Below are 71414 nucleotides of genomic sequence, written 5' to 3' on the forward strand. Positions count from 1 at the left end.
GGAGTACCCGGAGAGAACCCACGCAAACACGGGGAGAACATGCAAACTCCACACAGAAAGACCTGATGGTGGAATTGAACTCAGGACCTTCTTGCTGTGCAGCACCAGTGCTAACCTTCTTTTACCCGTTTGTTAAAAATTATTTCAGCTACTTACACTTTAATTGTCACATGTATTGGCTCACCCTACAAATCAATGAACTCAGTCCACAAAGCAAGATCAGGGTTCAGTGCAGGTCAGTCAAGTTCCTTCACACCACACACGCTCATCCATGTCCTTGTGGACCCTGTTTTGTGCAATGATTTGGTCGTGTGAGCCAGTATTTTGGACAAAGTGTATATAAAGGCAGACGTGTGGGGCTTGATATTATATCCATTACAATTCAGTTTATTTGTATGGTGCCAACAAAATGAATGCCAAGGCACTTCACATTGTAGGTTTGAGACCCTACAAAATATAAGTAAGGAAACCCAACACTTGAGCATGTGTTGTCTGCCATGATATGGATATGACATAATATCGTTATTGTTTGTACAACCATCTGAGAAAATAATGGATTACATGGTTTAGTAAAAACAAGTGCTTCCTCAATGAAAATATGTTTTCAGTTCTTTTCAGTTTTTGATTTTGGAAATGTGTATTTCAGCAGGGAAGAATCAGAATTGAAATAAAGTGGTGCAAAGCACATGAATTATATTTTGTGTGTGTGTGTGTGTGTGTCTATCCATCCATCCAATTTTTTTGGAACCCTCCAGTCTCTTACAGTATGTTACTGTTAACTGAAATTACGGTAAATTACGACCTGTTAAAAGAGTAAATGACCGCCTGTTGGGACACGGTATCCTCTAGCAGAGATGAATATTTTTGGTACTGATGATGCGTGATAACGGTAAGTTACTGGTTAATATATTGCAGTTTATTACCTTGCAGCGGGCTTACAGTGACATACCGTGAATAAGCGGTAGTATACCAATTTCTTAATCACAGTATGATGTTACTTTGTTGACGTAATTTACGACATAACGACATAACGGTATCTCACTGACATAACTGTCGCCAGTGAGATACCGTAAAAAAGGCTACGGTGCGTTACCATAATTTGTCCAAGAGTATTATACCACACCAGCAAAAAACGGTATCATCCTGCAGAAAGGTAAGCTAGCGTAACACGGCGTCACGGTATGACGCTGGCAGCAGTGACGCCAGTATGTTACCGTAAAGTGGCGATGAAAAGTCTAACGGTGCAGATACACGGAGTAATCAGAAAAGTTTAGCATGAATCTGGACATTAGATTTAAGATTTAAGCTTATCAGATATCACTTGTTAGAAGCTCCTTACCGTTTGAAGAAATCTCTTCTCAATCTGCTGTCCTCTTCTGCTTGCATCTTTTTTTTTTCATCTAACACTGACGTTATTCCATGTTAATTATTTTTTCTCCGTGAAAAACACAGCAACTCATCTTATCCCGGGGTGCCAGGAAGTCGAGCTGCGGATCTCAGCAGAAAACTTTTCAAACTGATTGCAGGTTGATCCAGGTATACATTTGAAACAGGTTCTCCTCTGTGACGTGACAGTCGGAACGCATCTGCGTAACCATGGTTACAGGGGGACGCTTTGGAGCTCTGCTGCTCAGCAGCAAAATATTTCAGATCAATATGTAAATACTCCAACTCTAAAACCAAGTAAAATAAATATGCTGCATATGTGTATAGTGCGTTCATGTGTGTGTGTGCGCTGCGTGGTAACGTAGGCGCGTGCATGTGTGCCCCGGTCACAGCTCCTTTCAGCATGGCCGGAGGTAAGTCACTGCCACGTTGCTCTCAGCTAATTAAAGTTTGTTCAGATCCCAAGCTGCAATGTGAATACAGCCAAACCGCCGCGTTTTTGTTTGTCATTAAGAGACTCATTCGGGATAAGTTTTGTGGAGGGCGGAGTTCACTAATATACACTTATAATGAGTTTTAGCCGAGAACGCAGCTAAAATGCTAGCATGCTAAGTTAGCCTGATTGCTAGCGGCTACTCGCGGCAGTCTTTTTTTAACAGCATGCACTCTTTTTTCCTTCGTCAGGAGAGGTGTACTGGCAGTCGCGTGACACACACAGATCAGACACATATTTCTGTGTTGCAGATATGGAGATGTTCTTATGTTTTGGAGATGCAGTCTTTCAGTCATTGTTTTTATAAGTACAGTGTTGTACTGCCTGTTAGATGGCGGTTATTAATATAATTGTACTGAAGTATAATGTTTGAACTATAAGTACCAGAATATTGGGTCCTGGTTATTGAATTGTATTTATCTGACTGTTTATTTGTTTTTGAATTATTTTGTTTATTGTTCTTATAAGTTGTTTTTGATGTTTTTTCAGTGACATATTATTTATTTTGTGCTTTTTGTTTTTGAGAGCTTAAGTTAATGTTTTAAAACAATTTGTTGTATTTGATTCATTATATTATTGTAGTGTTAATGAAGCTGCAGACACAGCTGCTTTCAGCATGGCCGGAGGAGAGGTGTACTGGCAGTCGCGTGACACACACAGATCAGACACATGTTTCTGTGTTGCAGATGTGCAGTAAAGAGCCAAAGACCCAGTACTGTCTCCTGCCTCTTACTTTCACGCCAGAACACAACGCAAGAACAACAGGCGTAACACATGAACGGGTTACACATACTGAGGTGAGTTGTTGAGGATATGTCGAGCTGTCGATAAGCACGGCTGTTTTTGTGCTCTTATATACTGTTAGCCTGTTTTGCTGGCGTTAGTGAAGCTGTTTTCAACTGGATGTAACATTGTTGAACTCTGATGATTAATGAATAAACTCTCGATGTGACGACGTGAGCATGTAATTGTAACCCTGTGTTCATTTAGTCGTTTGATACCGTTTAATATCCAGTACATCTATTGGGTGTTTTATAACATGCCCTGGAATCATTTTAAGTTTTACAATGCCGGTGATTTACGACTCTTTCGCGACAGTCAACTGTGGCGTAAACTCTGGCGGGTCTCAGAGCTAGCTTATGTGAGCCAGCAGTGACATCTATACATGCAGTAGCCTTAAAATACTGATTATTTATTCTCCTGCTAGGTAAGAATTTGTGTTTTATACGTTTATTGTCACATTGTGCGCCATGTTATTGTTTCGGTGAAATGAATTTCTACAATGGCGGACTTAGACAAAATAGTGTTACTGTTAATTTGACTCTCTGCAGTGTTTAAATGCTTACATATACACACACAGTTACTGTCCCTCCACACGTAGGACTCAGTTCTGCTTCTATGCCCCATCTTTGTTTACTCTTTCCCACCCAACAAGTGCATAAATAAGATGTTAAAAACGTCATCATCATATCAAACATGATCGATTTGGGGGGAGTTTGTTTGGCACATGCTGACTGCATCTAATTATAATCAGAAGAGGAGGCGAGAGCAGAGAACGAGAGTGCAGCAGTTTGGTGAAAGGAACAGGTGAAGAAGAGGTGAGCATCCAAGAGACGAGCAAGAGGACGGTTTCAAAGCAGACATTATGGCACAATAAAAGCTGTAAGAGCAGAGATTCATTCATATCTTTACTATTTTTCTTTAGCTTTTACTCCCGCTGCTTACAATAAATCCGAGATAAAGAACAAACAAGAACAACTCACATGGCATTGATTGTTTAGTTCAGTGTCACTCTGTGATTGTTTGACATTTCATATAAATGTGACTCTAAAATATAGCCAATAATAAAAAGCTGCTGTTACTGAGTGAAACTTGAAGGATTATGATAAACTTCAGTTCTTACTGAATCTGTAACATTGCTTTTTTTAAAATTGTTAAATGACTTTTGTGTCACTGTGCACAGTGAAAAGCTCACCTGATGTAGTGGTGAGGCCATGTTCACCACTAGATGGAGACAACCTGGCACAGGTATTTTCTATACACTAAATTTCACACTGAAAAGCCTTGGTGGGAATTTTTGTTTCATAGAAAGTAAAGGAAAACATGTCTTGAGGTCTTTTTCCAGTGTTTTCAAAATTGTGTTTTTCACATACACATCAAAACTTCACACAGACAAACACACACACAAAACAACAAAATATGTCAAATTACATATTTTGTTGACTATTTTGTTGACTATGCACCCCTACCCATAATAAATGGGTAGGGGTGCATAGTCAGTAAAAGTCACCAAGGCTCTGCAGAGCTCCAAACCTGCTCTGCCACAGACAGAAGCATCAAAAATGTGCGCTGGGAGCTTCATGGCATGGATTTCTACAGCCAAGCAAATCTATATGTGTGTGGCCAAGAACCTTAGTCCATGTAGGGCATCTTAGCACAGTTTACTTGTGTCAGCTAGTGGGAGGGCAGAGAGGGCAGCCTTTACATTGTTTTATTGTAGAGTGACAGGAACTGCCTATGAGCTTCTAATCAAGCAGAAGTGTTGACGGAAAATCTATCAAAGGAAATACATTGATGAAAATCAAAGAAGAGAAATATTTATGTGATGTTCCATTTTCCTGAGAGCTGATTGGCTGTGATGACTCCTTCAAGTACTACATGCTACTTTGTCCTGCTAGTTAAGCCTGCTGTCTGTTCTCAGGCCTCCTCCTGTTTCACTGCCATATATCCACCACCAGAGGGCTCCACTGACCTGCCTGCTGACATCAGAGCACACCCCTGTGTCATGTGACCTGGCAGGAGTAGCAAAGCTGGACTCAGACCTGGCCAGGCAAGTTCAAAGGCAGCTGTGGTAGAGAGAGTATATGGGCTCAAATTGTGGTCATAAATATTTTGTACTTGTAAATCAGGATTTGTGTGTGTATGGGATCAGAACGATGCCACCTTGAAATGAAACCGAAAAAAATATTGAAACTGAAAAAAATATTGAAACAGAAATAAATGTACAGCGCGGCTGCAGTCACGGACAAACTTGCATGTGTCTGTTCGGGAATGGCAGATGCTGAGAGGTCCAGCGTTTACATTACCGGCTATTTCAAAGTGACAGCCTGAGGTGTTCTTCAGTAAATTGGACTACCAGACAGGAGGACCTGAGGCCCCACCGTATTATTTTCGGTAAGTTAAATGTGTGTGTAAGCTAATCCGTAACTTAGGTCCTTAGGTGAGCACTCGGCTGTCGGGGAAACTTGTTTTGTAAAGTTCGTTTAGCTAACCCGTGCAGGTGAATGAATTTACCCTGACTAAAGAAATCAAGAGAAACGCACCGGGCTGCTCAGTGACTAACCACGGTTACTGTACTTTCTTTATGAGTATTATACTGTAAGAGCAACAGGCTGGACTCTGCTTCTGCTCCTGTGCAGAGCTGATTATTAAATATGTGCAAACAGCAGCATGTTTTCTGTCGCTTTCCACATGTGGAACGACATTAACGCCAACTTTTAAAAACCTGGCACTTCAGTAACCCCTCATTAGTCAATAGCTACGGATTAAATAGCAAAGCCCGATACTTATGTACTGAAACCAACTACTTCCGCTTGGCAGCTTAAGTTAAAATGTTAATTTTTTCCTCTGATTATTTTTTTAGCACTGACTCTGTATATTTTTTGTTTGTTGCAAATATTCAGGTTAAAAAACTGTCCGAATTATATTTAATGAGGTATGTTCACAAAGTCACATGTGCAGTACTCTGTATAGCTTGCATCCTTTAGGACAAATAATTTGAAGCATTAATATTTCTTGTTCAATACTGAGCTGATAACACCTCCGTATTGTCATGGCCCTGGGTCATGTGACCCAGTATTCTGAGTTTCTTGGTGTTTTGTTATTCTTTTTAGTCTAGTTTCATTTCGGTTTATCTAGTTCAGGGGTGCCCAATCCCGGTCCTCGAGAGCTACCGTCCTGCAGCTTTTAGATGCATCCCTACTCCAACACAGCTGAATCAAATGGTTTGATTACCTCTTCAGCATGCCATCGTGTTTGGCAAAGGCCTGATAACAAGCCATTCATTTGATTCAGCTGTGTTGGAGTAGGGATGCATCTAAAAGCTGCAGGACGGTAGCTCTCGAGGACCGGGATTGGGCACCCCTGATCTAGTTACATTCTGCCATGTTTCATGTCCAAGTTTTCTTTGTTTGTCAAGTTCATGTCACGTCTAATCTCCATGTTTTCTGTTTTACTTTGAAAGTCTGTATTCAATGTCAGTGTATTCAGTTTCATTTCTCCTGTCCTGTCGTTAGGTTCATGTGTGTCAGCTGTGCTCCCATGTGTGGCCACTTCCCCTGATCATCCCTCATGTGTATTTAGTCTCTGTGTTTCATACAGTCTGTGTCGCGTCGTCTGTGTACTTCCCCCCGGTCAAGTTAAGTGTTTTTCAGGATTCTGTGCAGTTCATGTTTGCCATTTGGTTTATGTTGTTTTTCATGCAGCCGCACGATGAGGTTCCGTGCAGGTCATGTTCATGTCTCTTTCGTCACGCCACTTGGTTCACAGTTTCCATGCATCTGCACAGCATTCTGTTCACAGTGATCATAGTTATGCCTTTCAGTCAGGTTAGTGTTTTTCCAGTTTAGGTTTTTGGTTAGTTGCAGTCTCAGTCCCTGTTATGTTTTGTCTACTCCCTTCTGCATCAGCCCAAATAAAGGCTCGCTTTCAGTTTAAGTTTTCCTTAAAGTGTCCTTAAGTGTCCTTCCCAGCGCTCATGAGACTGCTTTGCTGCACTGTGGTATGAGGTGCTAACCTGTTGACAGTGTTAATTTTAAAATGTATTCCACCAAAGATAATAGAAGTAACATATTCTGAATACTTTACAACTACATGAATATCCTATTGCTGTGTGATTTATTACTATTACCGAAGGTTACTCTCCATACCAACACCAACTAGATGTTTAAATCTTAATATAAATGAGTAACAGTAGGTGCACATTAGGTAAGGCTGCACTTTTTGCAGTGATCTCGTAAATAAAACAGGTCCGCGGCTCCGAACCGTAGTAAAGGGACCTCTGGCTAATACGTTGGGGTCTTTTTTTTTTTTTTTTTTCCTGGATCACCTGTTGAGAAAGAAAAAAGAAAACAAGCAGAAGAAGACTAGAGCAATAAAATAAACAACACCATGATGATCTATGGGAATATAACAGTAAATACTAAATGTTAAACATTATTGTGCAGCACGTAAGATCGACAGCGCACAGTGTGCTTTAAGGTAGGAGCCAAAAAGGAGCAGAGCAGCGGCGTTAAGGACGTCCTCGCCGTACCTGGGTCCATCAGGTCCTCCAGACGCGTGAGCAGTTTGGTGAGTTTCACCATTTGCTCCAGGAGCTGCGCCTGGATGACGGCAGATTCCAGCAATACCACCGTCTTTCACTCGCCCAGTTTGAGGACCTGCTGTCCCGCGTTGGTCCCAGCATTGCCCGCCTTGACACCAACTACAGACGCTCAATCCCACCTGCAGAGCACCTGTCCATCTCCCTGAGGTTAGTAAAAGTGTTTAATACGGTAGTCCTTTATTGATACCTGTGCTAACATGGATGTGCTATGCTATCAATGAATGCTGTCGGTGTTTACTGATAGCAAGCTGTGGTACGGAGACGACTGTTTATAATATTTCTAGTGATACTCGGGTCTCATCAAGTCCCGATTTACAGTGGGGCAAAAAAGTATTTAGTCAGCCAACGATTGTGCAAGTTCCCCCACTTAAAATGATGACAGAGGTCAGTAATTTGCACCAGAGGTACACTTCAACTGTGAGAGACAGAATGTGAAAAAAAAAATCCATGAATTCACATGGTAGGATTTGTAAAGAATTTATTCGTAAATCAGGGTGGAAAATAAGTATTTGGTCACCTCAAACATGGAAAATCTCTGGCTCTCACAGACCTGTAACGTCTTCTGTAAGACGCTTTTCTGTCCCCCACTCGTTACCTGTATGAATGGCACCTGTTTGAACTCATCATCTGTATAAAAGACACCTGTCCACAGCCTCAAACAGTCAGACTCCAAACTCCGCCATGGCCAAGACCAAAGAGCTTTCGAAGGACACCAGGAAAAGTATTGTAGACCTGCACCAGACTGGGAAGAGTGAATCTACAATAGGCAAGCAGCTTGGTGTGAAAAAATCAACTGTGGGAGCAATCATCAGAAAATGGAAGACATACAAGACCACTGATAATCTCCCTCGATCTGGGGCTCCACGCAAGATCTCATCCCGTGGGGTCAAAATGATCATGAGAACGGTGAGCAAAGATCCCAGAACCACACGGGGGGACCTGGTGAATGACCTGCAGAGAGCTGGGACCAAAGTAACAAAGGTCACCATCAGTAACACACTACAACGGCAGGGAATCAAATCCCGCAGTGCCAGACGTGTTCCGCTGCTGAAGCCAGTGCATGTCCAGGCCCGTCTGAAGTTTGCCAGAGAGCACATGGATGATACAGCAGAGGATTGGGAGAATGTCATGTGGTCAGATGAAACCAAAGTAGAACTTTTTGGTATAAACTCAACTCGTCGTGTTTGGAGGACGAAGAATACTGAGTTGCATCCCAAGAACACCATACCTACTGTGAAGCATGGGGGTGGAAACATCATGCTATGGGGCTGTTTTTCTGCCAAGGGGACAGGACCACTGATCTGTGTTAAGGACAGAATGAATGGGGCCATGTATCGTGAGATTTTGAGCCAAAACCTCCTTCCATCAGTGAGAACTTTGAAGATGAAACGAGGCTGGGTCTTCCAACATGACAATGATCCAAAACACACCGCCCGGGCAACAAAGGAGTGGCTCCGTAAGAAGCATTTGAAAGTCCTGGAGTGGCCTAGCCAGTCTCCAGACCTCAACCCCATAGAAAATCTGTGGCGGGAGTTGAAAGTCCGTGTTGCTCGGCGACAGCCCCAAAACATCACTGCTCTCGAGAAGATCTGCATGGAGGAATGGGCCAAAATACCAGCTACTGTGTGTGCAAACCTGGTAAAGACCTATAGTAAACGTTTGACCTCTGTTATTGCCAACAAAGGTTATGTTACAAAGTATTGAGTTGTATTTTTGTTATTGACCAAATACTTATTTTCCACCCTAATTTACGAATAAATTCTTTACAAATCCTACCATGTGGATTCATGGATTTTTTTTTCACATTCTGTCTCTCACAGTTGAAGTGTACCTCTGGTGCAAATTACTGACCTCTGTCATCATTTTAGGTGGGGGAACTTGCACAATCGTTGGCTGACTAAATACTTTTTTGCCCCACTGTAATTCGATTTATGCCGTTATCAGTGTTTGAATGATAGCATGGCTGTGGTGTCATATCAATGTATGCTCTCGCTGTTTGCTGATATCAAACTGTGGTATGAGGACCACTGTGGGTTAATCTTTGTAGTGATACTCACTCCTTTCTTTTTATTTAGACCTGGTTTAATTCTGGGATAGTTGAATATTTGTATATAATCCCAGCAGACTGTTTTAGATTATATCTAATATATATCATGTAATTATCCTTGTAATTACAAAAGGTTTTATGTAAGATTTATGTTTTGTAATTTAAATCTGACATCACAAAAGTATTTTGGAATTTGAATAATGTATTTTGTAACTGCAGCATTTTGTCCAGGTTCCTTGCCACCGAGGACTCCTTCAGGACCATCGCATTCAGTTTTCGAGTTGGCGTGTCCTTGGTGAGCCAGATCACCCCCCAGGTAGCGACGTCCATCTGGGACTGTCTAGTGGACGACTTCATGGCTGTGCCTTCAACTGAAGACTGGCGGTGCATTGCAGAGGGATTCCAGGAGCGCTGGAACTTCCCTCTCTCCCTCACAGTAGAGGTTGTATCTGCGCTCCATGGAGCTCCGTCCTGAAATTGCGGAGAAGTGTGTGAAGGCAACGTGTGTTCTCCACAATTTTCTGTGCTGTTTGGACAAGAGAGGGGCACCTGCTGTGAGGGGTGTGGCACCTGCTGTGAGGGGTGTGGCACCTGCTGTGAGGGGTGTGGCACCTACTGTGGTGGAGCCGTTGCAAGGCCTGGGTCGTGTAGCAGCAAACAACTCCTCCAGAGAGGCTGTCCTGGTGGGGGAGAAGTTCATGGCCCACTTCTCGGCGGAGGGAGCCGTGTCTTGGCAACCAAAGGAGTAGCCTGTTTGAAGTCTGAGTGACTTCCCCACAACGGCTCTTTTGAGAGCCACCCACAAACCTCTAAAGAGTGTTCCTGTCTTTTTTAATTTTTCTTAATAAATGGAGCTCTACTCCAAAATAAACTAACCTCTCTTTACTCTCTTAAAGACATATTTACATATAATTGTTACACAAAGTTTTGGCTGTCTCACCTTGTTTTGGTACAATCTGCCAGGTGTAACAATTTTTAATCATGTTTTTGCTGGAGAAGTGCAAGGTTTTAGTCAACACCATCAGACACAAAGAAATGTAAAAATATATATTTTAAATTAAGTTGTTTCAGCTATTTTGACTATTACCAGCTTCTCTGTTCTACTGTTTATGCACATATGTTTTCAAAGTAATTATACCACATTTAAAAGTAAGATTGTTTTGGCTTTTTATTATTAGAGTTAGGCAGCACGGTGGTTAGCACTGTTGCCGCACAGCAAGAAGGTCCTGAGTTCAATTCCAACATCAGGCTGGGGTCTTTCTGTGTGGAGTTTGCATGTTCTCCCCGTGTTTGCATGGGTTCCCTCCGGGTACTCCGGCTTCCTCCCACCGTCCAAAGACATGAAGCTTGTGGGGATAGGTTAATTGGATAATCCAAATTGCCACTAGGTGTGAATGTGCGAGTGAATGTGAGTGTGAATGGTTGTCTGTCCCTGTATGTTGGCCCTGCGACAGACTGGCGACCTGTCCAGGGTGTACCCCGCCTTTCGCCCTATGACAGCTGGGATAGGCTCCAGCGCCCCCCGCGACCCTGAAAAGGATAAGCGGAAGCGAATGGATGGATGGATGCATGGATTATTAGAGTTACAGTCATACATATTTTCAGAAGCTTGTATTTAATCTCCATAAGAAACGATCATATTTAGCAGCGTGAAAATTACATATTTATTTAGAAAATTACGTATTTTTATTGGAAGATCATGAGGGAGGAAAATATATGGTTCTTCAAAACAGAAAAATAAACAAAAAATCCATATTATGGAGTTGACAAGTGGTGACACATGAGTAGAAAACAGGATATTATTTCTTTCAAAATGACCATTAAACCTTAACAACCTTTGTAATATCACAAGACACATCATAACAATTCTGTTTTTGCACATGTCAAGTTCTACATCTTAATAGTTCACCAGCAAGTAGCTGCCTACTGCTCCTTGATTCCTAAAGTACTCTGTGGTTGTGTGTTTAGACGCTGCTGGACTTTCTCTCCTTTTGACTCTCTGTGCTTGTTTCCAAAACCTTCTCTTCTGCCTTTTTTTCTCTTCCTTTCAGATCACTGATGTTCTTTATTTTTCCCTCTTTCACTCTATTTCTCCATCTTTCCCTTTATGAGAAACTCAGGCTGGCTGTTAATTTTTTCTCTACTTATTTTTTGATCATCCCTGTTCCTTCTCTTTTGTTCCTCTACTGACAGCTTCCTCTTTGCTATTCTAGCCTGAAATGTACCATTTTGTAATTGCTATAATTTTTCTGAAGCATATGCATTTACACATATTAAGGATGAATATTCACAACACAAATATGTATTAAGCAACAGAAATGCTATCCGGTCTTTAAGTCTGATGTCATTAGCCGTTTCCAGGTCCAAACTCCGCTGCAGATCCCAAAGTCAAAGGAACTCTGCGGCATCACTGAGAGTTACAAACTGTCTAAATTCTTTCATCTTTAATAAAATGATCAGTGTGGCTGTTTTACCAGGTGTAACATCCAGGCATCCATGAAAACAGAATATATGAAATTTAACAGAGTTAGAAGTTAGCTCGCCGGTTTCCACCTTAACACCAGCTCTGCTATCACTTCCAACATAAATGAAGACAAAACTAAACAGCACTGGCGTTTGTAGGGTTACTGATGTTGGACTAGCTGGTGTATAATGATGTGCTACGTGATTGCTAGCAACACAGCTATGTTAGCGTAACATAAACACAGTGAAACTTTTTTCCACTTGATAAAAGTTAACGTGAGGGTTCCCGATGGTTAGGCTGACAGTGATCACTGACTGTTTTTAGGGGCTTGTTCAGATTAAATAGAACAAGATAAAAAAGAATAAAAACATGTTAAAACACAACAGCCTTAATAAACACAGAGTAGTTTGGACCCGAAAGCAGGGTTCATACATCATCACTTAAAAGACCAGCTCTCGGGGCAGAGATAGCTCAGTAGATAGTGTTTGCCCCATGATCGTTGGGCAGGGCTCTAGACTAACTTTTTGCCATGGGCGTACGCGTACCGGCACAAAAGTTAGGCGCACACAAGTTTTATAATAATTTATATAATATAATGTGTTTTTCTGGATACACTGTGCTTTTTCAGCATTCAAAGATTGATGACACCGTGTCAGAGCACTGGCTATGAATTTCAGAAGGATCAGGCCTTAACTTAACAGAAAAGTTAGCAATAGTTCTTTTCCTGTTACAGCTACATCCACTTCTGTCGTGCCCAGGCTGCTCACTAGGGCTGGGTATCATCACTGATTTCTATAATCCATTCGATTCCGGTTTTCAAAGTCCCGATTCGATTCAACTTAGCCTCAGACAGTCAGAAATATTATAATTCTGATCATTTATCAGTACTGACTTCATCAGAATTGTGAACATCACAGCAGATTCCTTTGTGTGAAAGTAACTGAGAATAAAACACAGAAAAACATGAAGGAGATTTTCCTGGTCTGGCTTTTTATAGCAGATAACCTTAAAAATATTCTACAATGTTCTGCATATAAAGTTTAAATTTCTTCAGTATTGAACAACAGAAAAAATAGGCTTTCTTGAAGAAAAAGACAGTAGCCGACAGCACTGTAAACAACGGTAGACTGGTGGGTAATAAGCGAATAAATAATACAGAAAACAGAGATTGGAGACGGGAAACTGTTCTTGAAGTACAGAGAGAGATAGAGAGAGAGCTAGCTGTGCATGGATGTGATTTTAATAGTCGTGGAAGCAAAACAGCAAAATTCAGCTCGGTGAATTTTGGTTGGAGAGAGACAAAACCTGCAGCTCAGAATCAGCGCAAAAAGACGTAAACACATCGCGGACCGGACGCATCAGATTCGCTAAGCTCCGACAGCGTGTCCGTCTACGGGCCGTCGGGTGAGAAAGCCGAGAAAGACAAAGTTAATTCTGATGGGTCGGGTCCGCTCTGTGTTTACGTCTTTGTGTGGAGTCCGTGTACCTGCTCTGATTTGCTGTTTGGTTGTTGTTGAACTGGTTTTGTGAGCTTTAATCTGAGAATCTGGCGTTTCTGGCAAAACACAGTTATATTTAAAAGTCGATTCAGGATTTAATGAATTGATATCGCTTTATTCAAGCTACTCACCTCCCACTTCCACCTGCACTTTCAACTGGACCACGGCCAATCAGAGAGGTCCCGCCCCTTACTATCTCTGATTGGTTTAGTCCACGATAGGGACAAAATGTGTGTCTGTTGTTGACCACAGGGAAGGTTGCAGATTTTTTTTTTTTTTTTTTTGCTACCCGAACAGTTGGTCGCACAGGTGCAACCAAATATTTTTTTTTAGTCGCACCACTGAAAAATTTGGTCGCACTCTAGAGCCCTGTTGGGGGTTCAAATCCACCAAACAGCGGCTATCCTGAGATACCCTTGAGCAAGGTACCGTCTCTACACACTGCTCCCCGGGTCATGGATTGGTAGCTGCCCACTGCTTCACTGAGTAAATGGGTTAAATGCAGAGGACTAAGCATTTTCCTACAGGATTAATAAAGTATACATTAACTATGAGATTCAAGATCAGGCAAATTCCATAATATTCGACACATCTGTAAAGCAGAAATATCAGTAAAATGCACAGGAAGTAATATGACTGAAATAGTAATAAAAATAACTTAATATAATTAGTGAATAGGACACTTTTGTGACATTTGCCAAAATCATTAGAAAAAGGGTCAACACCGTCAGGCAAAAATCCTGATGGTGCTGACAAAATACCCTACTTTCTCTCATAGCACGTTTTTCTGACAGACGCCATCTTGTTGTTCATCAGTTGCTTATGGCCTCTACTGTGGTGTTGATGCACTATGGTTGTGACACAGAGTTTTATCAGAAAGGTATGCAATAAATGAAATAAAAATTAAAAAAACTCACCAGAGCAGTGACCTCATGGCATGTGTATCAAACAGGAAGTGGTAAAGGGGTCCTCACAGTGTAAGTTACCCACAATAATTCCTTATTTTTTTGTACTTTTTAAAAAATCTGATGGTGTTGACAGAAACTTTGGACATGTTTTGTCCCTTATCTCAAGAATCACTGATATATTCTCAAAATCTTTCATAAACTGCCTGCTTTTCAGGAATGAGGTGGTAATTCGATTTTGGAGCAGTTCTTGAGCCATAACCAATGATGAGCAGCTTTCCTCACTGTCACTGGTACGGTGCTGCACTGATGCCTTCCTGAGAGCCAATGCAAGCACAAAGAGTTAAGTCAGCAGTTTTTTGATGAGCTTTCAATATTTCCTTTAACTAACGGGGAGTGAGGTCCTTTTATCTCAGGCATGTCAGGAATACTGAAACCTGGGCTGACTGACCTGACCACAGCCTCTATGACTTCAGCATCACTGTGTCCTTTACACAAGAGGCTGACTGGCCCACAGATCTTGACACCTCTCCTTACTGTCACTTCTTGAAGCCTGTTTGCTGCTGTAGGAAACACGTTTTATGGAGCTGTCAGCTGACTCGGCGATGTTCTGTTCACTCTTTGACACACCCTGCTAATTGCTTATATTAACATCTCTTGGCTGGTCTGAGAATGGGTTGGCGTTCCCCGGACAAGCTGGAGGAGGCTTCTCTGCTTGGGCTGCTGCTGTGTTACTGCTGCATTTCTGCTCATCAGACTCACCTAATGAGATGGCTGGAACTGTTTCTTTTTGGCGAGGTGTCTGATGTCAGCTGGCAGTGATGATGATGATGCCACTCGAAGCTGCTTTTTCAAGTTTGATTCAGTTAGTCTTGAGTGGAAGCGCCTCTTTGCAAGAGTCAGTTTTGAAAAGACCTGTTCAAAGTGGTACGTTGTCCCAAACAGAGATGCAAATTTCAGGGCATGTCTCGCCAGGATGGGAAAAGCCTCAGCATGAACGTACAGTTTGTGAAAGTCCAGCAGAGAGAGGCTGTTATACTTAGCTTTGAGCTCGTAGTTGTTTTGCAGCCCAATTATTTCCACTTGGAAAGTGTCTGGCACAGATGGTTGCACATTAAACGGCGTAGCAAACATCTCCAGTTCCTTTTGGATATTCTTCACATCTTGAAACCTGTCATCAAATGCCTGAATGAGTTTTGCACAACGACTGTTGTTGTGATTTGGCGCTACACAAATAAAATTGAATTGAATTTAGAATTGTCCCTATTGCCAGTCTTGGCAGCCGGGGGTCAGTCCGCCAGGGCCTCCGCTCCTGGCCGCCACCCGGCACACAATGCACCCAGCTCGCACTGGAACGTTTCGCAGCCGAGTGTGAAGCAGCGGGAATGAGGATCAGCACCTCCAAATCTGAGGCCATGGTTCTCAGCCGGAAAAGGGTGGAGTGCCCACTCCGGGTCGGGGATGAGTTCCTGCCCCAAGTGGAGGAGTTCAAGTATCTCGGGGTCTTGTTCGCGAGTGATGGGAGAAGGGAGCCGGAGATCGACAGACGGATTGGGGCTGCAGCTGCAGTAATGCGGACGCTGCACCGGTCCGTCGTGGTGAAGAGGGAGCTGAGTGTAAAAGCGAAGCTCTCCATTTACCGGTCGATCTACGTCCCTACCCTCACCTATGGCCACGAGCTGTGGGTAGTGACCGAAAGAACGAGATCGCGGATAGAAGCGGCAGAAATGAGCTTCCACCGAAGGGTGGCTGGCCTCTCCCTTAGAGATTGGAGCCTCCTGGGCGCCTCCTGGGTGAGGTGTTCCAGGCATGTCCCACCGGGAGGAGGCCCCGGGGCAGACCCAGGACACGCTGGAGAGATTATATCTCTCGGCTGGCCTGGGAACGCCTTGGTATTCCCCCGGATAAGCTGGAGGAGGTGGCTGGGGAGAGGGAGGTCTGGGCCTCTTTGCTTAGGCTGCTGCCCCCGCGACCCGGCCTCGGATAAAGCGGATGAAGATGGATGGATGAATTTAGAATTTGTTTGTTTTATTTTATTGTGAAAGAACTATAGAGGAAGCGACCACCTTTTCGCACATGCGTAGAAAAACATCCTAATTTCCTGAACCGATCAGGCAGCCAAAGGCAACAACATGGCTGCTGATAGCGATGTGAGTTTGTTTTGTAACATGTCAGTGGTCGTGTCCAAATTCATGGGCTGCATCCTCCTGAGGACCCGGCCTTCGCGGTCTATGTGGGCCGGGTCCTGAGAAGGTCGGGTAGGCCGGAAGTAAACGGCTGTTAAATTGGACGGTCTCGCCTTCGGATTAGCGTCACTGCTGTCTCGGTGGAGTTTAATAAACTCGGCCGTCTGCTCCTTGCTGTCTAAAATATAACAGGACACTGGAGTAAACTCTCGACCATCTCACACTTCTGTTTAATCAGTTTTCTGTTTGACGTTTATTCAGCTGTGTGAAAACCAAGGAGGAACCCACCTGGGGGATTAATAAAGTTTTATTTTATCTAATCTAATAACTTTAATCTCAGCCAAACCGATTTACTCACGAACAAATAAAACACTGAAAAAAGTCCAACAATAACATTTTTAGGTTGTCTAAGTGACTTATATATCACGTTTAACCTGAGTAGCGAAAGTCTGCGGTGATCTGAATATGATGTGCCGGGAGTTGTGCCGTTCTCTGCGGCTTCAGTGACCCTCGAGCTCCCGGCTAGCTATCGAGCTGGTGGGTAGCAGACGTGTAGGGACCTTGCTCAGGGGTACCTCAGCTTAGCTTTTCACTTGATTCAAACCCCCAACCTTCTGATCCCGGGGCAGCCACTCTACCTACTGACCTATCCCTCACACACGTTTACATCGTTGAACAAGTCTGTGCCACAGAGCACGCTGCATCGCTGCATCGCTGCATCGCAGCAAAGAATGGGTTCGGAGGATTTTTTTAGAAGTGATGAATTGCTGCAGCCCCAGATTACGCCAATGAACACAACATATTAAAACCAGTCTGTGTAGCACTCAGTGGTCCGTGCAGTGACAGTGCTGACATACATGCCAGTACAATGCAGTTCTGCAGCTTGTTGCTCTGTGTTTCAGTCGGACTGTTTAGTTTAGCTGGATTGTTGCTGGTTGAGAGAAACTGAAGCTGGATGTCGGGCGTGTACCAGAGATCCTGCTAGTAATGCCTTCTGCTGTTTATCTTGTGTTCAGTCAGGTGCCGATGTTTGTGCAGATCCAGCAGAAGTGGAGGCGGATGTATGCCGGAGAGTGCAAAGGACCAGGCGTGCGCACCGACTTTGAGATCGTTCACCTGCGTCGAGCGCCCGTGCAGTACAACCACCTGTCCGGCCTGCTCGACATCTTCAAATCTAAGATAGTAAGTGCTCTGGAACAAACATCTTTATATGGATCATATTTCAAGGTTGTTTGTTTGTTTTTAATAAAGAAAAATTAAAATTGTGCAGCCACAGAGCGTCATGTACCCATGTTCTACAAGTATCACCTCAGCATCCTGTTCCAGACGATTTTAGGACGATGTGAATCCTGTTAAATGCAACTAATAATCATAAAAGCATCCACGAAGTGCATGTAAATGTATTTTCTAAAACATTTATTCATCTGGTTTTTCCTGCTCATGTACAGTCTCTCCTCCTCCTCCTCCTCCTGCTGTGCTCTGACAGTCACACAAAAACTGTATTCAACTTGAAAATAACACAAACATCTTATCTTATAATAAGAATATATTCTTGTAATAGTTCGTCAAAGAGCAGGTTGATAACAGTACAGCACACTGCTTAGTTATGTGAACATTGGGAAAACAGAAGAGGAAGAAGAAGACGTCTAATTCTGTGTAAATTCGGTTTCTGGATTTTTGTGGAGTTAATTTGTGAATAAAATAAAGACTGTTAGGAAGTGGATGTCGGTTTAATGATCAGTTTGTTTGAACTTTGTTTATTCCTATTCCTGGAAACACAATGGATTCCCAGACATCACGTTGTTTAACCCTTTCATGCACAGTGGTCTGCAGCTATTCAAAGGCTGTTTTCTTGTATTTGTGTTGGTGTTGATGGTAAACTTGCACAGAAACACTACACACTGATGTCTCCATACCCTTCATAAGTCAAAACCGATGTTGTCCACCTAAGTGGACATTTAAAAAATGAAGTTCAAAAATCTTATATTCATTCCTAAAGAAGAATAAAAATCCTGATTGATGTTGTCATCATCCACACATGAGGGTTAAATGTGTTCAGTATGTTCCCAGAAACAGCCGACAATGACGAGGTGTAATCCACGCCTGTACAGAGAGATTAATGCTGCAGCTTGTTACCATAAACATGAGCTGATGTCTTCCTGTTGTCATCAGGGTTGTTCCCTGTTCCCTCTGCCTCCAGTCAACATCGCCATTCGCTTCACCTACGTGCTCCAAGACTGGCAGCAGTATTCATGGCCACAGCAGCCTCCAGGTAGGCAGTACATGTCATGTCATTAATACACAAATAGAAAAATGTAATATTATTATTAAGAAATTATTAAATTTTTTTTAAATACATGTCAGCAAGTGGCTGACATCCAGAAACCCTGCCAGTGGCTTTTAGGAGTCGTGTGTGTGATGCAGGTCATGTTGTTGTTTCCTGTGGAACGATTGTACCTGCTGGTTCCAGGTCGTTCTTCTGATAAGTCTTTTCACTCGTCTGTCTGAAATCGTGTGGGGAGCGCTTGGTCGTGGCTGGTTTATCGTAAATAAATAAAAACCCTGCAGGGGCAACGCCAGGTTTATGGCCCCAACAGTGCTCACTGGAACCTTCAGTAACTTAGAAGTTCTTCTGTAGCCGATGCCATCAGTCTTAAGTGTGCAAAGGTCTTGAGAGAGCTTGTTGGTTTTACCCATCATGAGACGCTTCTTGTGTGAAACCTGGCTAATGAGGCCATAGTTGGGACTGAACCGGCTGATATTAATTTGCACTAAGTGGCAGGATTGCTCTGTAATTACTCATAAATGTGTCTTTTTGCACCTTTCTTTCTGTCCAATACATTTCCCCCGTGTCATTCTTCATTGTTAGACGTCATGTATGGACATCTATGGTGGCGCTGGGTGATATGAGGAAAATGTAATATCACAATATTTTTTTGCTATATCACAAAACACGAAATAAATCACGATATGTTTAAGTTATTTTCAACCATATAGGATCTAAATTTGCACTTATTCAAACCGACCATTCAGGATGGTTTTCTATTGTCAACATAAAAATGATCTGAATGAACTGAAATGTTTTCTTTTAACCATCAGCTGCACACAGAGGATTTTCACAGATTACAGTATAATCACAGTAAGTCTCTTTCTGTGGTCAACACTAGACTTTAACATCAAAAGATCACAGCAACAAAAAACGACGTCAAGAAAAAAATCATGAGTCAAAATAAAACGACTGAAATGAAAAAGCTGCTCTGTTGTTCCTATAAAAATGGCAAAATAAAAAAAATGGATGACATCAAATTACAGAAACAAGTCGAGACAGTGACTATAAAACAGTTTATTTAATGTTTGCTTGGTGTGCAGGGAGACGTTGACATGCAGGGTTTAAAACATCATTTCTTTTGCAGCGAGATTCATTCTCTCACCGTCTGAAACTCCTGATGTCGCCATATTTTTACCTGTTCAGTTCAGTTCAGTTTTATTTATACAGCACCAAATCACAACAACAGTCGCCTCAAGGTGCTTTATATTGCACAGTAGATCGTACAATAATAGATACAGAGAAAAACCCAACAATCATATGACCCCCTATGAGCAAGCACTTTGGGGACAGTGGGAAGGAAAAACTCCCTTTAAACAGGAAGAAACCTCCAGCAGAACCAGGCTCAGGGAGGGGCGGAGCCATCTGCTGTGATTGGTTGGGGTGAGAGAAGGAAGACAGGATAAAGACATGCTGTGGAAGAGAGACAGAGATTAATAACAGATGTGATTCAATGCAGAGAGGTCTGTTAACACATAGTGAGTGAAGAAGAAACACTCAATGCATCATGGGAATCCCCCGGCAGCCTGCGTCTATTGCAGCATAACTAAGGGAGGATTCAGGGTCACCTGGTCCAGCCCTAACTATATGCTTTAGCAAATAGGAAAGTTTGAAGCCTAATCTTGAAAGTAGAGATAGTGTCTGTCTCCTGAATCCAAACTGGAAGCTGGTTCCACAGAAGAGGGGCCTGAAAACTGAAGGCTCTGCCTCCCATTCTACTTTTAAATACTCTAGGAACAACAAGTAGGCCTGCAGTGTGAGAGCGAAGTGCTCTAATAGGGTGATATGGTACTACAAGGTCATTAAGATAAGCACAGAGGAAACTATTTCTAAGCTAAAATTCATGCATCAAATGATACGCAGCAGATAAGACGGATGTAATCAAGCTACCGATAGAAAGAACATAGTAAAGGACAAATAAAGTGTCTTTTTTTCCTCATTGTTCTATGTGTGGGCCTCCTACTTCCTCCCACAGTCCAAAGACATGCAGTTAGTGGGGACAGGTTCATTGGGGCCCTAAATTTCCCACGGTGTGAATGTCTGTCTCTGTGTTTGCCCTGCGGCAGACTGGCGACCTGTCCAGGGTGTGCCCCGCCTCTCATGACAGCCCCAAGCACTTTACATGTGATGTAAAGTGGACTTTTCTTTTGTTGCCACGTCCATGATTTAGAAAATGTTACACAGATGTTGTCCTGCTTCGCTGTGCTGAAGCGTGTGCTTCATGAAAAGTTTGAATAAGAAAATATCAGGTCAGTAACTGTTTGTGTTCCCTGTAGGTGAGGCTGTGACAGAGCTCTTTAAACTCTGCTGTAGGACTGAGTGTACAGAGGAGATTCCTGGAAGAGGATACGCTGAAGATGAGGGCAAAGGTCAGGTTCCTGGCTTTACTTGTTGAGTGACCATACTGCATTCTGGAAACGTGCGTAGCTTACTGGGAGATCTGGGCATCTGTGCTGACCCGGGCCTCAGCAATTGAACAGAAACTCTTGGATGTGTTTGTCGTCTGTAGAAAACAGTGATATCAGCTCTGCTTTGTCCAAGCTGACCGAGCCAGCAGCAACTGTGCCCATTTCCAAACTGTCTGTCTCCAACATGGTGCACAGTGCCCGGAAGCACATTCGCCGCCATCGACGCATCGATGAGTCGCCCCTTAACACCGAGATACTCAATTCTGTCCTTCTGGTAAGAGTTAATCATGTAACCTGTTTAAAAGGCATTAACTAGTCGGAGTTGACTAATACTTGACTGAGTTTTAATGGTTTCAGCTCATTTTATGAGGAAACTGATTCTGACAGAAGAGGTGTGGATCCCGTGTTAGGAGACGGTGAGCGTGATATTCAGAGCAGCAGAGACCTCGGAGCGTGTGGTAGTTTGACTCGTACTGATGTGGCTCCTCTGCTTCTTTTCACAAACAGTTTTTCCTTCCTGGTTACTGTTGAGCCCGTCACACTCAGCAGCTCGAGCTCGAGCTAAGACAGCCTTGAATCTTAAAACTACAGCCGTAATTGCATTTATGTCTTAGAGTGCTGGCCACAGATATTGATCCCATCTGACAGCAGCTCAGTAAAGCACAAGAGCGTCATCTTAAACAGGATATCAGGCAGCGTTCTTATTTTTATTGTCTACTTCTGGTCACATCCTGCTTTTGCCACTGAGCGATCAGCATCCTGTGTTTTATCATGAAGTGATGACTACGTGAGCTGCACTTGTTTAATTCTTCTAACATCTAGAAAACAACAGAGTTTCTAAATGACAGACTTATTTATTTGTGTTTGTGTCTCTGTTTCCAGATGCTGCTGTGGAGAAGTCTGACTGTAAGAATAACACTCAGCTGTCCAACTCCAGTGGGACATCGGAGCAAGAGAAAACCTCTGATTATGTATGTTTGCCTCTTCACCACTCGCACACTCAAGGTTACACTCAGGTCAGGTCCAATATAAGTTTCAGAGTGAAGACAGGCTCAGTGCTGTCAGTACTTTGTCAGGATTTTTATTGATTTCATGGTCTTTTCCCTCGTTGTAGAACCTTTTCCACCAGCTGAAGTCGGCCCCCAGTGACAGTCTGACCTACCGTCTGGCTCTGTGTGTGTGTCTGTTCAACTATTACTACGGTGGGCTGCGGGCTGTTCTCTAAGTAAATATATTTCTAAAGGTGCTTTGATGTGAAATTATCACCAGATGTCGGTAACAACACTTCCAATCCAGACGTGCAAAGGAATCAAACCACAGATGAAGTTGTGTAATAATACAAAGTGACACAGGGACATTTATTTATTACTTTATACAAATGTTGGTGATGACAGTTCATGGCAGCGTCTGTATGGAGAAACCAGTCCCATCATTGCTCATGACTTTGACCCACTCACCACACAAACAGTCTATAAATCCCGAATGCTCCGTGGATCCTTCCCACAGATTCAGCTCAGGTGATTGGCTGGGCCGTTCCAGCAGCTTTACTTGATTTCTCTGAAACCAACCGTTTCCATTGGCTGTGTTTGTGATCATGGTCTTGCTGAAACATCCATCCTTGTTTCATCTTCATCATCCTGGTAGATGGCAGCAGATTCTAATCAACAATGTCTCCATTCATCCTTCCTGGAGTTATGTTTAATGTCTCAGTGCTGTACGCTGAATAAACAGCCCCCCCCCCCCATGATGCTCCCGCCTCCAGACTTCAGTGTTGCTGTGGTGTTTTTGGGGTGAAGCCACCCAAACATGGTGTGTTTACAGCCTTCAAAGAGTTCAGTTTTGGTCTTTTGTGACCAAACTATATTAAAGATAAAGCATATTGTTGTACCTATGCATTACACTGGAGCAGAGCTTACATACACTCAACAAAAATATAAACGCAACACCTTTGTTACTGCTCCCATTCCCCATGGGATGGACGTAGAGACCTAAAATTCATTCCAGATACACAATATAACCATCCCTCCCAAACAGTGGTCACAAATCAGTCCAAATGTGTGGTAGTGGGCACATCTGCTATATTGAGATAATCCATCCCACCTCACAGGTGTGCCACATCAGGATGCTGATCTGACATCATGAGTAGTGCACAGGTGTACCTCAGACTGCCCACAACAAAAGGCCACCCTGGAATGTGCAGTTTTGTCTCACAGCAAAATGCCACAGATGCCACAAGCAATGAGGGAGCGTGCAATTGGCATGCTGACAGCAGGAATGTCAACCAGATCTGTCGCCCGTGCATTGAATGTTCATTTCTCAACCATAAGCCGTCTCCACAGGCGTTTCAGAGAATATGGCAGCACATCCAACCGGCCTCACAACCGCAGACCTCGTGTAACCACACCAGCCCAGGACCTCCACATCCAGCAGGTTCACCTCCAAGATCGTCTGAGACCAGCCACCCAGACAGCTGCTGGAACAATTGGTTTGCACAACCAAACAATTTCTGCACAAACTGTCAGAAACCGTCTCAGGGACGCTCAACTGCATGCCCGTCGTCCTCATCGGGGTCTTGACCTGACTCCAGCTCGTCGCCGTAACAGACTTGTGTGGGCAAATGCTCACATTCGATGGCGTCTGGCACGTTGGAGAGGTGTGCGCTTCACGGATGAATCACAGCGCTTTGTGTTCTGCGTCCTGATTGGCTGCAGACTATTGTTGATCTCCTCCGTGCCGTCTCTCCTGTACAGTACAGAATCGCTTATTCATTGGTTCATTAATGATTCATTGATGTTGAATTATCTCTCAGCTGCTCTGTTCTCATGTGCTGGACCTGAAAACACGGTTTGATCTTTGGTTTCTGTAATACTGGACTTATTTGTCTACGAAGGTTTGAACTTTGAGAGCTTAAACAGGAGAGAAACGTGTGAAAATTTTCATGTCGGTCTGAGTGTATAAAGTGTGTAGTGACGGGTTTTACCTTAACACATCTATAGTAATTGTAAAAAATAAAGTTGGCTACTTCAGATTTCACCAATCGCAGGTTATTTTTAGAACGTAACTCCCGCGATAAACGAGGGAGCGCTGTATACAAATACTGAGAAGTATAAAATTTGAATCCTGTCTCTCTCTGAGGTGCGGGGGGAAAAAATATCGACAAGTCGATCAACATCATCTACAGATACATTCGACATCTCGAGAAATGTAAATCGCCACTTGATTCGTCCATTTGGTTGAAAAACCCGACCTTGAACAAGGAGCGAATATCACACCGGAAACTAAGCGCTATGCGCCGGAAGTAGCATATGCTAAGGCGCACAGGTCTAAGTTATAGGTCTAAGTTCCCCATAATGCACTGGGTGTTTCTTCTTCACTCAACATGTGTTAGTACACCTCTCTGCATTCAGTCCGTCTGCCCCTCATCTATCGATGGATGTTAGAGGCTTTGGTTCCCACTGTCGCTCACAGATGGTCACCTAATGTTTCCTGTGTAACTGCAGGGTCTTTGCCTTATAACATAGAAGCAGCTTGAGGTAACTGTTGTTGTGATGCTGTGTGTGTGTAATAAAGCTCCCTTACTGACAGTGGGTCACCACAGCTTGTAGCTCCATGTATTTGATGCGGCACGTTTGCCCTCGCTGACACAACCCTAAAGGGATTTGTGTGTATGAATAAAGTTTATTGTTCATACAGTTCATTGCTGTATGTCTGTGAAAGGCTGAATGAGGGTTGTAGCTCCCTCAGCAGCTGTGGAGCGATGGAGATGTGGTTAGTTAGACACGCTGCTTTAGTTTACACTACAAACCACACTCACCTGTTTACACTCCTTTTGTGTTACAACCACCTTGTTACACTCAAACACCAGATGATGCATCTGAGCCAACTAAGGATTCACTGAGACTGAAGAAGCTCGAGATCATAATGTGACCAAGTGGTCGGCGGGGTTATGCACAAAATAAATAAACTTGACAACGCCACCTAGGGGAATTACACCCCCAGGAAATATATTTAAGAAAAATAAATAAAAGGAATAAAAGAAGACCGCACAGATTCAAGGATGCACACTGAGGCAGGTTGGCTTCCAATATTAAAACAGTTTTATTTATAGAAATAAATAAAATATTATAAATAATATTTTATAAATAAAATATTAAAAGTCAAGATGTAGCGTCATTATTGACAGTGTCCTACAGTAAAAATAAACAATCGTGGAACTTGGACTTACCAGCAGCCGTGGAACCAAAAGAAAATCACACCAAAAGAATCACTGCAGACCACCCAGTGCTGTACAAAAGAAAGTGTGAAAACGACCCACCACCTGAGGTCCCAGGGCCACTGGCTCGTCCTCCTTCACTGAAATAAAACACAGAAAAGTATGTTAAAAGAATAAAAGGACACTGAGCGTCAGGCTCGCTACAAATCATAAAAAGACTAAAACACACTTTAATAAAAGAAATCACACACACACACACACACACACACGGGAAAGGCTTATTCCCCACGGGTCAAACTACCACTCGTGCTGGTAATAATTATTCTCAGGCGTAGGCCGGTCTGGCTCCCCACCGGCTGAGACCGGCCACCCAGGCGATTTAGAGTCCCAGCACGACACTCGGGCAGAGAATCACTTCAGCCCGATCACAGAAGTGTGGGTACGAGCAACAGTCCAGGGTAAAATAGAACACCAGGCGAACCCAAAAAAAAAGGTAAGCCTACTTAATAAAAACAAGATAAGACAAAACAAGACAAGACAGCAGACTCCACCAAGGAGGAGTTCACAACAGCAACTGAGAAGGCAGTCCACTCTTCCAATTTAGGTTGGACAATTTACCATGGAGAGGTGAGTACAGCAGTGAACCCTGAAACAGATAAGTGTAACCTTAAACTCTTATAGCTATGAATGCTAATAAAAGTAGTTCTAACAGCTTACCCCAGGACCGGAGGCACTATACTCTCATTGGTGGAGATACCACGAACACCTCTCTCCGCAATGGCAGAATTAAACAGACTGCTGCGCTACAACAGGCCGGAAAAGGATATTAACACCAATTCCAGTATTCGGAGGGAATCCAAGGTTAAGCGAGAGCATACCTGTAGCTGTCGTATAATCGGCTCTTGCTGATCAGTCCGTCGCAGTACGCCAGCATTTACTGCTGTATCGTACCAGAAGCTCGGGAGGAATTAATCCAACAAGACATCGGCTTAGCTTTATACAGGCTAGCGCCACCCTGCAATCAATGTGCAGGTGGGTTCCCAATTAACCCGATCACCTGATACAAGGAGCGAGTGCAGTGGAAAGAGAGCGAGGGTGGTAGAGCGAGCGAGAGAGAGAGAGAATGAGAGAAGAAAAACAACGGAAGGCGAGTAGCCCATCTGGCTACAATAAGAATTTGAGGCTCAGCTGATACAGTATCATAGGAGAATCCAACCATTGTATGTCAAGAGACTATAGGCAGTGAAAGCTCCATCTGGAGGAGGAACGACGTGGTTCAGAGCGTTGCCTCCTGCAGCTGGTGACATGTTCAGATTTCAGCTCTGTCGGTTAGAAAGTCTGTTTTTGTTTTTCATCTGTGTGTTGCTCTTTCATCCTTTTCTTCTTCCTGTTTCTTGCATCAAGCTGGCTGACTTCACCACTGATGAGGTAACCATGAGCAGTAAGCCTCGTGTCGCTCACAGTTACATTTAACATAGTGCGATAAACACACTCAGTCATTATAAGGTACATCCTCTAAAGGTTCACATAACAGACAAACAGGATAATAAAAATAATCTGGTTCTTTGCAGCGTCCTCAGATGAACAACACACGACATTATTACACGTCTCAGTATTTGTTACACTGAACACAAATATAAACACAACACTTTTGTTTCCATGAGCTGAACCGGATCCTGACTGGTTTTGCGACATGTGTGTCATTGTGCTACACATGTACGGCATATTTCAGAGTGGCCTTTTATTGTGGGCAGTCTCAGACACACCTGTGCAATATCCATGCTGTCTAATCAGCACCTTGACATGCCACACCTGTGAGGTGGGATGGATTATCTCAGCTAACGAGAAGTTCTCACTAACACACATTTAGACAGATTTGTGAGCAGTGTTTGCGAGCAATGTTCCCTGTAATGTTTCACGTGTCTGAACACACAAACTCCCTGAGCGTCCCTTGGACCACTGTGAGCAACAGCAGACGTGTGCACTGTGGTCACACCAGCATCCAAGAATACTTTTACACAACAAGACTTCTTCAAAAAAGTAACTGAGTTTTGCAAACAGAGTTTTTTGCAGCTGTTTACCTAAAAATGCAGCCGAGGTGTTTTTTAAATAAACATTTCAAACTATTTGCAGAACAATCAGCTGTTCTGCATCAAATCTGATGCCACACAAATTATTTGTGCCGCTGCAAAAAATAATTTCTGTCCACTATGAGATGAAGGAGAACAACAGCCTGATACCTGCAGGCCTGACAGCAGCAGATGTGTCACTGCTGCAACACCTGTAAACCATTGTTCTGACACACACAACAAAACTATTGACTACACTACACACTAACTACACACTAACTACACTCTTAACTACACACTAACTACACTCTAACTACACAAGATTTGTGCTAAACTTGGCAATCGCATCTCAAACACGCCGTCACTCCTAAAACTTCCCCCTTCCTAAACAACTAAATGTCATGTTGCCATATCATTTTTTGATTGGTCGACATGGTGCATTTTTCCACCAATAGGAAAGGCTGGTGGGGGTTTGTTTTGGTGTTGTTTTTGCTCACAGGCTTTCGAGCGTTTTCCTTATAAAACGGCGTTTTTACCGTTTCTTCCTGCAGTAAATATAAACAACGACAGTATTCAGGAAGAAAACCAAACATTGCAGATATTTTATCATAACTCTGGTTTTACGTGGCCGATCAACACAATTCAAAAACTGGTATAAAGTCCACACTTTGTCCGTCAGTTGTTCCGTCTGTCCTGCTCACATCTCCAATGGTTGTACACGTTGTCATTAACGTGGCTTCACTCCACATCAGCCGCTTTGCTAAAACACCGGTGTCGCACATAAGGACGCTGTCATAGCCTGTCAGCCACGTTGATCAGCTGCGTATATACGAATGTGAATCGCGTGATTGGCTGGACTACGGGATAAGGTGGCCTCGTTCTGATCCCATACGGGAGCAGCCAGTCACTGACTAACACTGCAAAACAGAATCGTTAAAGTTTTCATTTTAATTTCAATTCAGGTGATTTTTCTTTTTTTTTTTTTTTTGTGCGCAACGCAGATTTTCTGTGCAGAGACCGTGCCAGCAGTGCGCAATTGTGCCAGCAGTGCGCAATTGTGCACGCGCGCAGCTTAGAGGGAACATTGCTTGCGAGTGTCGGGTCTTTTGTGTTTGTAGAAAATGTTTCATATCTTTGAGTTGAGCTCATGGAAAACAGGAGCAAAAACAAAAGTGTTGCGTTTATATTTTTGTTCAGTGTAAATGATAAAACATCAGGTTTGACCCAGAATACAGTTTGATCCACATGATGGCGCTGTGAAAAGTGCGCGCTGTACTGGTGGCACCAGTGTCCCCAGCCCACAGACCAGTGCTGCCACTAATCGAGTTTCATTAGCAGCATCTAAATGCTGTTTAAAGGTGGACTTCATCTGTCACACAGGAGCAGTTTGGCTTCGCTTTGCTTAAATAATGACCTGGTGTATTTCTGTATACACACCTGCTAAGGATCAGGTGACTCTTATAATAAAAGGTTAATACGTAAAACCTTAAAAATAAAAAGGGCTGTTTTTAGCAGTATTTAGGCTGCAGTCTGTGTATTATGTCCATGATATTCTACAGTGGGGCAAAAAAGTATTTAGTCAGCCACCGATTGTGCAAGTTCCCCCACTTAAAATGATGACAGAGGTCAGTAATTTGCACCAGAGGTACACTTCAACTGTGAGAGACAGAATGTGAAAAAGAAAATCCATGAATCCACATGGTAGGATTTGTAAAGAATTTATTGGTAAATCAGGGTGGCAAATAAGTATTTGGTCACCTCAAACATGGAAAATCTCTGGCTATCACAGACCTGTAACGTCTTCTGTAAGACGCTTTTCTGTCCCCCACTCGTTACCTGTATGAATGGCACCTGTTTGAACTCATCATCTGTATAAAAGACACCTGTCCACAGCCTCAAACAGTCAGACTCCAAACTCCGCCATGGCCAAGACCAAAGAGCTTTCGAAGGACACCAGGAAAAGTATTGTAGACCTGCACCAGACTGGGAAGAGTGAATCTACAATAGGCAAGCAGCTTGGTGTGAAAAAATCAACTGTGGGAGCAATCATCAGAAAATGGAAGACATACAAGACCACTGATAATCTCCCTCGATCTGGGGCTCCACGCAAGATCTCATCCCGTGGGGTCAAAATGATCATGAGAACGGTGAGCAAAGATCCCAGAACCACACGGGGGGACCTGGTGAATGACCTGCAGAGAGCTGGGACCAAAGTAACAAAGGTCACCATCAGTAACACACTACAACGGCAGGGAATCAAATCCCGCAGTGCCAGACGTGTACCGCTGCTGAAGCCAGTGCATGTCCAGGCCCGTCTGAAGTTTGCCAGAGAGCACATGGATGATACAGCAGAGGATTGGGAGAATGTCATGTGGTCAGATGAAACCAAAGTAGAACTTTTTGGTATAAACTCAACTCGTCGTGTTTGGAGGAAGAAGAATACTGAGTTGCATCCCAAGAACACCATACCTACTGTGAAGCATGGGGGTGGGAACATCATGCTATGGGGCTGTTTTTCTGCCAAGGGGACAGGACCACTGATCCGTGTTAAGGACAGAATGAATGGGGCCATGTATCGTGAGATTTTGAGCCAAAACCTCCTTCCATCAGTGAGAACTTTGAAGATGAAACGAGGCTGGGTCTTCCAACATGACAATGATCCAAAACACACTGCCCGGGCAACAAAGGAGTGGCTCCGTAAGAAGCATTTGAAAGTCCTGGAGTGGCCTAGCCAGTCTCCAGACCTCAACCCCATAGAAAATCTGTGGCGGGAGTTGAAAGTCCGTGTTGCTCGGCGACAGCCCCAAAACATCACTGCTCTCGAGAAGATCTGCATGGAGGAATGGGCCAAAATACCAGCTACTGTGTGTGCAAACCTGGTAAAGACCTATAGTAAACGTTTGACCTCTGTTATTGCCAACAAAGGTTATGTTACAAAGTATTGAGTTGTATTTTTGTTATTGACCAAATACTTATTTTCCACCCTAATTTACGAATAAATTCTTTACAAATCCTACCATGTGGATTCATGGATTTTTTTTTCACATTCTGTCTCTCACAGTTGAAGTGTACCTCTGGTGCAAATTACTGACCTCTGTCATCATTTTAGGTGGGGGAACTTGCACAATCGGTGGCTGACTAAATACTTTTTTGCCCCACTGTACATTACAGTAAAAACAGTAATTATATAAAGAACAGATGGATCAGGATCCTGTCTGTGTCTTTACTATGATCTCAGCTGATAATGAGGCTTGAAAGAGACATGTTTGAACTTTTGCATTGATCAGACAAATAAGCCTGCATGTTTGCATGAGCTTTAACTGTAAAACATGAAGCCTTTATTATTAAAAAAACAAAACCCTTTTAGTGTCATACAGGTAAGAAAGCAGCGAAGCGTTTTTCTCTCTAACAGATGTTTCATCTGTTTTCTCTGCCGTTGCTCTGATGGGACCTGCAGGGTGTTTTTGGTGACGTGGAGGTTTGCACAGTTGCTGCCTGTGGTGTGTGTAGAAATGTTCATGTTCTAGTCCCACTGTGAAGCACATAGACGTGTCCTGACTTCCTGTCTGTCCCACACTCTGTCTCTGTTTGTTGCTGCCAACAGTACAAGTCATCTTTGCAGATTTTACTGAATTAACAAAAACATATTTACTGAAAGACTTATTCAGTAAACATGTTTGTTACACTGAGACTGAAACAGAGATCCCTGTTTACGCTCATAGAAAACGAGCCTCTGTTTTACTTTATTGAAATCATTTCTAATCACAGACAGGATCAGCAGCGTGCAGCTGCAGTGAGGTGTTAGTAGAGGAGCTGTGTTTGTGAGCTGTAGTCTGGATCAGGTCTCTGTGGGAGACTCGGTTACAGTACTTCTGAATATCCACGTGTCCACCTCACACAGCACATTTCTTCAGAATCGGTTGCTGTTTGCTAACATTTGACCTTTGCCCTTTTAGGCTGCCCTTCTGGCGCCCGTCGATGAGGACTTGGGATCTGACAAGAAGCAAACTGGGGGAAGTAGCAGAGTACCAGACTTCCCTCCTCCAGCAGGCCGGGAGATCTTGTTGCGCACCTGTGTGCCGCGACCAGCAGCGTACTCCAAGGCGCTGCCTCAGCGGCTCTTCTGTGTCCTGATGAGGGAGGAGTTTAGGTTGACCGGAGGCTTTTCCACAGACACGTCCTCCTTTTAAGTCCTGTGAACAATTCACACCTGGGATGAAGATAAGTGAAGGACACAGGATGGAGACTTTCACATGTATGAATGTGGCCATGGAGTAAGATCATAGAAATACATTTCTTCATTTGTTTGCTTTATTTGTAAGAACGGTGCAATATTTCAGCATCTACGGCTCGCCCAAGCTTAAAAGCAGGAAGCAGTATATTACTGGCATTGATTAAGAAGCATTTATGGCTTTGTCTGGAAATATGTGAAACTAAATCCTTCTGTGTATTCATAAATCTGCAGCTTCCTGCAGCTGTGATAAAACAGTTTCACACTAAAACCTTCATTTTACCTTCAAAGCTTCTCTTGATGCCTTTTTAAGGAAATGAAATTTGTCGTTAGGATGGAGTTCCCCATCCTGCACTCACCACACGCTAACACAACCTTCTCAACTCTGATATTTAGTAGATTATATTTCAGTTGCAGGGATTGGTCCTGATGGTAAACATGAGAGTCGGTGAGGACTTCATGGGTCGTTTCAGCTGAGCTCCATCCTCCAGCATGTCCTGCTGCTGGATTAACACACAGCTGTTTGTTTGCATCCAACCAGAACCAGACCGTGCAGTTCTTATTCCTGTTCATAAGCTGATTGTTCAAACATGAAGCTCTTTGACGTTGTATAAAAACTGAAACGACACTTTACAGCTGACTGTGATGTTTTAAATGGAGCTGGTTCCTCGAGGCGCGTCCGACAGCATGAGGGGAAACTTGGTTTTGTCATATTTTCTTTGTTTTGTTAAGGGTGTATCCATCCCATGATACAGACACATACAGTTTAAACGATGTTTAATGTTAATCAAAACTTCTAAGATCCAGGTTGAATAAAACAGCATTAGGTGTGTGATTTCACTCTGCTCCACACACCTGCGTGCTCCAATCAGAGACACCAGAGGAACAGGTGATGAATGTGATGGGGAATGATAGGTTTGTAGCATAAACCTATTCGCTGGAACGTTAAGGACAATCTGCTACGCAGCAAAAAGCAAGACTCAAGGCACCAAAGTTCTCTGGTTCACTCATGCATGAGGGAGATCTGGCTGGAGCCAAGTGTCGTCCCACCACTTGACCTCCGTCAGACTCTCAGCCAGACTCCCCAGAGCACTCCTTTTATTGTGGTGACATGAATATGCATTGGGTCATTAACATATAACATCTTACATAGGTATACATGTGAACAAAGAATACTGTGTGTGTGAGGTCAAGATGTGACCCTGTGAAGACTCCCCAAAGCTGGTGCCAGGAGTCTAACAGGTCCATCTAAACAAAAGGCTCTTACACTCAAACAGATATACATGTGTTTGCTATACCATATATCAAGAAAAGATAAAACCTCTCCTAGGGGGTGTGATCTATGCCAGAACACACTCTGTAGAGGAGTGAACGCACTCCCCTCTTCATGCTACACAGAGTTGTTACAGACCTCCTAGGATGAGACATTCTTTCAATCTACAATTGATTATACACTTCTAAGCATATATGAGTAAATGTTTCTAAGCATAAATGACAATCAACAATACAAAACCTAACATTCCCCCCTTTATTGACCTTTATGCTAGAAAAGTTTCCAGTTATGAATACCTCATGTCTGACAGTTTCAATGCCAACATTGTTATACTCAGCATACGTCAAATCACCCTAAATCACTGTAAAAGTACAGAGTTTAACAAAGGTATTAGCGGATATCCCATTCCCCATTGATCTCATCTCATGGCAAACTGCATCCTACAAACAAACAAAGAAATTGTTAATTTAATAGTGAAAATAAGAAGATAACATTTTCAAAAACATCCCATCTTGGTGATGCTTCCTCCGGGTGTGCAATCACATGTCTCTCTGCAGAGTGGTTTGAGTTCTGCAGGGTGTCATAAATGTCTCTTCCAGTTGTTTCCATCACTGTCCATAGGACCAGAGTCCAAATGTATGTAGAATAGACATTCAAACATACCAGTTAGTTTTGTTGTTTGTCAACATGGGTCTCAGCTATTTCCAAAGCTGCAGACCTCATAGGAAACTGCTGTTATCACCACCATAGCTTCTGGTTCCTGTGCTTTTCACAGAATCATGATGTCATCCTTAGACTCCTTCCAACGCTGCTGAAGGTTTAAGGCAGAGCACGTCGTACACCTTAGTTGTCTTCCTCAGCGTCAACATTGAATCTTTCATTGTATTTAAAATCTTGCTGTGGGAAGTCTCCTCTTGATCTCCTGGAAGCTCAGTAGCACAGCTCTCTGTGTGATGTCTGCTGTGCTGAAGATGATCTCTGATCCTCCTGAAGTCTCTCTCCTGGCCTCAGCTCCCATCTTGTGGACGATCCTCTCAGGCACTCCTTTTCGTCATGGATAGTCCTGATTTTGGGCCTGCTGGATCTGTCTCAAAACATTCAGGGCGTCAGTCATGTTTGATGAATGTGCGTCTTCTTTATGTAAATGCAGCATGTGTTGTTGAAGAGGACACAAAGTCCCCTTTCTCTGCTAATATCATAGAGTAGTTCTTCCCTGAGAGTTGGTCCAGGAACATATATAGTGTGGGGTATGTTGCCGTGCTGGGTAGATGGGAACAGACATAATAGTCTGTATTTGCCGATTCTGCTTTTGTTCTGTCGTGGATATAACGGTACCAGGCATTATTCATCCATGGAGGGATGTGGTCTTGCATCATGTCTCTTAGGTGAGAGTTGTCATGTGTCCATCCTCTCTGCCTTCCTCCTGGTTCAGCTGATTCCGGCACCAGCTGGGGTCCTGTAAAGGTGAGCGTCGTAGTCAAGGTAACCAAGAGGGTCCACCTTCCCATGGTTGCACACAGGTGCGTCACGCCTCGCACTTGGTTGCCCTAGAGTTGATCAGAGGCTGGAGGTTGAAGTGCGAGCTTACCCTACGGGGGCTCAATCAGCACTCCCCCCTCACCACTGAAACAACCAAGTGTGAGATTTCTCTATTGTGCTGTCTTGGGGGTGCCGGGGTTTCCTGGGACCTCGACCTCTTTGCAGTGGCTCTGATAAATCCAGGAGGGTCTCTCGCTATTTTGCAGGCAGTTGAAATGGTCCTTGCTGTGGCTCCAAGGTCTGATCTCATGATGGGCCCCAACCAGCTTGACCTTTGACCTCAACCACTGCCTGGGCTGTCCGCTATGCCTGGAATGTTTCTCGCGTCTCACTGCTGCACCTGTATTTCAGAAAAACTTCTATTTGGAGAGCACGTCAACAATCATCAAACCACATTCTTTAGTTCAGTGAACTTCACTTATAGGCCATCAAAGCCTCATCTGAACATGTAAATAAACGGTTAATCACACAACTCACTGCAACAATAATAGTAAACATTGTTTAGTGTTAATTCTGGACCCCACCACTTGACGCATGGACACTCTCATGCGTCAACTCATCAAACTCAGATTCCTGTCTGAAAGAAAAAGGGTAGCCAGATCATGTCCCAGGCAACAGCAGGGCATCTCCTCCCCTGGAGCAGCACCACCCTGGACCTATAATCCTGCAATAAAAATGTTAGTGTGTTTTGCATATTAAAAGTCACAAGGGGAAATCAAATAAGGAACAATACACAAAAAGACATGAATACTAAGACTGCTGGGCCAACATGGCCCAGGATCATGACATCACCCCCCCCCCCCCCCCCCAAGGGCCGGCTCCCGACAGCCCAAACCCGAGAACCAAAACACAAGACAAACAGAACAACCCACCCAGGGCGGGAGGCGGGGGACCCGGACGGAGGGAACAAAACCAAACAAAGACGAGGAGCATGAACCAAAACTGAGCCCACAAAGACACAAAAACAGTTCAAAACAGGGAGGCAAATGTCCAAAGAGGTCAGAAGGTCAACCTGGGGGGCGACAGCACAAAAGTTCACAATTCAGCTGTTCCGGGGCCGGAAAAAGTGGCAGTGGCCGGCAGAACAGATCCGGAGGCCGGCCGCGTGGAAGACGGCGGCGGCTACAGAGCGGGTCCGGAGGCCGGCCGCGTGGAAGACGGCGGCGGCTACAGAGCGGGTCCGGAGGCCGGCCGCGTGGAAGACGGCGGCAGCTACAGAGCGGGTCCGGAGGCCGGCCGCGTGGAAGACGGCAGCGGCTACAGAGCGGGTCCGGAGGCCGGCCGCGTGGAAGGCAACGGCGGCAATGACGTAGAGACAGGTCAGGGGGCCGACCGTGCGGAAGGCAACGGCGGCGACTCAGGCGAAGGCGGTCTTGGGGCCGACCACGACGGCGATGATGTCTGGCTAGAGGCCCAGAAACTGGCCGACGATGCCGAGGTACCGGATGTACTTTGGACGGGGGTGTAACAACCAGGCGTGGAGGATGAAGGCTCGGAGGCCGGACCAGGCGTGGCAGAAGCAGAGGCTGCGGCTGGACCAGACGACGCAGAAGTAGATGGTGGCTGGACGGGCTCCCCGGGCCCTCCAGCTGACGTGGCTCGAGGCTGAACGGGCCCCTCGGACCCTCCAGCGGAGACAGGAGGCTGAATGGGCCCCTCGGACCCTCCAGCGGAGACAGGAGGCTGAACGGGCCCCTCGGACCCTCCAGCCGACGTGGCGTGAGGCTGAACGGGCCCCTCGGACCCTCCAGCCGACGTGGCGTGAGGCTGAACGGGCCACTCGGACCCTCCAGCGGAGACAGGAGGCTGAACGGGCCCCTCGGACCCTCCAGCCGACGTGGCGTGAGGCTGAACGGGCCACTCGGACCCTCCAGCGGAGACAGGAGGCTGAACGGGCCCCTCGGACCCTCCAGCTGACGTGGCGTGAGGCTGAACGGGCCCCTCGGACCCTCCAGCGGAGACAGGTGGCTGAACGGGCCTCTCGGACCCTCCAGCTGACGTGGCGTGAGGCTGGACGGGACCCTCGGACCCTCCAGCTGATGTGGCGTGAAGTGGTGTGCCTGCTGCAGGGTGCTGGAGTGGCACACCCAGGCATTCAGCTACAGATGCAGGATGAGCAGTTATGGAGACCCCTGGCAAAACAGAGAGCTGAGCAGGGGGCTGAGCCGTTACCCTGGCAGAAGAAAGATGCCGCTGACTCTCTGGGGAATTTAATGTAACATCACACGGTTCATTTCCCACCAGATCACCCCTGAAAACATTATTCATTTGGTCACCGTCTGGTTCAGAACCCAGAACAGACATGTCCATGGCAGTCTGGGAGAAAGTGGTGTCGCAGCCAAGTACTAGGTGTGTGTTCCTTTCAGAGGTCTGCCTGTCATTGTCCAAATTCATATTCTCGTTTTCCTTCACAAACATAAAGTCAGAGTCTTTATTCTCAGTATTTGGTTCTTTTAACTCAGAAGCAGAAAAACACAAACTCAGATTGGCTGCCTCACCCTCACCAGAATTACATTGATTAATCTTGAACACACAGGCAGCATCTACCCCATAATATTGCCCAGAGTCAGTAACAGTCTCTGCACCATCTCTAGCGGAAATCTCGCCATTCCTAGCAAGCAAGTTAACTGTTATGGACAAACCCTGTTCGAAAAGTGGACCCCCAAGGCTCTCAGCACAGTTTATTTCCTCTGTCACAGGAAGACAACGTGACGTTTCTTCAGTGTCCACCTGTGACAGGGTTTCAGTCACCAAAGGGGCTAGTTCGACCACATGAGCTGCATTTATAACTGAACCGTTCCTAGAAACATGATTAATCAGTTCACGGCTAGGTTCCTGGACATCCATTAAGTCGGCACAACTGGTCAAACAAGACACATACACGCTCATTTTGCAGTCATGTGGTGGACTTGTAACCTCATCGGTGTCTGTGCTTACACACACAGTAGTTACACTTCCTTCTGATGGGACGGCTGGCACTAGGTTAACGGCAAGAGTCTGAATAAACTCTTCTGTGATTGGTTTGACAGAGCCATTAGCTTTAGCAGTGACCACATTAGTCACAAACAAATCAAAAGTGATGCTGTCAGAGGGGATTGAAGCCTCATTATGCTCTGACTGACAGGAATCATGCGGCTCGGCCTGGTATTTCGCAGTCTCAGGCCTGCATTCCCCAGCTAGCCCCCCCACCAGAAGCTGACTTAGACAGAGACTCTGAGTCATCTATGAATGGAGGTGCCGCTAACACAGTGTCTAATAGAGCTGTGGCTGCCAGTGGTGGTGCAGACTGTGAGCTTACTATATCAGTAGTACTCCCAACCAACACCCCATCCTGAAATGATTTAGAAGAATCAAAAGAACATGGTTCCAAATTTACGCAAACTGACGGTAAAACATGACCATTAGAGACAGTATCGGAGGCCCAGATCTCAGCTTCAGCATTCCCTGCACCCTGAGGGGTGCTGGAGCTACATGGTTCAGACATGTGTGCCCCATCTTCTTCCGGGGGGCACAATTCACTCTTAGAGTTCAGAGCATAGACCACATTGCCATTACTGTTCTCTTGACCTGGAACACAAAACTCAGGTGAATTGTGCTTGTTGAGTACAGGAGTGAGAGCATCACTCAGAGGTCGCTTTGAATTGTTCTCCTCTGGTTTACACAATTCATAACAAGTAGATGAGTCACAAGATGGATGAGCTAAGGAACAGTCAAGTTGATCACCGGGTACAGACAGGGTGTCATTATTAAAGTCACACCGCTCATGACCAGAGGTTATATCACCACCCTTCACACCAAACATGAGTTCGTGATCAATACTTTCATCGTTTAGCAAGAGAATGGGTGGTGTTGAGGAGCACTGGGTCGCTATCGCTCCTCCAGCACATGTAGAAATTGTCTTTATCTCTGGAGCGTCTGCGAACCCTTCATGACAGTCACATTCCAGCAACTCAGGAAGACTTTGAGGCGAAAGATTGTCACTAACCTCTATTATTAACGGAGTCCGAGAGGAAACGAGAGTTCCACCAACCTCCAGCTGCTGCATGGTGCTGCGGCGACGTGGATGTCGCCTCTTCCTTGAGGAAACCACTGAGGCTGAAGCATTGGCTGTTGGGGAAGTGAGGGGTGGCAGACCCTGGCAGCTCCGAGGGCCCCCGAGAGCCAGGCGTGTTCCCCGAAAGATGTGCTGACAATCGGGGGTGAGCCACGGCATTCCCCGGAGCTCCTCCTCTACGTGGGTGCAAGCTGCTTGCTGCCGCTCACAGAGGCCGGCCTCCATGATTTCCGTAGTAGCTCTTTCTGAACAACTAAACACAGTTCTGTCGGCTTTGGAGCACAATTCCGCTATAGTTTCCGGCCCCGGCAAATCAATGCTCATCTCCCTCTTCTCCATAGAAGGATCGTGAGGCACAAAAACACAGTCACTCACCGGAGTTAGCGCGGTGCAACAGCGGCGCCGGCGCCGCTTCTTTCTGGTAGCTGGTGCCATGGACGCTGATGCCACCAAAGCAGAGGGTGACGTAGCGGCAATCTCATCCTCTGCCCATATCCTCGCTAAAGGCGAGGCAGGGGAAGTGAAGTCCGAGCGGGGTGGAGAGGGCGAGCGGCTGGTAGGCGATGCAACAGGTGTGAGTTCCTCCTCCAGAATGAGCCAGGGCTTCCACCGGAGCTCGTCCTCCCGATAAGCCCGTAACACCTGCTGCCGCTCTTCCTCACCAAAGTCTATGGCCTCCGTCATCTCTGTGCGCTGCGCCGTGTGGCCAGACCGCGGTGAAGACCCGGAAGCCGATGAGGCGCGAGCGGATGGTGTGACGGTGGTGAGCCTCACCGTTCCGACCCTAACTGCGTCTGGCTCGCGAAGCAGCGGGGAAACAGGACAACAGCAGGGCTCTGGCGGCGCAGCCCGCACACTGGGCAGCTGCGGCTGCGGACGGAGTTGGAGAGCGGTGACGAGAAAGTCAACGATCAGCGGGTGTAGTGCCTCCCATAACCAGGGAAATACAGACGCGCATACTCCCACTTGGCGGGCTAACTCCTCCCGTTCCTCCACTCCGGAACACTGCAGCCATTTGCTACATAGCGACTCCACCGTCTGGATGATCCCACTCTCTTGTGTCGCTGGGTCCGGCATGGTCGTGTCGTACTGTCACGGTCGCAGTGGCAGACCGTGTGGAGAGTGTGTTGAGGACCCAGGTGCGAACACAAGTGAGGATACGGGAGTGCACTTAAACAAAAGCGAGCCTTTTATTGTGGCTGATGATCACGAAAGAAACAAACAAGAATGAGGGCAGCACAAGAGCAGGAACTAAACAAACCTAAACTGGGAACAATCTATGCTATGGCTGGGGATACAAAAGACTGGGCATGGAAACACGGAGGGTGGGAACACAGACGACGCGACACAGACTACATGAAACACAGAGACTAAATACACAAGAGGGATGATCAGGGGAAGTGGCCACCCATGGGAGCACAGCTGACACAGATAAACATAACAAGACATGGCAGGAGTAAACAACACTGACGGGAGACTGTCAAAGTAAAACAGGAAGTACACAGAGGTGCAGACCGGAGGAGAGAGAGCGCACGGGCATAGTGGGCTGGGGAAACATGGAATGAAACACAAGGAGGGGACACGAGGGCTCTCAGATACATAGAGGGGCACACAGGGGATAAAAGTCACAAGGGGAAATCAAATAAGGAACAATACACAAAAAGACATGAATACTAAGACTGCTGGGCCAACATGGCCCAGGATCATGAACCCGCAGGTTCCCCTCAGGATCCTTTTCCTCCACAATTTTTAAAATAATTTTTCCTAGTATAGAGCAGTATGTCCTTGACATTATTAACAGCAGTCTGACTTCTGGTGTGGTTCCTGCAAATTTCAAAACCTGGCCTTGATCACACAGTTTTAGCTAATTATAGGCTTGTTTCCAAGCTGCCTTTACTTTCCAAGGTTTTAGAGAAATTGTTTTTAGTCAACTGAAAGATTTTCTAGATGATAATGGCATCTTTGAGGTTTTTCAGTCAGGTTTTAAAACCCTTCATAGCACAGAATCTGCATTATTAAGGGTTTGTGGGGTGGCTGTAGCTCAGGCGGTAGAGCAGGTCATCTACTGATTGGAAGGTTGGTGATTCAATTCCTGGCTTCTTCTAGTCTGCATGCCAAATATCCTTGGGCAAGATACTAACCCCAAATTGCAGCATCCCACAGGGCTCAATTTTAGGGCCACTGCTCTATTTACTGTATTTATTGCCTCTGGGTTCCATCTTTAGAAGGCATGGGATCTCATTTCATTGTTATGCCAAATTTATTTGCCACTCAAGCAACCTCTCATGACATTCCTAGATGACATTAAAACTTGGTTGGCTCTGAACATTTTTAAATTTTAATGACAAGAAAACAGAAGTGATGGTGTTTGGACCCAGTGGTCCCTGTGAGTCGTCCTCTGTGATTTGGGACGCCTGGAAGTCTATTTTAAACCTGTTGTTTGGTTTTACCACCATTCACCAGTGTGTGAATGGGTGGATGACTGGATGTGTAAAGCGCTTTGGGGTCCTTAGGGACTAGTAAAGTGCTATACAAATACAGGCCATTTACCATTTGCCATTTAAGTTGGACAGTTATTTTAAATTGGACGACCAAATTTGCTTTGCTTAGGCTGCTTCCCCCGCGACCCAGCCTCGGATAAAGCGGATGAAGATGGATGGATGGATGGACAACCAAATTAGAGCAGTGGTGAAGTCTAGTTTTTATTATTTAAGGCAACTGGCAGCAGTAAAATCTTTTCTTTCTAGGAAGCACTTTGAAACAGTGATCCATGCTTTTATTTCTTCCCACCTGGACGACTGTAACTCACTCTATGTGGGGGTCAGTCAGTTGTTGCTCTCGGGTCTGCAGCAGGTTCAAAATGCGGCTGCACGACTCCTAACAGGAACTTGTAAAAGAGAGCATATAAGCCCTGTCTTAGCCTCACTGCACTGGCTGCCTGTGTCTTTTAGAGTTCATTTTAAAATTCTCATGTTTGTTTTTAAATGCTTTTACAATCTTGCCCCGCCTTACCTCTCTGAGCTTCTTCATCCCCACATACCCTGTCGGTCTCTCAGGTCAGCTGACCAGCTGCTCCTGGAGGTACCGAGATCCAGGAGGAAGCTCAGAGGGGACAGGGCCTTCTCTATCGTGGTTTCAAAATTATGGAATAATTTGCCCTGCACGTTAGAGAAGCCTCTTAACTGTCCACTTTTAAATCACGTCTTAAAACCACTTTTATTCTTTGGCTTTTAAACTCAGTGAGACTTAGTTTCTCTAATGAATTATTTTACTTTGTATTTTATTTGGCTTTTATTTATATCTTATGTCATTTTGTTATTTAGTTCCAATGTACAGAACTTTGTGTCAGCTGTGATTGTTTCAAAGTGTTTTTTAAGTAAATATGATGATGATGATGTGAACATGTGTCCACAGAGGGGAAGGAGTCAAACATCATGACTGTGAGAATCATTCATGACAAACCTTCAGATAAACTCACTGAACACTTACTTTTCTTCAGTGTCGAGGGTTCTCCTCTCAGACAAGCCTGTGATGATTTTCCACCAGGTCTCTGCAGAGGACAAACACAGCAGTGACATCATCAACATGAGAGTGATGAAGAACAGCTGAGGTCAGATCCATAATCTCAGGTGGAAACACACACTTCGGCTGTGTCCCAATTCAGGGTCTGCAGCCTTAAAGGCCACATTTTAAGGCCGATTACATCAGAAACGCGACGAAGGCTGTCCCAATTCAAAGGCTGCTCGAAATGCGTCCTTCATTGCCCTGAATTTTAAGGATGGGTCTGTGTATCCTTCGTTGCCCACCATAGCCCAGACTTCATAGCGCGGCGGTGGGTGTGGATAATTTTGCCGGAAAAAAAACGTGCATGGCTGAAGCAGGGCGGCCGAAGAGTAAACTTTCAAAAGTAAGTACTGAATATTATGTCACTTATTTATGTGCAAATGTTTAATAATGAAGAACATTAAAACATTGCTGTTGGCCACATGTCGGCAAAGTTATGTGACATTAGTGATGTTTGTGGGGCAACCGTAGCTCAGGGGGTTGGGAAGCGTATCTGTAACCGGAAGGTCGCCGGTTCGATCCCCGGGCTCTCTGTCCTGGTCGTTGTGTCCTTGGGCAAGACACTTTACCCTACCGCCTACTGGTGCTGGCCAGAGGGGCCGATGGCGCGATATGGCAGCCTCGCTTCTGTCAGTCTGCCCCAGGGCAGCTGTGGCTACAACCGTAGCTGCCTCCACCAGTGTGTGAATGCGAGAGTGAATGAATAGTGGCTTTGGGTGCCTTGAAAAGCGCTATATAAATCCAATCCATTATTATTATTTGTACTAACTTGGTTTTAAAGCCTTTACTTTAAAATATACGCCGTTCAATAGTCGACCTTAATCTTACAGAGAATGTGATGATTTTGTGGATAATTAAAGTCATATATCCACAAACACATCAAGCTGAAAGTGTGGAGCCTGTGGAGACGGCTTATGGTTGAGAAATGAACATTCAATGCACGGGCGACAGATCTGGTTGACATTCCTGCTGTCAGCATGCCAATTGCACGCTCCCTCATTGCTTGTGGCATCTGTGGCATTTTGCTGTGAGACAAAACTGCACATTCCAGGGTGGCCTTTTGTTGTGGGCAGTCTGAGGTACACCTGTGCACTACTCATGATGTCAGATCAGCATCCTGATGTGGCACACCTGTGAGGTGGGATGGATTATCTCAATATAGCAGATGTGCCCACTTCCACACATTTGGACTGATTTGTGACCACTGTTTGGGAGGGATGGTTATATTGTGTATCTGGAATGAATTTTAGGTCTCTACGTCCATCCCATGGGGAATGGGAGCAGTAACAAAGGTGCTGCGTTTATATTTTTGTTGAGTGTATATTATAATAATCTGACAATAACTATAATATTGGCCAAATTATATTTACATTACCAAAGTGAAATGACTTTAGTCTCATGAACAACATTAACTAATTGTTATTTACTAGCTTAAACTGACTGTTCAGTACAGAAATGAAGCCCAACTATCATGTTTTACAGTCCCGTGGTCTCAGCCACAGATATTCAACTGATCAAAGTGATGTCATTAAAAAAATGAATGAACAAAAAATATTTTTTCTCCTTCATTTCTTTCAAACAATGCTGTATGAAACGTTTCTCGTGGTTAGTATCATGGTTGCTAGGCAACCTGAGCAGCATGATGAAGGCCAGACCGTCCCATTTCACAAGCCTCTCACTTCCGGCTTTAGCGGTCTTTGAGTACGTGGCCCTTGTGACCCGTTAGGGCTGCGTACTCTAAGGCTGCAGACCCTGAATTGGGACACAGCCGTCCTCCTTCATCTTACCCAGCATCCTTCACTCACTCACTCTGATCCGTTTTCTGTGTACCTCTCCACTTCCTGTGTTTCCTTCACAATAAATGCAGCAAGTGTGTGAAGGATCAGACGGGTCAGTGGAAGCTCGAGTCTGGTCCTGTTTATAAAGGTCGTGTACAGATGGATCAGCTGACTGAAGGAGACTTCACCCTGACTCTGATGAAGCCTCGCTGTGATGATGGAGGTGTTTACTTGTTTGTCATCTACGGCCAGGATGGAAAACCCATTAAAGTGACAGTAGTGGCGCTGTGGGTCAAAGGTCAGTATGACAGACTGTGAGGTAGACTGAGCTGAGACAAACAGAAAATGAAGTGTCACTGCAGTCACACACAGTCACCGTCATAACACTGCTCATCCACATTAACCTGCACGCACCTGTGATATTATTACTATTATTAATATTATGCCGAACTTCTCACAGACTCTGATCAGTCACTGACATTCACAGAAACACTTTAGAATCTGTTTGGTTGCTGCATTTATTGTGAAGGAAACACAGGAAGTGGAGAGGTACACAGAAAACGGATCAGAGTGAGTGAGTGAAGGATGCTGGGTAAGATGAAGGAGGACGGCTGTGTCCCAATTCAGGGTCTGCAGCCTTAGAGTACGCAGCCCTAACGGGTCACAAGGGCCACGTACTCAAAGACCGCTAAAGCCGGAAGTGAGAGGCTTGTGAAATGGGACGGTCTGGCCTTCATCATGCTGCTCAGGTTGCCTAGCAACCATGATACTAACCACGAGAAACGTTTCATACAGCATTGTTTGAAAGAAATGAAGGAGAAAAAATATTTTTTGTTCATTCATTTTTTTAATGACATCACTTTGATCAGTTGAATATCTGTGGCTGAGACCACGGGACTGTAAAACATGATAGTTGGGCTTCATTTCTGTACTGAACAGTCAGTTTAAGCTAGTAAATAACAATTAGTTAATGTTGTTCATGAGACTAAAGTCATTTCACTTTGGTAATGTAAATATAATTTGGCCAATATTATAGTTATTGTCAGATTATTATAATATACACTCAACAAAAATATAAACGCAGCACCTTTGTTACTGCTCCCATTCCCCATGGGATGGACGTAGAGACCTAAAATTCATTCCAGATACACAATATAACCATCCCTCCCAAACAGTGGTCACAAATCAGTCCAAATGTGTGGAAGTGGGCACATCTGCTATATTGAGATAATCCATCCCACCTCACAGGTGTGCCACATCAGGATGCTGATCTGACATCATGAGTAGTGCACAGGTGTACCTCAGACTGCCCACAACAAAAGGCCACCCTGGAATGTGCAGTTTTGTCTCACAGCAAAATGCCACAGATGCCACAAGCAATGAGGGAGCGTGCAATTGGCATGCTGACAGCAGGAATGTCAACCAGATCTGTCGCCCGTGCATTGAATGTTCATTTCTCAACCATAAGCCGTCTCCACAGGCTCCACACTTTCAGCTTGATGTGTTTGTGGATATATGACTTTAATTATCCACAAAATCATCACATTCTCTGTAAGATTAAGGTCGACTATTGAACGGCGTATATTTTAAAGTAAAGGCTTTAAAACCAAGTTAGTACAAATAATAATAATGGATTGGATTTATATAGCGCTTTTCAAGGCACCCAAAGCCACTATTCATTCACTCTCGCATTCACACACTGGTGGAGGCAGCTACGGTTGTAGCCACAGCTGCCCTGGGGCAGACTGACAGAAGCGAGGCTGCCATATCGCGCCATCGGCCCCTCTGGCCAGCACCAGTAGGCGGTAGGGTAAAGTGTCTTGCCCAAGGACACAACGACCAGGACAGAGAGCCCGGGGATCGAACCGGCGACCTTCCGGTTACAGATACGCTTCCCAACCCCCTGAGCTACGGTTGCCCCACAAACATCACTAATGTCACATAACTTTGCCGACATGTGGCCAACAGCAATGTTTTAATGTTCTTCATTATTAAACATTTGCACATAAATAAGTGACATAATATTCAGTACTTACTTTTGAAAGTTTACTCTTCGGCCGCCCTGCTTCAGCCATGCACGTTTTTTTTCCGGCAAAATTATCCACACCCACCGCCGCGCTATGAAGTCTGGGCTATGGTGGGCAACGAAGGATACACAGACCCATCCTTAAAATTCAGGGCAATGAAGGACGCATTTCGAGCAGCCTTTGAATTGGGACAGCCTTCGTCGCGTTTCTGATGTAATCGGCCTTAAAATGTGGCCTTTAAGGCTGCAGACCCTGAATTGGGACACAGCCGAAGTGTGTGTTTCCACCTGAGATTATGGATCTGACCTCAGCTGTTCTTCATCACTCTCATGTTGATGATGTCACTGCTGTGTTTGTCCTCTGCAGAGACCTGGTGGAAAATCATCACAGGCTTGTCTGAGAGGAGAACCCTCGACACTGAAGAAAAGTAAGTGTTCAGTGAGTTTATCTGAAGGTTTGTCATGAATGATTCTCACAGTCATGATGTTTGACTCCTTCCCCTCTGTGGACACATGTTCACATCATCATCATCATATTTACTTAAAAAACACTTTGAAACAATCACAGCTGACACAAAGTTCTGTACATTGGAACTAAATAACAAAATGACATAAGATATAAATAAAAGCCAAATAAAATACAAAGTAAAATAATTCATTAGAGAAACTAAGTCTCACTGAGTTTAAAAGCCAAAGAATAAAAGTGGTTTTAAGACGTGATTTAAAAGTGGACAGTTAAGAGGCTTCTCTAACGTGCAGGGCAAATTATTCCATAATTTTGAAACCACGATAGAGAAGGCCCTGTCCCCTCTGAGCTTCCTCCTGGATCTCGGTACCTCCAGGAGCAGCTGGTCAGCTGACCTGAGAGACCGACAGGGTATGTGGGGATGAAGAAGCTCAGAGAGGTAAGGCGGGGCAAGATTGTAAAAGCATTTAAAAACAAACATGAGAATTTTAAAATGAACTCTAAAAGACACAGGCAGCCAGTGCAGTGAGGCTAAGACAGGGCTTATATGCTCTCTTTTACAAGTTCCTGTTAGGAGTCGTGCAGCCGCATTTTGAACCTGCTGCAGACCCGAGAGCAACAACTGACTGACCCCCACATAGAGTGAGTTACAGTCGTCCAGGCGGGAAGAAATAAAAGCATGGATCACTGTTTCAAAGTGCTTCCTAGAAAGAAAAGATTTTACTGCTGCCAGTTGCCTTAAATAATAAAAACTAGACTTCACCACTGCTCTAATTTGGTTGTCCATCCATCCATCCATCTTCATCCGCTTTATCCGAGGCTGGGTCGCGGGGGAAGCAGCCTAAGCAAAGCAAATTTGGTCGTCCAATTTAAAATAACTGTCCAACTTAAATGGCAAATGGTAAATGGCCTGTATTTGTATAGCACTTTACTAGTCCCTAAGGACCCCAAAGCGCTTTACACATCCAGTCATCCACCCATTCACACACTGGTGAATGGTGGTAAAACCAAACAACAGGTTTAAAATAGACTTCCAGGCGTCCCAAATCACAGAGGACGACTCACAGGGACCACTGGGTCCAAACACCATCACTTCTGTTTTCTTGTCATTAAAATTTAAAAATGTTCAGAGCCAACCAAGTTTTAATGTCATCTAGGAATGTCATGAGAGGTTTTACGGAGATGCCATCCATCTGCTTGAGTGGCAAATAAATTTGGCATAACAATGAAATGAGATCCCATGCCTTCTAAAGATGGAACCCAGAGGCAATAAATACAGTAAATAGAGCAGTGGCCCTAAAATTGAGCCCTGTGGGATGCTGCAATTTGGGGTTAGTATCTTGCCCAAGGATATTTGGCATGCAGACTAGAAGAAGCCAGGAATTGAATCACCAACCTTCCAATCAGTAGATGACCTGCTCTACCGCCTGAGCTACAGCCACCCCACAAACCCTTAATAATGCAGATTCTGTGCTATGAAGGGTTTTAAAACCTGACTGAAAAACCTCAAAGATGCCATTATCATCTAGAAAATCTTTCAGTTGACTAAAAACAATTTCTCTAAAACCTTGGAAAGTAAAGGCAGCTTGGAAACAAGCCTATAATTAGCTAAAACTGTGTGATCAAGGCCAGGTTTTGAAATTTGCAGGAACCACACCAGAAGTCAGACTGCTGTTAATAATGTCAAGGACATACTGCTCTATACTAGGAAAAATTATTTTAAAAATTGTGGAGGAAAAGGATCCTGAGGGGAACCTGCGGGTTCATGATCCTGGGCCATGTTGGCCCAGCAGTCTTAGTATTCATGTCTTTTTGTGTATTGTTCCTTATTTGATTTCCCCTTGTGACTTTTATCCCCTGTGTGCCCCTCTATGTATCTGAGAGCCCTCGTGTCCCCTCCTTGTGTTTCATTCCATGTTTCCCCAGCCCACTATGCCCGTGCGCTCTCTCTCCTCCGGTCTGCACCTCTGTGTACTTCCTGTTTTACTTTGACAGTCTCCCGTCAGTGTTGTTTACTCCTGCCATGTCTTGTTATGTTTATCTGTGTCAGCTGTGCTCCCATGGGTGGCCACTTCCCCTGATCATCCCTCTTGTGTATTTAGTCTCTGTGTTTCATGTAGTCTGTGTCGCGTCGTCTGTGTTCCCACCCTCCGTGTTTCCATGCCCAGTCTTTTGTATCCCCAGCCATAGCATAGATTGTTCCCAGTTTAGGTTTGTTTAGTTCCTGCTCTTGTGCTGCCCTCATTCTTGTTTGTTTCTTTCGTGATCATCAGCCACAATAAAAGGCTCGCTTTTGTTTAAGTGCACTCCCGTATCCTCACTTGTGTTCGCACCTGGGTCCTCAACACACTCTCCACACGGTCTGCCACTGCGACCGTGACAGTACGACGCGACCATGCCGGACCCAGCGACACAAGAGAGTGGGATCATCCAGACGGTGGAGTCGCTATGTAGCAAATGGCTGCAGTGTTCCGGAGTGGAGGAACGGGAGGAGTTAGCCCGCCAAGTGGGAGTATGCGCGTCTGTATTTCCCTGGTTATGGGAGGCACTACACCCGCTGATCGTTGACTTTCTCGTCACCGCTCTCCAACTCCGTCCGCAGCCGCAGCTGCCCAGTGTGCGGGCTGCGCCGCCAGAGCCCTGCTGTTGTCCTGTTTCCCCGCTGCTTCGCGAGCCAGACGCAGTTAGGGTCGGAACGGTGAGGCTCACCACCGTCACACCATCCGCTCGCGCCTCATCGGCTTCCGGGTCTTCACTGCGGTCTGGCCACACGGCGCAGCGCACAGAGATGACGGAGGCCATAGACTTTGGTGAGGAAGAGCGGCAGCAGGTGTTACGGGCTTATCGGGAGGACGAGCTCCGGTGGAAGCCCTGGCTCATTCTGGAGGAGGAACTCACACCTGTTGCATCGCCTACCAGCCGCTCGCCCTCTCCACCCCGCTCGGACTTCACTTCCCCTGCCTCGCCTTTAGCGAGGATATGGGCAGAGGATGAGATTGCCGCTACGTCACCCTCTGCTTTGGTGGCATCAGCGTCCATGGCACCAGCTACCAGAAAGAAGCGGCGCCGGCGCCGCTGTTGCACCGCGCTAACTCCGGTGAGTGACTGTGTTTTTGTGCCTCACGATCCTTCTATGGAGAAGAGGGAGATGAGCATTGATTTGCCGGGGCCGGAAACTATAGCGGAATTGTGCTCCAAAGCCGACAGAACTGTGTTTAGTTGTTCAGAAAGAGCTACTACGGAAATCATGGAGGCCGGCCTCTGTGAGCGGCAGCAAGCAGCTTGCACCCACGTAGAGGAGGAGCTCCGGGGAATGCCGTGGCTCACCCCCGATTGTCAGCACATCTTTCGGGGAACACGCCTGGCTCTCGGGGGCCCTCGGAGCTGCCAGGGTCTGCCACCCCTCACTTCCCCAACAGCCAATGCTTCAGCCTCAGTGGTTTCCTCAAGGAAGAGGCGACATCCACGTCGCCGCAGCACCATGCAGCAGCTGGAGGTTGGTGGAACTCTCGTTTCCTCTCGGACTCCGTTAATAATAGAGGTTAGTGACAATCTTTCGCCTCAAAGTCTTCCTGAGTTGCTGGAATGTGACTGTCATGAAGGGTTCGCAGACGCTCCAGAGATAAAGACAATTTCTACATGTGCTGGAGGAGCGATAGCGACCCAGTGCTCCTCAACACCACCCATTCTCTTGCTAAACGATGAAAGTATTGATCACGAACTCATGTTTGGTGTGAAGGGTGGTGATATAACCTCTGGTCATGAGCGGTGTGACTTTAATAATGACACCCTGTCTGTACCCGGTGATCAACTTGACTGTTCCTTAGCTCATCCATCTTGTGACTCATCTACTTGTTATGAATTGTGTAAACCAGAGGAGAACAATTCAAAGCGACCTCTGAGTGATGCTCTCACTCCTGTACTCAACAAGCACAATTCACCTGAGTTTTGTGTTCCAGGTCAAGAGAACAGTAATGGCAATGTGGTCTATGCTCTGAACTCTAAGAGTGAATTGTGCCCCCCGGAAGAAGATGGGGCACACATGTCTGAACCATGTAGCTCCAGCACCCCTCAGGGTGCAGGGAATGCTGAAGCTGAGATCTGGGCCTCCGATACTGTCTCTAATGGTCATGTTTTACCGTCAGTTTGCGTAAATTTGGAACCATGTTCTTTTGATTCTTCTAAATCATTTCAGGATGGGGTGTTGGTTGGGAGTACTACTGATATAGTAAGCTCACAGTCTGCACCACCACTGGCAGCCACAGCTCTATTAGACACTGTGTTAGCGGCACCTCCATTCATAGATGACTCAGAGTCTCTGTCTAAGTCAGCTTCTGGTGGGGGGGCTAGCTGGGGAATGCAGGCCTGAGACTGCGAAATACCAGGCCGAGCCGCATGATTCCTGTCAGTCAGAGCATAATGAGGCTTCAATCCCCTCTGACAGCATCACTTTTGATTTGTTTGTGACTAATGTGGTCACTGCTAAAGCTAATGGCTCTGTCAAACCAATCACAGAAGAGTTTATTCAGACTCTTGCCGTTAACCTAGTGCCAGCCGTCCCATCAGAAGGAAGTGTAACTACTGTGTGTGTAAGCACAGACACCGATGAGGTTACAAGTCCACCACATGACTGCAAAATGAGCGTGTATGTGTCTTGTTTGACCAGTTGTGCCGACTTAATGGATGTCCAGGAACCTAGCCGTGAACTGATTAATCATGTTTCTAGGAACGGTTCAGTTATAAATGCAGCTCATGTGGTCGAACTAGCCCCTTTGGTGACTGAAACCCTGTCACAGGTGGACACTGAAGAAACGTCACGTTGTCTTCCTGTGACAGAGGAAATAAACTGTGCTGAGAGCCTTGGGGGTCCACTTTTCGAACAGGGTTTGTCCATAACAGTTAACTTGCTTGCTAGGAATGGCGAGATTTCCGCTAGAGATGGTGCAGAGACTGTTACTGACTCTGGGCAATATTATGGGGTAGATGCTGCCTGTGTGTTCAAGATTAATCAATGTAATTCTGGTGAGGGTGAGGCAGCCAATCTGAGTTTGTGTTTTTCTGCTTCTGAGTTAAAAGAACCAAATACTGAGAATAAAGACTCTGACTTTATGTTTGTGAAGGAAAACGAGAATATGAATTTGGACAATGACAGGCAGACCTCTGAAAGGAACACACACCTAGTACTTGGCTGCGACACCACTTTCTCCCAGACTGCCATGGACATGTCTGTTCTGGGTTCTGAACCAGACGGTGACCAAATGAATAATGTTTTCAGGGGTGATCTGGTGGGAAATGAACCGTGTGATGTTACATTAAATTCCCCAGAGAGTCAGCGGCATCTTTCTTCTGCCAGGGTAACGGCTCAGCCCCCTGCTCAGCTCTCTGTTTTGCCAGGGGTCTCCATAACTGCTCATCCTGCATCTGTAGCTGAATGCCTGGGTGTGCCACTCCAGCACCCTGCAGCAGGCACACCACTTCACGCCACATCAGCTGGAGGGTCCGAGGGTCCCGTCCAGCCTCACGCCACGTCAGCTGGAGGGTCCGAGAGGCCCGTTCAGCCACCTGTCTCCGCTGGAGGGTCCGAGGGGCCCGTTCAGCCTCACGCCACGTCGGCTGGAGGGTCCGAGGGGCCCGTTCAGCCTCCTGTCTCCGCTGGAGGGTCCGAGTGGCCCGTTCAGCCTCACGCCACGTCGGCTGGAGGGTCCGAGGGGCCCGTTCAGCCTCCTGTCTCCGCTGGAGGGTCCGAGGGGCCCATTCAGCCTCCTGTCTCCGCTGGAGGGTCCGAGGGGCCCGTTCAGCCTCGAGCCACGTCAGCTGGAGGGCCCGGGGAGCCCGTCCAGCCACCATCTACTTCTGCGTCGTCTGGTCCAGCCGCAGCCTCTGCTTCTGCCACGCCTGGTCCGGCCTCCGAGCCTTCATCCTCCACGCCTGGTTGTTACACCCCCGTCCAAAGTACATCCGGTACCTCGGCATCGTCGGCCAGTTTCTGGGCCTCTAGCCAGACGTCATCGCCGTCGTGGTCGGCCCCAAGACCGCCTTCGCCTGAGTCGCCGCCGTTGCCTTCCGCACGGTCGGCCCCCTGACCTGTCTCTACGTCATTGCCGCCGTTGCCTTCCACGCGGCCGGCCTCCGGACCCGCTCTGTAGCCGCTGCCGTCTTCCACGCGGCCGGCCTCCGGACCCGCTCTGTAGCTGCCGCCGTCTTCCACGCGGCCGGCCTCCGGACCCGCTCTGTAGCTGCCGCCGTCTTCCACGCGGCCGGCCTCCGGACCCGCTCTGTAGCTGCCGCCGTCTTCCACGCGGCCGGCCTCCGGACCCGCTCTGTAGCCGCCGCCGTCTTCCACGCGGCCGGCCTCCGGATCTGTTCTGCCGGCCACTGCCACTTTTTCCGGCCCCGGAACAGCTGAATTGTGAACTTTTGTGCTGTCGCCCCCCAGGTTGACCTTCTGACCTCTTTGGACATTTGCCTCCCTGTTTTGAACTGTTTTTGTGTCTTTGTGGGCTCAGTTTTGGTTCATGCTCCTCGTCTTTGTTTGGTTTTGTTCCCTCCGTCCGGGTCCCCCGCCTCCCGCCCTGGGTGGGTTGTTCTGTTTGTCTTGTGTTTTGGTTCTCGGGTTTGGGCTGTCGGGAGCCGGCCCTTGGGGGGGGGGGGGGGGTGATGTCATGATCCTGGGCCATGTTGGCCCAGCAGTCTTAGTATTCATGTCTTTTTGTGTATTGTTCCTTATTTGATTTCCCCTTGTGACTTTTAATATGCAAAACACACTAACATTTTTATTGCAGGATTATAGGTCCAGGGTGGTGCTGCTCCAGGGGAGGAGATGCCCTGCTGTTGCCTGGGACATGATCTGGCTACCCTTTTTCTTTCAGACAGGAATCTGAGTTTGATGAGTTGACGCATGAGAGTGTCCATGCGTCAAGTGGTGGGGTCCAGAATTAACACTAAACAATGTTTACTATTATTGTTGCAGTGAGTTGTGTGATTAACCGTTTATTTACATGTTCAGATGAGGCTTTGATGGCCTATAAGTGAAGTTCACTGAACTAAAGAATGTGGTTTGATGATTGTTGACATGCTCTCCAAATAGAAGTTTTTCTGAAATACAGGTGCAGCAGTGAGACGCGAGAAACATTCCAGGCATAGCGGACAGCCCAGGCAGTGGTTGAGGTCAAAGGTCAAGCTGGTTGGGGCCCATCATGAGATCAGACCTTGGAGCCACAGCAAGGACCATTTCAACTGCCTGCAAAATAGCGAGAGACCCTCCTGGATTTATCAGAGCCACTGCAAAGAGGTCGAGGTCCCAGGAAACCCCGGCACCCCCAAGACAGCACAATAGAGAAATCTCACACTTGGTTGTTTCAGTGGTGAGGGGGGAGTGCTGATTGAGCCCCCGTAGGGTAAGCTCGCACTTCAACCTCCAGCCTCTGATCAACTCTAGGGCAACCAAGTGCGAGGCGTGACGCACCTGTGTGCAACCATGGGAAGGTGGACCCTCTTGGTTACCTTGACTACGACGCTCACCTTTACAGGACCCCAGCTGGTGCCGGAATCAGCTGAACCAGGAGGAAGGCAGAGAGGATGGACACATGACAACTCTCACCTAAGAGACATGATGCAAGACCACATCCCTCCATGGATGAATAATGCCTGGTACCGTTATATCCACGACAGAACAAAAGCAGAATCGGCAAATACAGACTATTATGTCTGTTCCCATCTACCCAGCACGGCAACATACCCCACACTATATATGTTCCTGGACCAACTCTCAGGGAAGAACTACTCTATGATATTAGCAGAGAAAGGGGACTTTGTGTCCTCTTCAACAACACATGCTGCATTTACATAAAGAAGACGCACATTCATCAAACATGACTGACGCCCTGAATGTTTTGAGACAGATCCAGCAGGCCCAAAATCAGGACTATCCATGACGAAAAGGAGTGCCTGAGAGGATCGTCCACAAGATGGGAGCTGAGGCCAGGAGAGAGACTTCAGGAGGATCAGAGATCATCTTCAGCACAGCAGACATCACACAGAGAGCTGTGCTACTGAGCTTCCAGGAGATCAAGAGGAGACTTCCCACAGCAAGATTTTAAATACAATGAAAGATTCAATGTTGACGCTGAGGAAGACAACTAAGGTGTACGACGTGCTCTGCCTTAAACCTTCAGCAGCGTTGGAAGGAGTCTAAGGATGACATCATGATTCTGTGAAAAGCACAGGAACCAGAAGCTATGGTGGTGATAACAGCAGTTTCCTATGAGGTCTGCAGCTTTGGAAATAGCTGAGACCCATGTTGACAAACAACAAAACTAACTGGTATGTTTGAATGTCTATTCTACATACATTTGGACTCTGGTCCTATGGACAGTGATGGAAACAACTGGAAGAGACATTTATGACACCCTGCAGAACTCAAACCACTCTGCAGAGAGACATGTGATTGCACACCCGGAGGAAGCATCACCAAGATGGGATGTTTTTGAAAATGTTATCTTCTTATTTTCACTATTAAATTAACAATTTCTTTGTTTGTTTGTAGGATGCAGTTTGCCATGAGATGAGATCAATGGGGAATGGGATATCCGCTAATACCTTTGTTAAACTCTGTACTTTTACAGTGATTTAGGGTGATTTGACGTATGCTGAGTATAACAATGTTGGCATTGAAACTGTCAGACATGAGGTATTCATAACTGGAAACTTTTCTAGCATAAAGGTCAATAAAGGGGGGAATGTTAGGTTTTGTATTGTTGATTGTCATTTATGCTTAGAAACATTTACTCATATATGCTTAGAAGTGTATAATCAATTGTAGATTGAAAGAATGTCTCATCCTAGGAGGTCTGTAACAACTCTGTGTAGCATGAAGAGGGGAGTGCGTTCACTCCTCTACAGAGTGTGTTCTGGCATAGATCACACCCCCTAGGAGAGGTTTTATCTTTTCTTGATATATGGTATAGCAAACACATGTATATCTGTTTGAGTGTAAGAGCCTTTTGTTTAGATGGACCTGTTAGACTCCTGGCACCAGCTTTGGGGAGTCTTCACAGGGTCACATCTTGACCTCACACACACAGTATTCTTTGTTCACATGTATACCTATGTAAGATGTTATATGTTAATGACCCAATGCATATTCATGTCACCACAATAAAAGGAGTGCTCTGGGGAGTCTGGCTGAGAGTCTGACGGAGGTCAAGTGGTGGGACGACACTTGGCTCCAGCCAGATCTCCCTCATGCATGAGTGAACCAGAGAACTTTGGTGCCTTGAGTCTTGCTTTTTGCTGCGTAGCAGATTGTCCTTAACGTTCCAGCGAATAGGTTTATGCTACAAACCTATCATTCCCCATCACATTCATCACCTGTTCCTCTGGTGTCTCTGATTGGAGCACGCAGGTGTGTGGAGCAGAGTGAAATCACACACCTAATGCTGTTTTATTCAACCTGGATCTTAGAAGTTTTGATTAACATTAAACATCGTTTAAACTGTATGTGTCTGTATCATGGGATGGATACACCCTTAACAAAACAAAGAAAATATGACAAAACCAAGTTTCCCCTCATGCTGTCGGACGCGCCTCGAGGAACCAGCTCCATTTAAAACATCACAGTCAGCTGTAAAGTGTCGTTTCAGTTTTTATACAACGTCAAAGAGCTTCATGTTTGAACAATCAGCTTATGAACAGGAATAAGAACTGCACGGTCTGGTTCTGGTTGGATGCAAACAAACAGCTGTGTGTTAATCCAGCAGCAGGACATGCTGGAGGATGGAGCTCAGCTGAAACGACCCATGAAGTCCTCACCGACTCTCATGTTTACCATCAGGACCAATCCCTGCAACTGAAATATAATCTACTAAATATTAGAGTTGAGAAGGTTGTGTTAGCGTGTGGTGAGTGCAGGATGGGGAACTCCATCCTAACGACAAATTTCATTTCCTTAAAAAGGCATCAAGAGAAGCTTTGAAGGTAAAATGAAGGTTTTAGTGTGAAACTGTTTTATCACAGCTGCAGGAAGCTGCAGATTTATGAATACACAGAAGGATTTAGTTTCACATATTTCCAGACAAAGCCATAAATGCTTCTTAATCAATGCCAGTAATATACTGCTTCCTGCTTTTAAGCTTGGGCGAGCCGTAGATGCTGAAATATTGCACCGTTCTTACAAATAAAGCAAACAAATGAAGAAATGTATTTCTATGATCTTACTCCATGGCCACATTCATACATGTGAAAGTCTCCATCCTGTGTCCTTCACTTATCTTCATCCCAGGTGTGAATTGTTCACAGGACTTAAAAGGAGGACGTGTCTGTGGAAAAGCCTCCGGTCAACCTAAACTCCTCCCTCATCAGGACACAGAAGAGCCGCTGAGGCAGCGCCTTGGAGTACGCTGCTGGTCGCGGCACACAGGTGCGCAACAAGATCTCCCGGCCTGCTGGAGGAGGGAAGTCTGGTACTCTGCTACTTCCCCCAGTTTGCTTCTTGTCAGATCCCAAGTCCTCATCGACGGGCGCCAGAAGGGCAGCCTAAAAGGGCAAAGGTCAAATGTTAGCAAACAGCAACCGATTCTGAAGAAATGTGCTGTGTGAGGTGGACACGTGGATATTCAGAAGTACTGTAACCGAGTCTCCCACAGAGACCTGATCCAGACTACAGCTCACAAACACAGCTCCTCTACTAACACCTCACTGCAGCTGCACGCTGCTGATCCTGTCTGTGATTAGAAATGATTTCAATAAAGTAAAACAGAGGCTCGTTTTCTATGAGCGTAAACAGGGATCTCTGTTTCAGTCTCAGTGTAACAAACATGTTTACTGAATAAGTCTTTCAGTAAATATGTTTTTGTTAATTCAGTAAAATCTGCAAAGATGACTTGTACTGTTGGCAGCAACAAACAGAGACAGAGTGTGGGACAGACAGGAAGTCAGGACACGTCTATGTGCTTCACAGTGGGACTAGAACATGAACATTTCTACACACACCACAGGCAGCAACTGTGCAAACCTCCACGTCACCAAAAACACCCTGCAGGTCCCATCAGAGCAACGGCAGAGAAAACAGATGAAACATCTGTTAGAGAGAAAAACGCTTCGCTGCTTTCTTACCTGTATGACACTAAAAGGGTTTTGTTTTTTTAATAATAAAGGCTTCATGTTTTACAGTTAAAGCTCATGCAAACATGCAGGCTTATTTGTCTGATCAATGCAAAAGTTCAAACATGTCTCTTTCAAGCCTCATTATCAGCTGAGATCATAGTAAAGACACAGACAGGATCCTGATCCATCTGTTCTTTATATAATTACTGTTTTTACTGTAATGTACAGTGGGGCAAAAAAGTATTTAGTCAGCCACCGATTGTGCAAGTTCCCCCACCTAAAATGATGACAGAGGTCAGTAATTTGCACCAGAGGTACACTTCAACTGTGAGAGACAGAATGTGAAAAAAAAATCCATGAATCCACATGGTAGGATTTGTAAAGAATTTATTCGTAAATCAGGGTGGAAAATAAGTATTTGGTCAATAACAAAAATACAACTCAATACTTTGTAACATAACCTTTGTTGGCAATAACAGAGGTCAAACGTTTACTATAGGTCTTTACCAGGTTTGCACACACAGTAGCTGGTATTTTGGCCCATTCCTCCATGCAGATCTTCTCGAGAGCAGTGATGTTTTGGGGCTGTCGCCGAGCAACACGGACTTTCAACTCCCGCCACAGATTTTCTATGGGGTTGAGGTCTGGAGACTGGCTAGGCCACTCCAGGACTTTCAAATGCTTCTTACGGAGCCACTCCTTTGTTGCCCGGGCGGTGTGTTTTGGATCATTGTCATGTTGGAAGACCCAGCCTCGTTTCATCTTCAAAGTTCTCACTGATGGAAGGAGGTTTTGGCTGAAAATCTCACGATACATGGCCCCATTCATTCTGTCCTTAACACGGATCAGTGGTCCTGTCCCCTTGGCAGAAAAACAGCCCCATAGCATGATGTTCCCACCCCCATGCTTCACAGTAGGTATGGTGTTCTTGGGATGCAACTCAGTATTCTTCTTCCTCCAAACACGACGAGTTGAGTTTATACCAAAAAGTTCTACTTTGGTTTCATCTGACCACATGACATTCTCCCAATCCTCTGCTGTATCATCCATGTGCTCTCTGGCAAACTTCAGACGGGCCTGGACATGCACTGGCTTCAGCAGCGGTACACGTCTGGCACTGCGGGATTTGATTCCCTGCCGTTGTAGTGTGTTACTGATGGTGACCTTTGTTACTTTGGTCCCAGCTCTCTGCAGGTCATTCACCAGGTCCCCCCGTGTGGTTCTGGGATCTTTGCTCACCGTTCTCATGATCATTTTGACCCCACGGGATGAGATCTTGCGTGGAGCCCCAGATCAAGGGAGATTATCAGTGGTCTTGTATGTCTTCCATTTTCTGATGATTGCTCCCACAGTTGATTTTTTCACACCAAGCTGCTTGCCTATTGTAGATTCACTCTTCCCAGTCTGGTGCAGGTCTACAATACTTTTCCTGGTGTCCTTCGAAAGCTCTTTGGTCTTGGCCATGGCGGAGTTTGGAGTCTGACTGTTTGAGGCTGTGGACAGGTGTCTTTTATACAGATGATGAGTTCAAACAGGTGCCATTCATACAGGTAACGAGTGGGGGACAGAAAAGCGTCTTACAGAAGACGTTACAGGTCTGTGATAGCCAGAGATTTTCCATGTTTGAGGTGACCAAATACTTATTTGCCACCCTGATTTACCAATAAATTCTTTACAAATCCTACCATGTGGATTCATGGATTTTCTTTTTCACATTCTGTCTCTCACAGTTGAAGTGTACCTCTGGTGCAAATTACTGACCTCTGTCATCATTTTAATCAGAATCAGAATCAGAATCAGAATACTTTATTGATCCCTGGGGGAAATTATTTTTTGTTACAGTGCTCCATTTTAAACCAACATTAAGACAAGACAGACAATACGCTAACTAAGAATAGTACAATATATACATATATATACATACATACATACATAAGTCACTTATAAATAAATATTTGGAAAAGAAACATGTGTAGCTGTAGCAGCAAACAGTGTGTTAAGTGGATGCGTTGTACAGGGAGATGGCCACAGGCAGGAATGATTTCCTGTGTCGTTCAGTGGTGCTTTTCAGTAATCTCAGTCTCTCACTGAACGAGCTCCTGTGACTGACCAACATGTCATGGAGTGGGTGGGAGGTGTTATCCAACATTGTCTTTATCTTGGACAGCATCCGCCTCTCCGACACCACCTTGAGGGAGTCCAGCTCCATCCCCACAACATTACTGGCCTTACGGATCAGTTTATTAAGTCTGTTGGCATCTGCGACCCTCAGCCTGCTCCCCCAGCATGCAACAGCATAGAGGATCGCACTGGCCACCACAGACTCATAGAAAATCCTCAGCATTTTCTGGCAGATGTTGAAGGACCTCAGTCGCCTCAAAAAATAGAGACGACTCTGGCCCTTCCTGTAAAGTGCTGTGGTGTTTTTAGCCCAGTCCAGTTTATTGTCAATGTGTACTCCAAGGTATTTATAGTCCTCCACAATGTCAACACTGACCCCCTGGATTGAAACAGGGGTCAAGTGTTTCCTGGTCTTCCTGAAGTCCACGATCAGTTCCTTGGTCTTTGCCACGTTGAGCTGCAGATGATTCTGCTCACACCACGTGACAAAGGAGTCGACCACAGCCCGGTACTCTGTCTCATCATCCCTGCTGATGCATCCAACCACCGCAGAGTCATCAGAAAACTTCTGAAGATGGCAGGTCTCTGTGCAGTGGCTGAAGTCTGTGGTGTAGAGGGTGAAGAGGAAGGGGGAGAGGACAGTCCCCTGTGGTGCCCCTGTGTTGCTAATCACCTTGTCAGACACACACTGTGGGAGACGTAAATATTGTGGTCTTCCTGTCAGGTAATCAGGTAATCAGGTAAGTGGGGGAACTTGCACAATCGGTGGCTGACTAAATACTTTTTTGCCCCACTGTAGAATATCATGGACATAATACACAGACTGCAGCCTAAATACTGCTAAAAACAGCCCTTTTTATTTTTAAGGTTTTACGTATTAACCTTTTATTATAAGAGTCACCTGATCCTTAGCAGGTGTGTATACAGAAATACACCAGGTCATTATTTAAGCAAAGCGAAGCCAAACTGCTCCTGTGTGACAGATGAAGTCCACCTTTAAACAGCATTTAGATGCTGCTAATGAAACTCGATTAGTGGCAGCACTGGTCTGTGGGCTGGGGACACTGGTGCCACCAGTACAGCGCGCACTTTTCACAGCGCCATCATGTGGATCAAACTGTATTCTGGGTCAAACCTGATGTTTTATCATTTACACTGAACAAAAATATAAACGCAACACTTTTGTTTTTGCTCCTGTTTTCCATGAGCTCAACTCAAAGATATGAAACATTTTCTACAAACACAAAAGACCCGACACTCGCAAGCAATGTTCCCTCTAAGCTGCGCGCGTGCACAATTGCGCACTGCTGGCACAATTGCGCACTGCTGGCACGGTCTCTGCACAGAAAATCTGCGTTGCGCACAAAAAAAAAAAAAAAAGAAAAATCACCTGAATTGAAATTAAAATGAAAACTTTAACGATTCTGTTTTGCAGTGTTAGTCAGTGACTGGCTGCTCCCGTATGGGATCAGAACGAGGCCACCTTATCCCGTAGTCCAGCCAATCACGCGATTCACATTCGTATATACGCAGCTGATCAACGTGGCTGACAGGCTATGACAGCGTCCTTATGTGCGACACCGGTGTTTTAGCAAAGCGGCTGATGTGGAGTGAAGCCACGTTAATGACAACGTGTACAACCATTGGAGATGTGAGCAGGACAGACGGAACAACTGACGGACAAAGTGTGGACTTTATACCAGTTTTTGAATTGTGTTGATCGGCCACGTAAAACCAGAGTTATGATAAAATATCTGCAATGTTTGGTTTTCTTCCTGAATACTGTCGTTGTTTATATTTACTGCAGGAAGAAACGGTAAAAACGCCGTTTTATAAGGAAAACGCTCGAAAGCCTGTGAGCAAAAACAACACCAAAACAAACCCCCACCAGCCTTTCCTATTGGTGGAAAAATGCACCATGTCGACCAATCAAAAAATGATATGGCAACATGACATTTAGTTGTTTAGGAAGGGGGAAGTTTTAGGAGTGACGGCGTGTTTGAGATGCGATTGCCAAGTTTAGCACAAATCTTGTGTAGTTAGAGTGTAGTTAGTGTGTAGTTAAGAGTGTAGTTAGTGTGTAGTTAGTGTGTAGTGTAGTCAATAGTTTTGTTGTGTGTGTCAGAACAATGGTTTACAGGTGTTGCAGCAGTGACACATCTGCTGCTGTCAGGCCTGCAGGTATCAGGCTGTTGTTCTCCTTCATCTCATAGTGGACAGAAATTATTTTTTGCAGCGGCACAAATAATTTGTGTGGCATCAGATTTGATGCAGAACAGCTGATTGTTCTGCAAATAGTTTGAAATGTTTATTTAAAAAACACCTCGGCTGCATTTTTAGGTAAACAGCTGCAAAAAACTCTGTTTGCAAAACTCAGTTACTTTTTTGAAGAAGTCTTGTTGTGTAAAAGTATTCTTGGATGCTGGTGTGACCACAGTGCACACGTCTGCTGTTGCTCACAGTGGTCCAAGGGACGCTCAGGGAGTTTGTGTGTTCAGACACGTGAAACATTACAGGGAACATTGCTCGCAAACACTGCTCACAAATCTGTCTAAATGTGTGTTAGTGAGAACTTCTCGTTAGCTGAGATAATCCATCCCACCTCACAGGTGTGGCATGTCAAGGTGCTGATTAGACAGCATGGATATTGCACAGGTGTGTCTGAGACTGCCCACAATAAAAGGCCACTCTGAAATATGCCGTACATGTGTAGCACAATGACACACATGTCGCAAAACCAGTCAGGATCCGGTTCAGCTCATGGAAACAAAAGTGTTGTGTTTATATTTGTGTTCAGTGTAACAAATACTGAGACGTGTAATAATGTCGTGTGTTGTTCATCTGAGGACGCTGCAAAGAACCAGATTATTTTTATTATCCTGTTTGTCTGTTATGTGAACCTTTAGAGGATGTACCTTATAATGACTGAGTGTGTTTATCGCACTATGTTAAATGTAACTGTGAGCGACACGAGGCTTACTGCTCATGGTTACCTCATCAGTGGTGAAGTCAGCCAGCTTGATGCAAGAAACAGGAAGAAGAAAAGGATGAAAGAGCAACACACAGATGAAAAACAAAAACAGACTTTCTAACCGACAGAGCTGAAATCTGAACATGTCACCAGCTGCAGGAGGCAACGCTCTGAACCACGTCGTTCCTCCTCCAGATGGAGCTTTCACTGCCTATAGTCTCTTGACATACAATGGTTGGATTCTCCTATGATACTGTATCAGCTGAGCCTCAAATTCTTATTGTAGCCAGATGGGCTACTCGCCTTCCGTTGTTTTTCTTCTCTCATTCTCTCTCTCTCTCGCTCGCTCTACCACCCTCGCTCTCTTTCCACTGCACTCGCTCCTTGTATCAGGTGATCGGGTTAATTGGGAACCCACCTGCACATTGATTGCAGGGTGGCGCTAGCCTGTATAAAGCTAAGCCGATGTCTTGTTGGATTAATTCCTCCCGAGCTTCTGGTACGATACAGCAGTAAATGCTGGCGTACTGCGACGGACTGATCAGCAAGAGCCGATTATACGACAGCTACAGGTATGCTCTCGCTTAACCTTGGATTCCCTCCGAATACTGGAATTGGTGTTAATATCCTTTTCCGGCCTGTTGTAGCGCAGCAGTCTGTTTAATTCTGCCATTGCGGAGAGAGGTGTTCGTGGTATCTCCACCAATGAGAGTATAGTGCCTCCGGTCCTGGGGTAAGCTGTTAGAACTACTTTTATTAGCATTCATAGCTATAAGAGTTTAAGGTTACACTTATCTGTTTCAGGGTTCACTGCTGTACTCACCTCTCCATGGTAAATTGTCCAACCTAAATTGGAAGAGTGGACTGCCTTCTCAGTTGCTGTTGTGAACTCCTCCTTGGTGGAGTCTGCTGTCTTGTCTTGTTTTGTCTTATCTTGTTTTTATTAAGTAGGCTTACCTTTTTTTTGGGTTCGCCTGGTGTTCTATTTTACCCTGGACTGTTGCTCGTACCCACACTTCTGTGATCGGGCTGAAGTGATTCTCTGCCCGAGTGTCGTGCTGGGACTCTAAATCGCCTGGGTGGCCGGTCTCAGCCGGTGGGGAGCCAGACCGGCCTACGCCTGAGAATAATTATTACCAGCACGAGTGGTAGTTTGACCCGTGGGGAATAAGCCTTTCCCGTGTGTGTGTGTGTGTGTGTGTGATTTCTTTTATTAAAGTTATTAAAGTGTGTTTTAGTCTTTTTATGATTTGTAGCGAGCCTGACGCTCAGTGTCCTTTTATTCTTTTAACATACTTTTCTGTGTTTTATTTCAGTGAAGGAGGACGAGCCAGTGGCCCTGGGACCTCAGGTGGTGGGTCGTTTTCACACTTTCTTTTGTACAGCACTGGGTGGTCTGCAGTGATTCTTTTGGTGTGATTTTCTTTTGGTTCCACGGCTGCTGGTAAGTCCAAGTTCCACGATTGTTTATTTTTACTGTAGGACACTGTCAATAATGACGCTACATCTTGACTTTTAATATTTTATTTATAAAATATTATTTATAATATTTTATTTATTTCTATAAATAAAACTGTTTTAATATTGGAAGCCAACCTGCCTCAGTGTGCATCCTTGAATCTGTGCGGTCTTCTTTTATTCCTTTTATTTATTTTTCTTAAATATATTTCCTGGGGGTGTAATTCCCCTAGGTGGCGTTGTCAAGTTTATTTATTTTGTGCATAACCCCGCCGACCACTTGGTCACATTATGATCTCGAGCTTCTTCAGTCTCAGTGAATCCTTAGTTGGCTCAGATGCATCATCTGGTGTTTGAGTGTAACAAGGTGGTTGTAACACAAAAGGAGTGTAAACAGGTGAGTGTGGTTTGTAGTGTAAACTAAAGCAGCGTGTCTAACTAACCACATCTCCATCGCTCCACAGCTGCTGAGGGAGCTACAACCCTCATTCAGCCTTTCACAGACATACAGCAATGAACTGTATGAACAATAAACTTTATTCATACACACAAATCCCTTTAGGGTTGTGTCAGCGAGGGCAAACGTGCCGCATCAAATACATGGAGCTACAAGCTGTGGTGACCCACTGTCAGTAAGGGAGCTTTATTACACACACACAGCATCACAACAACAGTTACCTCAAGCTGCTTCTATGTTATAAGGCAAAGACCCTGCAGTTACACAGGAAACATTAGGTGACCATCTGTGAGCGACAGTGGGAACCAAAGCCTCTAACATCCATCGATAGATGAGGGGCAGACGGACTGAATGCAGAGAGGTGTACTAACACATGTTGAGTGAAGAAGAAACACCCAGTGCATTATGGGGAACTTAGACCTATAACTTAGACCTGTGCGCCTTAGCATATGCTACTTCCGGCGCATAGCGCTTAGTTTCCGGTGTGATATTCGCTCCTTGTTCAAGGTCGGGTTTTTCAACCAAATGGACGAATCAAGTGGCGATTTACATTTCTCGAGATGTCGAATGTATCTGTAGATGATGTTGATCGACTTGTCGATATTTTTTCCCCCCGCACCTCAGAGAGAGACAGGATTCAAATTTTATACTTCTCAGTATTTGTATACAGCGCTCCCTCGTTTATCGCGGGAGTTACGTTCTAAAAATAACCTGCGATTGGTGAAATCTGAAGTAGCCAACTTTATTTTTTACAATTACTATAGATGTGTTAAGGTAAAACCCGTCACTACACACTTTATACACTCAGACCGACATGAAAATTTTCACACGTTTCTCTCCTGTTTAAGCTCTCAAAGTTCAAACCTTCGTAGACAAATAAGTCCAGTATTACAGAAACCAAAGATCAAACCGTGTTTTCAGGTCCAGCACATGAGAACAGAGCAGCTGAGAGATAATTCAACATCAATGAATCATTAATGAACCAATGAATAAGCGATTCTGTACTGTACAGGAGAGACGGCACGGAGGAGATCAACAATAGTCTGCAGCCAATCAGGACGCAGAACACAAAGCGCTGTGATTCATCCGTGAAGCGCACACCTCTCCAACGTGCCAGACGCCATCGAATGTGAGCATTTGCCCACACAAGTCTGTTACGGCGACGAGCTGGAGTCAGGTCAAGACCCCGATGAGGACGACGGGCATGCAGTTGAGCGTCCCTGAGACGGTTTCTGACAGTTTGTGCAGAAATTGTTTGGTTGTGCAAACCAATTGTTCCAGCAGCTGTCTGGGTGGCTGGTCTCAGACGATCTTGGAGGTGAACCTGCTGGATGTGGAGGTCCTGGGCTGGTGTGGTTACACGAGGTCTGCGGTTGTGAGGCCGGTTGGATGTGCTGCCATATTCTCTGAAACGCCTGTGGAGACGGCTTATGGTTGAGAAATGAACATTCAATGCACGGGCGACAGATCTGGTTGACATTCCTGCTGTCAGCATGCCAATTGCACGCTCCCTCATTGCTTGTGGCATCTGTGGCATTTTGCTGTGAGACAAAACTGCACATTCCAGGGTGGCCTTTTGTTGTGGGCAGTCTGAGGTACACCTGTGCACTACTCATGATGTCAGATCAGCATCCTGATGTGGCACACCTGTGAGGTGGGATGGATTATCTCAATATAGCAGATGTGCCCACTACCACACATTTGGACTGATTTGTGACCACTGTTTGGGAGGGATGGTTATATTGTGTATCTGGAATGAATTTTAGGTCTCTACGTCCATCCCATGGGGAATGGGAGCAGTAACAAAGGTGTTGCGTTTATATTTTTGTTGAGTGTATGTAAGCTCTGCTCCAGTGTAATGCATAGGTACAACAATATGCTTTATCTTTAATATAGTTTGGTCACAAAAGACCAAAACTGAACTCTTTGAAGGCTGTAAACACACCATGTTTGGGTGGCTTCACCCCAAAAACACCACAGCAACACTGAAGTCTGGAGGCGGGAGCATCATGGGGGGGGGGGGCTGTTTATTCAGCGTACAGCACTGAGACATTAAACATAACTCCAGGAAGGATGAATGGAGACATTGTTGATTAGAATCTGCTGCCATCTACCAGGATGATGAAGATGAAACAAGGATGGATGTTTCAGCAAGACCATGATCACAAACACAGCCAATGGAAACGGTTGGTTTCAGAGAAATCAAGTAAAGCTGCTGGAACGGCCCAGCCAATCACCTGAGCTGAATCTGTGGGAAGGATCCACGGAGCATTCGGGATTTATAGACTGTTTGTGTGGTGAGTGGGTCAAAGTCATGAGCAATGATGGGACTGGTTTCTCCATACAGACGCTGCCATGAACTGTCATCACCAACATTTGTATAAAGTAATAAATAAATGTCCCTGTGTCACTTTGTATTATTACACAACTTCATCTGTGGTTTGATTCCTTTGCACGTCTGGATTGGAAGTGTTGTTACCGACATCTGGTGATAATTTCACATCAAAGCACCTTTAGAAATATATTTACTTAGAGAACAGCCCGCAGCCCACCGTAGTAATAGTTGAACAGACACACACACAGAGCCAGACGGTAGGTCAGACTGTCACTGGGGGCCGACTTCAGCTGGTGGAAAAGGTTCTACAACGAGGGAAAAGACCATGAAATCAATAAAAATCCTGACAAAGTACTGACAGCACTGAGCCTGTCTTCACTCTGAAACTTATATTGGACCTGACCTGAGTGTAACCTTGAGTGTGCGAGTGGTGAAGAGGCAAACATACATAATCAGAGGTTTTCTCTTGCTCCGATGTCCCACTGGAGTTGGACAGCTGAGTGTTATTCTTACAGTCAGACTTCTCCACAGCAGCATCTGGAAACAGAGACACAAACACAAATAAATAAGTCTGTCATTTAGAAACTCTGTTGTTTTCTAGATGTTAGAAGAATTAAACAAGTGCAGCTCACGTAGTCATCACTTCATGATAAAACACAGGATGCTGATCGCTCAGTGGCAAAAGCAGGATGTGACCAGAAGTAGACAATAAAAATAAGAACGCTGCCTGATATCCTGTTTAAGATGACGCTCTTGTGCTTTACTGAGCTGCTGTCAGATGGGATCAATATCTGTGGCCAGCACTCTAAGACATAAATGCAATTACGGCTGTAGTTTTAAGATTCAAGGCTGTCTTAGCTCGAGCTCGAGCTGCTGAGTGTGACGGGCTCAACAGTAACCAGGAAGGAAAAACTGTTTGTGAAAAGAAGCAGAGGAGCCACATCAGTACGAGTCAAACTACCACACGCTCCGAGGTCTCTGCTGCTCTGAATATCACGCTCACCGTCTCCTAACACGGGATCCACACCTCTTCTGTCAGAATCAGTTTCCTCATAAAATGAGCTGAAACCATTAAAACTCAGTCAAGTATTAGTCAACTCCGACTAGTTAATGCCTTTTAAACAGGTTACATGATTAACTCTTACCAGAAGGACAGAATTGAGTATCTCGGTGTTAAGGGGCGACTCATCGATGCGTCGATGGCGGCGAATGTGCTTCCGGGCACTGTGCACCATGTTGGAGACAGACAGTTTGGAAATGGGCACAGTTGCTGCTGGCTCGGTCAGCTTGGACAAAGCAGAGCTGATATCACTGTTTTCTACAGACGACAAACACATCCAAGAGTTTCTGTTCAATTGCTGAGGCCCGGGTCAGCACAGATGCCCAGATCTCCCAGTAAGCTACGCACGTTTCCAGAATGCAGTATGGTCACTCAACAAGTAAAGCCAGGAACCTGACCTTTGCCCTCATCTTCAGCGTATCCTCTTCCAGGAATCTCCTCTGTACACTCAGTCCTACAGCAGAGTTTAAAGAGCTCTGTCACAGCCTCACCTACAGGGAACACAAACAGTTACTGACCTGATATTTTCTTATTCAAACTTTTCATGAAGCACACGCTTCAGCACAGCGAAGCAGGACAACATCTGTGTAACATTTTCTAAATCATGGACGTGGCAACAAAAGAAAAGTCCACTTTACATCACATGTAAAGTGCTTGGGGCTGTCATGAGAGGCGGGGCACACCCTGGACAGGTCGCCAGTCTGCCGCAGGGCAAACACAGAGACAGACATTCACACCGTGGGAAATTTAGGGCCCCAATGAACCTGTCCCCACTAACTGCATGTCTTTGGACTGTGGGAGGAAGTAGGAGGCCCACACATAGAACAATGAGGAAAAAAAGACACTTTATTTGTCCTTTACTATGTTCTTTCTATCGGTAGCTTGATTACATCCGTCTTATCTGCTGCGTATCATTTGATGCATGAATTTTAGCTTAGAAATAGTTTCCTCTGTGCTTATCTTAATGACCTTGTAGTACCATATCACCCTATTAGAGCACTTCGCTCTCACACTGCAGGCCTACTTGTTGTTCCTAGAGTATTTAAAAGTAGAATGGGAGGCAGAGCCTTCAGTTTTCAGGCCCCTCTTCTGTGGAACCAGCTTCCAGTTTGGATTCAGGAGACAGACACTATCTCTACTTTCAAGATTAGGCTTCAAACTTTCCTATTTGCTAAAGCATATAGTTAGGGCTGGACCAGGTGACCCTGAATCCTCCCTTAGTTATGCTGCAATAGACGCAGGCTGCCGGGGGATTCCCATGATGCATTGAGTGTTTCTTCTTCACTCACTATGTGTTAACAGACCTCTCTGCATTGAATCACATCTGTTATTAATCTCTGTCTCTCTTCCACAGCATGTCTTTATCCTGTCTTCCTTCTCTCACCCCAACCAATCACAGCAGATGGCTCCGCCCCTCCCTGAGCCTGGTTCTGCTGGAGGTTTCTTCCTGTTTAAAGGGAGTTTTTCCTTCCCACTGTCCCCAAAGTGCTTGCTCATAGGGGGTCATATGATTGTTGGGTTTTTCTCTGTATCTATTATTGTACGATCTACTGTGCAATATAAAGCACCTTGAGGCGACTGTTGTTGTGATTTGGTGCTGTATAAATAAAACTGAACTGAACTGAACAGGTAAAAATATGGCGACATCAGGAGTTTCAGACGGTGAGAGAATGAATCTCGCTGCAAAAGAAATGATGTTTTAAACCCTGCATGTCAACGTCTCCCTGCACACCAAGCAAACATTAAATAAACTGTTTTATAGTCACTGTCTCGACTTGTTTCTGTAATTTGATGTCATCCATTTTTTTTATTTTGCCATTTTTATAGGAACAACAGAGCAGCTTTTTCATTTCAGTCGTTTTATTTTGACTCATGATTTTTTTCTTGACGTCGTTTTTTGTTGCTGTGATCTTTTGATGTTAAAGTCTAGTGTTGACCACAGAAAGAGACTTACTGTGATTATACTGTAATCTGTGAAAATCCTCTGTGTGCAGCTGATGGTTAAAAGAAAACATTTCAGTTCATTCAGATCATTTTTATGTTGACAATAGAAAACCATCCTGAATGGTCGGTTTGAATAAGTGCAAATTTAGATCCTATATGGTTGAAAATAACTTAAACATATCGTGATTTATTTCGTGTTTTGTGATATAGCAAAAAAATATTGTGATATTACATTTTCCTCATATCACCCAGCGCCACCATAGATGTCCATACATGACGTCTAACAATGAAGAATGACACGGGGGAAATGTATTGGACAGAAAGAAAGGTGCAAAAAGACACATTTATGAGTAATTACAGAGCAATCCTGCCACTTAGTGCAAATTAATATCAGCCGGTTCAGTCCCAACTATGGCCTCATTAGCCAGGTTTCACACAAGAAGCGTCTCATGATGGGTAAAACCAACAAGCTCTCTCAAGACCTTTGCACACTTAAGACTGATGGCATCGGCTACAGAAGAACTTCTAAGTTACTGAAGGTTCCAGTGAGCACTGTTGGGGCCATAAACCTGGCGTTGCCCCTGCAGGGTTTTTATTTATTTACGATAAACCAGCCACGACCAAGCGCTCCCCACACGATTTCAGACAGACGAGTGAAAAGACTTATCAGAAGAACGACCTGGAACCAGCAGGTACAATCGTTCCACAGGAAACAACAACATGACCTGCATCACACACACGACTCCTAAAAGCCACTGGCAGGGTTTCTGGATGTCAGCCACTTGCTGACATGTATTTAAAAAAAATTTAATAATTTCTTAATAATAATATTACATTTTTCTATTTGTGTATTAATGACATGACATGTACTGCCTACCTGGAGGCTGCTGTGGCCATGAATACTGCTGCCAGTCTTGGAGCACGTAGGTGAAGCGAATGGCGATGTTGACTGGAGGCAGAGGGAACAGGGAACAACCCTGATGACAACAGGAAGACATCAGCTCATGTTTATGGTAACAAGCTGCAGCATTAATCTCTCTGTACAGGCGTGGATTACACCTCGTCATTGTCGGCTGTTTCTGGGAACATACTGAACACATTTAACCCTCATGTGTGGATGATGACAACATCAATCAGGATTTTTATTCTTCTTTAGGAATGAATATAAGATTTTTGAACTTCATTTTTTAAATGTCCACTTAGGTGGACAACATCGGTTTTGACTTATGAAGGGTATGGAGACATCAGTGTGTAGTGTTTCTGTGCAAGTTTACCATCAACACCAACACAAATACAAGAAAACAGCCTTTGAATAGCTGCAGACCACTGTGCATGAAAGGGTTAAACAACGTGATGTCTGGGAATCCATTGTGTTTCCAGGAATAGGAATAAACAAAGTTCAAACAAACTGATCATTAAACCGACATCCACTTCCTAACAGTCTTTATTTTATTCACAAATTAACTCCACAAAAATCCAGAAACCGAATTTACACAGAATTAGACGTCTTCTTCTTCCTCTTCTGTTTTCCCAATGTTCACATAACTAAGCAGTGTGCTGTACTGTTATCAACCTGCTCTTTGACGAACTATTACAAGAATATATTCTTATTATAAGATAAGATGTTTGTGTTATTTTCAAGTTGAATACAGTTT

The 71414-nt window shown here is 45.2% G+C and overlaps 4 protein-coding genes across 12 annotated transcripts in view; 2 read left to right on the forward strand and 2 right to left on the reverse strand.

Moving 5' to 3' along the window:
• The first annotated feature begins 4688 nt into the window (after positions 1-4688).
• On the forward strand, positions 4689-31901 carry LOC146645976 (rab3 GTPase-activating protein catalytic subunit-like). Of its 6 annotated transcripts, none has more exons than XR_014908810.1 (9): positions 4689-4707; positions 4935-5053; positions 17380-17545; positions 18536-18635; positions 20966-21058; positions 21199-21371; positions 21980-22068; positions 22212-22322; positions 31336-31901. XR_014908810.1 is itself a non-coding variant. In XM_085391689.1 (8 exons), exons 3-8 carry the CDS (start codon positions 17390-17392, stop codon positions 22228-22230), a joined length of 630 nt encoding a protein of 209 aa, XP_085247815.1. In that variant the 5' UTR covers positions 4689-4707; positions 4935-5053; positions 17380-17389; the 3' UTR covers positions 22231-23415. The 6 variants fall into 6 exon arrangements, 3 of the variants coding, with proteins under 3 accessions (XP_085247815.1, XP_085247818.1, XP_085247817.1); XR_014908811.1 differs by having other exon boundaries at positions 22212-22299; XR_014908812.1 differs by lacking the exon at positions 31336-31901 and adding an exon at positions 23437-24047 and having other exon boundaries at positions 22212-22299.
• A 14243-nt stretch (positions 31902-46144) lies between these two features.
• LOC146645977 (uncharacterized) lies at positions 46145-50688 on the forward strand. Its single transcript, XM_085391685.1, has 2 exons — positions 46145-46272; positions 48613-50688. The coding sequence occupies exon 2, from the start codon at positions 48706-48708 to the stop codon at positions 50677-50679; it is 1974 nt and encodes a 657-aa protein (XP_085247811.1). The 5' UTR covers positions 46145-46272; positions 48613-48705; the 3' UTR covers positions 50680-50688.
• A 5589-nt stretch (positions 50689-56277) lies between these two features.
• Positions 56278-71414, reverse strand: part of LOC146645978 (rab3 GTPase-activating protein catalytic subunit-like) — a 139315-nt gene continuing 124178 nt past the window's right edge. The window contains exon 17 of the mRNA XM_085392191.1: positions 56278-56843. Coding sequence (XP_085248317.1) covers positions 56610-56843 — 234 coding nt within the window. The 3' untranslated portion in view covers positions 56278-56609. The remainder of the gene's footprint in view (positions 56844-71414) is intronic.
• LOC146645979 (rab3 GTPase-activating protein catalytic subunit-like) overlaps positions 65220-71414 on the reverse strand; it is a 19108-nt gene continuing 12913 nt past the window's right edge. The window contains exons 3-8 of one of the 4 annotated variants that reach the window (XR_014908815.1): positions 70637-70736; positions 68214-68306; positions 67901-68073; positions 67204-67292; positions 66973-67060; positions 65220-65835 (exon numbers count right to left, since the gene is read on the reverse strand). Coding sequence is in view for 3 of the 4 variants with exons in the window: in XM_085391696.1 (XP_085247822.1) it covers positions 67042-67060; positions 67204-67292; positions 67901-68073; positions 68214-68306; positions 70637-70736 (474 nt within the window). In the remaining variant the exon portion in view is untranslated. Of the gene's footprint in view, positions 65836-65874; positions 67061-67203; positions 67293-67395; positions 67818-67900; positions 68074-68213; positions 68307-70636; positions 70737-71414 lie in introns of those variants that run through there. The other 3 variants (XM_085391696.1, XM_085391698.1, XM_085391697.1) reach the window with 3 other exon arrangements.

The sequence above is a fragment of the Rhamphochromis longiceps genome, linkage group LG19, assembly GCF_057381845.1.
Source record: "Rhamphochromis longiceps isolate RC_006_pf linkage group LG19, R_longiceps_female_GT1.1, whole genome shotgun sequence".
Lineage (NCBI taxonomy): Eukaryota > Metazoa > Chordata > Actinopteri > Cichliformes > Cichlidae > Rhamphochromis > Rhamphochromis longiceps.

Excerpts from the sequence above, each read along its gene's own strand:
- LOC146645976 (XM_085391689.1), top strand. The coding sequence starts at position 17,390 with ATGTTTGTGCAGATCCAGCAGAAGTGGAGGCGGATGTATGCCGGAGAG. Across the intron at positions 18,636-20,965 it reads ATGGCCACAGCAGCCTCCAG|GTGAGGCTGTGACAGAGCTC; the intron begins GTAGGCAGTACA and ends TGTTCCCTGTAG. Across the intron at positions 21,059-21,198 it reads CGCTGAAGATGAGGGCAAAG|AAAACAGTGATATCAGCTCT; the intron begins GTCAGGTTCCTG and ends TGTCGTCTGTAG.
- LOC146645977 (XM_085391685.1), top strand. The coding sequence starts at position 48,706 with ATGCCGGACCCAGCGACACAAGAGAGTGGGATCATCCAGACGGTGGAG.